The sequence below is a fragment of the Armigeres subalbatus genome, unplaced genomic scaffold (assembly GCF_024139115.2).
Source record: "Armigeres subalbatus isolate Guangzhou_Male unplaced genomic scaffold, GZ_Asu_2 Contig1729, whole genome shotgun sequence".
Taxonomy (NCBI): domain Eukaryota; kingdom Metazoa; phylum Arthropoda; class Insecta; order Diptera; family Culicidae; genus Armigeres; species Armigeres subalbatus.
The window spans coordinates 217,843-289,931 of record NW_026942538.1 but is presented as its reverse complement, the minus strand read 5'-3'; the positions used below and the strand labels follow the sequence as shown (position 1 = coordinate 289,931).

The window sequence follows — 72,089 nt, the reverse complement described above, 5'->3', positions numbered from 1 at the left end:
CAGAAACAGACTCAAGCTAAAAATTTGACCAAACGAGTTATGACCATTTTAAAAGCAAAAATCAGTGCGAGGTACTTGACCGTATGCTACCCTGTATGCGTATCATCAGCAATGTGCACCTGTAGGCGCAAACGAGAAACATGTTCAATTGGTGTGATCATGTTCCCATGATTAAGTTGTTCCACTGCACGGTGCAATTTTCAACTGTTTGCCGTCTTACGTTGAATGGTGTCACACATCGAACGGCGCGAGATATGAAGCGATGTGTTGCAACAAAACTATGGGTAAAAGGGGTAAAGCGTTTTTGAAAACTGGCAGCCTGTCTTGGCAAGAGTAGTCACCATGCTACCCAGTTGTTCCTGGGTGGACGTTAGACATATAACAGCGATTTCAACAATGGAAAGGCAAGAAGATTCATACTTGTCGCATGCTTGTGATATCTATCCATTCTGTTCTTCACTGCTCTACTCTTAATTTGAGCAGTTAATATCGTACTCACCGATAATTGGCAATAAATCACTAATTATTGCCTGTACAATGAAATAAAACAAACATGCCTGTGAGATAAATGGAAAAACGCCAAAGTTGTTCCAATTTTGAAGCCGGACAAAAATCCAGCTGAGGCTTCTAGTTATCGCCCAATCAGTTTGCTTTCTTCAATAAGCAAACTGTTTGAAAAGATTATTTTGGATAGAATGAATAATAATGACTTTTCTATTCTTACTGATGAGCAATTTGGCTTTCGCCATGGGCATTCAACCGCTCATCAGTTATTGGGAGTTACGAATTTAATTCGAGTCAACAAATCTGAAGGATATTCGTCTGGAGTTGCTCTTCTTGATATAGAGAAAGCATCTGACAGTGTTTGGTATGAAGGTTTGATTGTAAAATTGATTAATTTTGATGTTCCTCTATACATTACTAAAGTGATAGAAAATTATTTATCAGATCGCTCACTGCAGAATTCTAAATCTGATGGATTACCTGTGAGAGTTGGTGTTCCCGAAGGCAGCATATCAGCCCATTTTGTATAACATTTTTCTTCTGACTTACCTGATTTACCTCCAGGGTGTCAAAAATCTTTGTTTGCAGATGACACAGGTCTCTCAGCCAAAGGGCGTAGCCTTGTGTCATTTGTAGTAGATTGCAAAAGTTTTGATATTTTCTCCACTTTACTTGCAAAATGGAAAATTTCCTGAATGCTTCCCAAAACTCAGCTTATAATTCTTCCCACATAAGCCGAGAGAGCTTCTTATTTGAAAACCTTCTAGCAGACATATTGTCACTATGAATGGGGTTCCAATTAATTGGTCTAGCGAAGCTAAATATTTAGGACTTCTGCTAGATCAAAATTAACTTTTAAAAAATCACATTGAAGGCCTTCAAGTCAAATGTAACAAAATATATTAAGTGTATATATCCACTTTATAACAGAAAATCAAAACTTTTGTCTTAAGAACAAACTTTTGATTTACAAACAAATTTTTAGACCTGCTATGTTGTATGCTGTGCCAATCAGTGCATTGAAATGTACTGTCTTTAACTGTACATCTGTTGATGATTACTTGTTGCACGTTTGACTATCTTGGAACACAAAATATTATTGCATGACATAAAAAAAGTCATGAGCTACCGTGACATTTTTCTGTGCGACATAATATGTGTTACAAATGAAACGAATGTAATATAATTTTGCAGGTGATGAATGCATCACCAATGGAGCTAAATATTTGAAAATAATACAGTCATTTATACGCTGAGCTCGCTTTTTGTGCTTTCTTCACGCGGATTTTGGGATTTATAAGTTTAATTTCCTATTTTCCGGGTATTGGCAATAATTACAATATTATGAAAACTCGATTTGCATATACACAGCAAGTAAAAGATTTATTAAAGATGAACAGTTTACGCGAGGCAAAAACCACTAGAAATCGATTCGTTGAGCCGTTTCTAACGTTTATTTTAAAATTCACGTTCACGGATTATCGATATTGATTTAGTAGCTTTTTTCGGCGTATAGTGACCGGCATAATAAAAAGCCCACACGCCGTTTTTCATACAAAATGGTCAACTTTGGAGATCTAGATCTCGATTGCGTGTGAACCAATTTTCTTGCTGGAAAATTTTGGACCTCAGAGCCTAGATATAACTTGAATTTTACCACACCTGAGTTTTGACCATATTGATTCATAGGGTAAAAAATTATTGCGGTGATACTAAAATGAATTTTCCGGCAATTTTTTTTTTAATGTCTTGAATTCCATAGGTTGTAAACTGATGACGTATTCAGCAAAAACGTGTATTTTGGCAATACAAAAAAGTTTGCGGAATATATTTGTACATTAAGAGTTGTAGTTTTCAATATATTATAAAATTATTTTTTTTCCAAAAAAACTAAAAATGAAAAACGGCAAGTGGGCTTTTTATTATGCAGGTCACTGTACATCTTTTTCAAAATCAATTAGGACCATTTGAAAAAAAAAAAATCCAAGAAATATGACCATAACATGTGTCCTTGAAAGTGCTTATGCTGATATTTTCTCAAGAAGTATGCTGTTTGTGCTGACGATGTTCGTTCTCACATTAAAAAATCTAAGCTAACATCTAGCGTTGACTACGACTTCAGCATATGTTACTACCATATTATCAATAAACGGATCGCTATCCTGAACTGCAATCAGGTTACGAATTACGCTTCTATCAATCATTCCGTTACCACGATCTATAGTGCCGTGATCCGGAGGAACATTGATAATTTCCTACGGAAGTGGCTTACTACTGGGTCGCTAGTTAGAGACTTCATACGCTATAGTAAAATACTCTGGAAAAACTGCTGAAAATGTATTCAAAAATGCAAATGGGTCGTTTTGCCTCGAGGGTATATAACCCTGCTTCAACCTGGGTTTTCAACAATAAAAATCAAAATTTGAAATAAAAATGTGGTTCAACCAAGAAAATAAGATTACTTATCACACAATTACAGGTACGAGTTTATTTTGCCTTTCTCGTATACTAAGTATACGGTAAAGGCTATATGATCGTCTAAAACAAACTTTTTATAGAAGGGCCGGAGACCCATAGTGTTATATACCAATCGACCCAGTTCGATGAATTGAGGATGTGTGTGTGTGTGTGTGTGTGTGTGTGTGTGTGTGTGTGTGTGTGTGTGTGTGTGTGTGTGGCAGAAACCACCCAAAAATGTCACTTCATTTTTCGGGCACTTATCCTCAACTGATTTGCTCGCAACAAGTTGCATTCGACGCAGAATCCTGTCCCATTGTTTCCTATTTGAAATTGGCCAGATCGGACTATGGGATCGGGAGTTATGGTCAAAATACAATTTCATACGGAAAAATCACTTAAAAATGTCACTCATTTTTCGGGCACTTTATCCTCAGCCGATTTGCTCGCAAATAAGTTGCATTCGACGCAGAATCCTGTCCCATTGTTTCCTATTTGAAATTGGCTAAATCAGACAATGGGAACGAAAGTTTTGGCCAAAATACAAATTCATACGGAAAATCGCGTAAAAATGTCACCATTTTTCGGGCACTTATCCTCAACTGATTTGTTTCGCAACAAGTTGCATTCTGACGCAGAATCCTGTCCCATTGTTTCCTATTTGAAATTGGCCAGATCGGACTATGGGATCGGGAGTTATTGGCCAAAATAAAATTTCATACGGAAAAATCACTTAAAAATGTCACCATTTTTCGGGCACTTATCCTCAGCTGATTTGTTTCGCAACAAGTTGTATCTGACGCAGAATCCTGTCCCATTGTTTCCTATTTGAAATTGGCCAGATCGGACTATGGGATCGTGTTATGGCCAAAATACAATTTCATACGGAAAAATCACTTAAAAATGTCACTCATTTTTCGGGCACTTTATCTTCAACTGATTTGCTCGCAATAAGTTGCATTAGACGCAGAATCCTGTCCCATTGTTTCCTATTTTAAATTGGCCAGATCGGACTATGGATCGAAAGTTATGGCCAAAATACAAATTCATACGGGAAAATCGCGTAAAAATGTCACTCATTTTTCGGGCACTTATCCTCAACTGATTTGCTCACAACAAGTTGTATCTGACGTAGAATCCTGTCCTGTTTTATTCTATTGAAAATTGGCCATATCGGACTATGGGATCGAAAATTATACCATTTTGCTTTCTCGTACAAAGTATACGTAAAGGCTATATGTTCGCTCCAAAAACGAACTTTTATAGGAGTCCCGGAGACCTATAGTGTTATATATCGATCGACTCAGCCTCGACGAATTGAAGTGGATGTCTGTGTGTATGTGTGTTTTTTTTCTTCCCAAACAATGAAGGGGGAATCTGCTCAACAGACATCCTGGGTTGACCAGGAAGTGCTGGGTTATCCCCTGACCAGCTAAACCGTTTCCATTGCCGCTGCCCATCGTCCCTTCGGTACAACCAGAAAGTAATGCTTCAAAGGGGGCCAGTGCATGACGCACCTCGAGGTTAGCTGCGTGTCCTGCAGCAACGAACATCGTGACTCGCTTTTTAGAAGAACACCATGGTATCATGTCCTCGAAGGTGGGCAGGGTCGACTTCGCGCTCGCTTCCTCTCTGCACGACTGGTATCAAGAATGATGATGCCGCGTGCACCCCAAATTGACCTTTCTGCGATAGGGCCTATTCGCCAGCAAACAGAGGGACTTGCTGACGCGAGGCCTACGCCTGCCCCAGCCTTGACGAGGACCCTTTCCGTCCTCGGCCTGGAACCCGCCCGGTTTTGTGTGTATGTGTGTATGTGTGTGCGCAAAATAATCTCACCATTTTTCAGGCACTTATCATTAACCGATTTTGTTTCGCAAATAAGTTGCATTCGACGCGGAATTTTGTCCCATTGTTTCGTATTGAAAATTGGTTGAATCGGACTATGGGCTTCGAGTTGATGGCCAAAATATATTTTTTAGAACAAAAAATCTCACGCACTTGGTAGGCACTTACTCTTAGCTGATTTATCGCAACAAGTTTCATTCAACGCAGAATCTTGTCCCATTGTTTCGTATTGAAAATTGGACAGATCGGATAATGGGTTTCAGTTATGGCCAAAATCCACTTTTTTTCACATGATAAACACGTACAAAATTTCACCATTTTTCAGGCACTTATCTCAACTGATTTGCTCGCAACAAGTTTCGTTCGACGCGAAATCCTGTCCCATTGTTTCGTATTGAAAATTGGTCGAATCGAACTATGGGAATCAAGTAATGGCCAAAATACATTTGTTGACAAGAAAAATTTCACCATTTTTAGGCATCTTACTTTTTAGTTGATTTGCTTGCAATAAGTAGCACTCGACCCAGAATCTTGTTCCATTGTTTTCTATTGAAAATTAAACAGATCGGTATTAAATAGATATGGCCAAAGTTTTTTTTTTTGCCTTTCTGTATACTAAGTATACGGTAAAGGCTATATGATCGCTCCAAAACAAACTTTTTTATAGAAGGTCCGCGGACCCATAGTGTTATATACCAATCGACACAGTTCGACGAATTGAGGTGATGTCTGTGTGTGCGTGTGTGTGTGTGTATGTGTGTGTGTATGTGCGCACAAAACGACGCTAAAAATGTCACTCATTTTTCGGCACTTATCCTCAACTGATTTGTTTCGCAACAAATTGCATTCGACGCAGAATCCTTTCTCATTGTTTCCTATTGAAAATTGGCCAGGTCGACTGTGGGATCGGAAGTTATGGCCAAAATACAAATTTATACGAAAAATCGCGTAAAAATGTCACTAATTTTTCGGGCTCTTATTCTCAACTGATTTGTTCGCAACAAATTGCATTCGACGCAGAATGCTTTCCCATTGTTTCCTATTGAAAATTGGACTAGATCGGACTATGGGATCGGAAGTTATGGCTGAAACACCATTTTGCCTTTTTTATACGAAAAGGCTGTATGTTCGCTCCAAAACCAAACTTTTACAGAAGGCCTGAGACCCGTAGTGTTATATACCAATCGACTCAGCTCGACGAACTGAGATGATGTCTCTGTAGTGTGTGCGCGCACCAAAAGTGCGAAAAGTTTAGTTTCACTTTTTGGAATTTATCCTCAACCGATTTAATTCCAACAAGTTTCATTCTGACGCGAATCCTGTCGTATTGTTTTCTATTGAAAATTTAAGATCAGACCATGGGCACAGAAATTATGGCCAAAATATACTATGTGTTATAAAAAGCGAGTAAAAAAGTTTAGCTGACTTTTAATGGACTTACCTCAACCGATTTACTCACACAACAAATTGCTTTAGACGCGGAATCATGTTCTATTATTTTCTATTGAAAGTTGGCCAGATTGAACTATTACCTTAGAAATTATGTCCAAATACTTTTTGCCTTTCTTGTGCAACAAAGTTGTACCGAAAGGCTATAATTTCTTTCCGAAAACGAACTATCGCATGCTTCCACACTGATACTCTTCCCCCTTCTTCATACGGGAGTTTGGCAGAAAGACGGTCATGAGATTTATATCATAACAAATATTGCCTCCGCTCGCTTGATGGGAAATGACATTTTCGTTTTCTTTTTGTATAGTCGGAACTTCAGTTCAAGTAACATCCAAAAGTGATATCCTTAAAATATATGACTGGGTAAAATAAAACAGGGTATGTACGTCAAAAAGATTGGAAAAGGAAACAAAAATGTCGAAATTTTATTAGCATATTGTAGATCAAGCTGAAAACCGAACTGAGGTCTCACGACAATCGCATTTTCTCGCATTTCCGGATGTTGCAACTGCATCGCGAGTAGTGCGCAACTGTGCTATAGTCGGGCACCACTGCGATGCAGTTGTGACCAGGGTTGGGAAAACTCAAATTTTCGAAAGATCGAGAATGATCAAACTCTCCCACGATTTTACTTTTAAATTATCAAGTTGATTAAACTCGCCAGCGATTAAGAATCGTTTGAAAATCGTATCTTGATTTGAAGCATCTACCGTTACCTTTTAACTATTTTTCCGTACTTAGCATGAAACTATAACGCCAAATCAAAGGTATAACGGGACTGCTGACAATTAGTTGATATTAGGGAAGATTAATGATTAAATTAAAATTCTGTGTTTTTATCGTTTGAGTACAAAATTCGAGAAATTGTCGTCAACGACAACTCGCCTACTGTTTTCACGTGAAAAGTTTTCACATGAAAATTGCAATCATGATCGTCTGATAATGATTAAGCACAACACTGGTTGCGACATCTGGGAATGGGACATAATATGATTTTCGGTTTTCAACTGGATTTATAATATCTTTGCCATAAATAATCTGATTTTCATAGAACGGACAAATAAATTTGTCTTTTTTACTCCTAGCTACTAGCTCATATATTTTCAAGCACACACATTTTACGAAGGTCGAGAAAGGCACCATCACCGCAAGGTGGATTAATCTGGGTTTTTTGTTATTATATTGGTTTTTAGTGCTTTTTTAAAATATATTTAGAAATATCATTTTTTGTATTTAGAATAGATAATCAAAAACAGGTTAAAAATAAATCTGGCTCGAATAGTTGAATTATTAAATTATTTAAATGATTTTTAAGCCTGTAAAAACGTTCTTTTTTTTTGACGATTGACGATTTATTGTTTAAGTTTGACGATTTATTGTTTAAGAGAAATCTTACTCGGGATATAAAATGACGATACACTCAGTACGAAAGTGAATTCTCCGGAGTTTGAACCTCCTCCCCTATGAAAAATTGCTTCATTATAAATTATTTTTTTCTTTTACCCCACCCGCCATAAGCCTTTACGTAATAAGTGTGCGGCCCTAAAGCAGCCAAACGAAACAAATTGTTTATTAATTTAATTTTTCTATAAGCATCATACCTTTATGACTGCTCAGAACATTCATTTTGCGCTACCATCATAATAGATAGCGATACATTCACATGCGGCACGAATATTGCTCACATGATACGAACGACTCGCGGGTAATACATTCATTGCCATGAATGGCATTTGTCTACAACACTATAATTGTCACAAGAGAATGTTGTGCAACATTCTGTCCGGTACAAACAATGTGACATGATAATAGCAGCAAAAATGTACTGTACTAATCACTGTCAGGAACAAGAAGCATATTGTTTGAACACCTCCGAAAAGATTGGGGAAGGAGTTTATGGCAGTGTATGCCACAAAGACGGCTCCACCCCAGTACCCCGAATTCCTGTACCCCGAATGCCGTTAACCCGAAGGCCACTACCCGAATGGGACAGTACCTGAAAGTGATTACCCCGAATGGGACACTGCCCCGAAATCCATTACCCCGAAAGGCAATTACCCCGAAAACATTTAGAATCTGTAGTATTCTATTGGGGCCCTCCTTAGCCGTGCGGTAAGATGCGCGGCTACAAAGCAAGACCATGCTGAGGGTGACTGGTTCTGAATCCCGGTGCCGGCTCTAGACAATTTTCGGATTGGAAATTGCTCGACTTCCCTGGGCATAAAAGTATCATCGTGCTAGCCTCATGCAAAAATGGTAACCTGGCTTAGAAACCTCGCAGTTAATAACTGTGGAAGTGCTTAATGAACACCTAAGTTGCGAGGCGGCTTCTGGTCCCAGTGTGGGGATGTAATGCCAATAAGAAGAAGAAGAAGAAGTATTCTATTATTATATTTAACACCAACAGATATCGATGAATCGTTAGGTTTTAAACAAAACCAGTTTAACCAACAGTTTTGATTTTTTCTTCTAATTAGCTTTAACTATCATTCCTGTCATTATGACCTGAAAAAGTACTATTCTACGAAATGGAGTAAGAGATCCTTTTTCCAACAGAACGCGTTTTCCCGGTATAAGGCACACAGAGGAGATGATGCCTTCTTTAAATGGAAGCGTTTGCCCGGTATTAGGCAGACAGAGGAGGTGATGCCTTCTTTAAATGGACGCGTTTGTCCGGTATAAGCCACACCGAGGAAATAATGCCTTGTTTAAATGAACGCGTTTGCTCGGTATAAGGCAGACAGAGGAGATGATGCCTTCTTTAAATGGACGGGTTTACCCGGTATAAGGCATACGGAGGAAATTATGCCTTGTTTAAATGAACGCGTTTGGTCCGGTATAAGGCAGACAGAGGAGATGATGCCTTCTTTAAATGGAAGCGTATGCTCGGTATAAGGCAGACAGAGGAGATGATGCCTTCTTTAAAAGGACGCGTTTGTTCGGTATAAGCCACACCGAGGAAATAATGCCTTGTTTAAATGAATGCGTTTGCTCGGTATAAGGCAGACAGAGGAGATGATGTCTTCTTTAAATTAACACATGTGCCCGGTATAAGGTAGACAGAGGAGATGATGCCTTCTTTAAATGGACGGGTTTGCTCGGTATAAGGCAGACAGAGGAGATAATACCTGCTTTTAATGAATGTGCTTATACCTCGATAAGGTACACACAGAGGAAATACTGCCTTTTAAAAGTAACGTCTGCTCGATAGAAAGCGAAACGAGATGATGCCTTCTTCAGGTCAACGCAACTTCCCGAAGACAAACAAGATCTCCCTTTCTTACTCTCATACACAAACCCCCTTACTCACTCACTTCCTCTGTCTCACTAATTATTACTCATTCACCCACTCTCATAAATTCACACACTCTTACTCACTTAACCACTCTTACCCACTCATTTACTCTAAATCATTCGCTCTCTCTTTCTCGCTCACTCTTACTCGTTTACTCTTACTCGCTCGCTCACTAACTCTTACTCGCTCACTCACATACTCACACACTCACTCTTACTCACTCACTCACTCTTACTCACCCATTCACCCCTCGTCGATGTTGAGTTTTATACCACGCTTTATCCAGAATCCGGATACAGCGACCAAGGAACAACTTCTACCTTGTTGCCCTAGTAGCCATGCTGACGTGGACCGCAGTTGCCTCCAACTCTCTGCATTTCAGGAATATTGAAGAGTGCCATACGAAGTGGAACGAAGTGCCATACTGCATTGAAACAGTTTCAGTTCCAATTATTGTTCATTTAATGAATTATGAATAAACTTTTATTGAGTAACATTTTTTCATTGAAATGAAGTATAAACTTGAAATAATGACCGATTCGGGGTACTGACTCATTCGGGGTAGTGTCCCATTAGGGGTAATGGCACTCGGGGAAGTGACTCATTCGGGGTTGTGGAGTTCGGGGTAGTGGCCTTCGGGGTAATTGCATTATGGGTAATGGAATTATGGGTAGTGCCGTAGAGTCCACAAAGACGCAATCTAGCTATCGAAAACAAGTGATACGTAGTATTTGTAGTATGTAGTATTTAGTTGTAGTATTTGATATGCCAAGTTGCATTTTTTGGTCCAGGAGTTTCAACAATTTAATTCTGTTTTATACATGAATTATGTGTATTTTTAGTTAGTTACAAATGTTTTTTTATAGAGGGTTGAAGGCAAATCTGCATACAGACACTTGAAATTATCACTCAGGGAGTGGGGTTGGCGCGGAAGGCAGAAGGCCAGCCCGCCGGACCCACTAAACCCACCCAAGCAACAGAAGGTTACTTGAGTTACCCTCTCTGCTAATATTCTGGTTCCCCAGAAACTGCCTCTCAGCATTACTCTGGGGATAGGCAGTACTAATGTACTCGCTCATTCACGCTCACACAGGCACTCATCCCGTATGAGTCTTACTTGGGTGCTCTCTCTAACACACCCTGACACTCTTTCTGACGCACCATATGAGTCTTACTTGGATGCTCACCACTGACATACCATGTGAGTCTAACTTGGGTGCTCACCCTTTACGCACCATGTGAGACTAACTTGGATGCTCACCCTACCACCTGATTCACGCTCTAGCACACAAATCTGAGACTTATTTGGGTGCTCACTCTAGCACACCCTGCCACTCCCTTCTGACACACGCCTGGACACACCATGTGGGACTTACTTAGGTTCTCACTTCTGACATGCCATGCGAGTCTGATTTGGGTGCTCGCCTTAACATACCATGTGAGTCTGACTTGGGTGCTCACGTCACGTCTAACATGCCACGCGAGACTAACTTGGATGCTCACTCAACTCACCTCTGCCATGCCTCGAGGTGTCGATAGCGATAGGTACCAACAGTTCTACGCTACGACCCTACTACCTCGGCATATGCAGTCCTTATTAACACCATGCGGTCACTCTTCTGCCATGCCTCGTGGTGACGACTGCGGTTGCCACCCGCTGCGACACTCTTACCCTCGACATGTGCAAACCTCTCATTCACTTCCCCGCGCTCAGCCTGTTTTCGCTCTAACTAACCAATCACAAGTTAGTCATGCTTGTCGACTGTTGCTCGGCTCGCCAGTTTCTCTGCAAGCTGCAGGCAATCTGAGTGGTTGCAGTCGAAACTGCGTTCCACTTCTCCACCGCTTGGCACATCCTCTGGATAAGGGTATCCGGGTAGTTTCAAATGTTTGTCCAATAATGTGTGTACATGCATGTGATTATTCAAATTCTGAGTCTACTCTGCCGAGGATACAATTTCAGACAGAAAGGTATTTCGAACTTTGAAGAATTTTTTTTGATGAAAAGAGGTATTCGTCAACAATTTTGGAACGCGATGACCCATGCAAATTTTCAATTTTGGTCTTTTCAGCTCTCTTATCAGAGGGTGGTTTTTGTGGATCGCTACTCTAGGGGATGGAAGGGTATCCATCACCGCATTACGGCTTTTACAAGTTTTGAGCCTTTCCACACTATAAAAAAACACGAAGGGAGGGTTGGTGGTTGAAATTTATCAGATTTGGCCCTTTTCGCCCTCTCGTCTTTATGCACGAGGAAGGCAAGCATAGTTTAATTCCTACCATGCGTCTCCATGATTGATTTATTTGTTATAGTAGTAAGTATTACAGTATTATAATTATATATATAATGTTTTATTCGTTATCTCACTGAAGCCAATTCATCTCATATCGTGTATGAAAGCAATCAAGCACCAGATCTAAATAAAGAAAAAAACCTTTTGTTGCTTTTTTCTGATAAAATGAATATTGAAGCTGAAGTGATGAACTTAATTTAATATTGAAAAATCACTATAATAAAGATAAAAAAAAGAACATAATATTGAAGCTATGAGCTATTATATTACAATTATATTTACAATTAACCCCTTAAGTAATTAGTTTATGAGCCCAATGTCCAGTGTTTATTAGCGCTTCATTACCTCAGACGATAATTAAAGATGATGAAATTCAAACAAAACTGTTGTTGGATAAATTCTGCTTGTTACTCACGCTCTTCTTTAAGCACCGCGTGAGTATAGACTTCTGCACTGCACCGGTTTGAAATTAGAATAAAAGGCAGTCAGCTTTTGTGGAGCATTTTCCAAATATCATACGAAAGAACCGTGTCGTGCCGAAGTAGCTACTGCTAAAACGATGAATGACCAATCACCCACCTTTTAGTGCATTGCTCAATCGTGCATCGAGGTGTGTGTTTCATTCATGCTTCAACCTTGTCCCGCTAACAGCACTACAAACGCAAAACTGGCGACCAAAACATGTACCACATGAATGAGCAAAGGCGATTCCAGTCAGCATCACGACCTCTACCGTTGTCTGCTCGGTCTGCTCAGCCTCAGTAGCTGGTATGTCGTTCCGTCGAATGCTATACCAGGTAGAAGCCACGGAGCACACCAATAAACATTCGCAGGCAACGAGAATCAAGAGAGAATAATTTTGAGGCATCGCTTCACTGTAACTGCGTCGCTTTACTTCAGCTCCTCGCGTGCTTATATCGTTTGGGCGAGCTGCCGTTTGCTCTCTGATTTGTGAGCTGCATAGTGTCGCCGCATGGCATATACCCAGATAGTCGAGGTGTGCCCAGCAGCAAACAACACAAGCTCATTCAGCTTCTACCACAATCACCCAGCACAAATGACGAAACTACGACGACCAGTACCTAACTGCTCAACTTGATGAGCCCCACGTCGGTCCATAGTATCTGTCTGGCGTAGCGTATAGACGTAGAGTAGTAGCCGTCAGAATATATTTACGCGGCGGCGAATGCTGAATTGAACCGCCGCCGATGCAACCAGTAGGGTGGCGGGGGTGGATTCGATTGGCGCCTTGCTTTTTTGTGGGTTGTTTCTAACCACTTAGGTTGCCTTAGTTAACAAGTGCTTGTCGGTCGGTTCGGTTCCAAGAAGACGGGTTCTTTCCAGCATGTAGGCTCCAAATAGCCTATACGTTATTAGTTGTGGGTCCAATCATCGAGCTTTCCGAACTGGTAGGGGCTTCTGTTGGTAGTAGTAGCAGTGTATCGTTCTTTTGGGCAGTGCTCTGAGCTGCACTCATTGAACCCAAGAGCTGCGCTGTTCAGATTGGTTCTGTCTTCTGTGGTGTTCTGTTCATCGGTTATCGAGTGCGTTCCTTCTACTTGTTTCGCGGTGCTGTCGTTCTTCAATCAATTTGTGTTCGACGTTTGTCTATGTTCTAGTTGCACGTGAAAAATCATTCTTCACAGCAAACATATCGCCGTTCTAAACATTTGTGGAAATAATTCCTAAGAGGTAGATAAAGCAATGAGATTCAATATACGTAAAATCGAGAAAAACGCGGGCCTTTGTGTTAGTGAAAAGAACGTTCGCTTTTGCGCTTTACTTTTGTGTACATTCGAGTAATGCTGTATTTTTAGGCGTTTTACATCTGTGGTGGAATATTGTTTCAGTGTTTTTATTTCAGGTTTAATCATATGGCAGATTGCATAGTGAAATAGAAAAAATATATATCGAATTTATTATATGGTTTCTAATAACTGTGTTGCAGGTGTCTATTTAAATTCAATAACAAAAAAATCGACAGCGGAAGAACCCGCTAGTTAAGAAAAAGCTACTGCTTCCATAAGGCTTTTCCTTCCTTTCATGAAAGGGAAAACAACCCACCGGCAAATTAATACATTGTGAGTGGCGGTTATTGTTATTTGTTGGCATCGTAATTGTTTTCAAGTGCTAAGTGTAGTGCGATAGAGAGGAGAATTCGAGGAACGAAAAATAAAGGGCTACACCGTTTCTAAGGTAGCGATAACAACAGAAACGCACACTGCACTGACCGGATCACATACATAATAAAACACTTGGGTGCACGTTGGCCCAATTTGTTGCTCTTTCAGCGGAGGTGTTTACTTGCAGTAGCTTCTGTTGAGGGCAGCTATAATTGCTAGCAGTCGAAAAAGGAAGCCTCTGAGTGCCGTCAAGGTAGACTAATGTTAATTGAATCATTTCACTGCTTTTTAGAGTCGTATACACTTATGGAAATAATTATAACACCACCGCTGCTATTTTTATGCATGTTTTACTGAAACAATCATTATCTTGAAACTTGAAAATTCAGGTTATTTTAAGCTGGGATGCAAAAATTCCTTAATCTAATGGCTAGAAATCGAGATATTGATCTTCAACCATGACCATTTTGTCTATAAAACCAGCGGTAGTGTTATTAGCATTTCCAAGGGGGTATACCACCGTACGAGTACCTAACCAACGGTTGATAGATTTTTTCTGCAATCCCGCATAACTATTTTTGCAAGCTGTATACAAACTATGCATGAACATGAACTTATGTCATGGGCATGCCCCATCTTTATATAGAATATACGGGATTGTAGAAAAAAGTTTCCTAGATGCTAGAGGGATTGAGATAGAGGAAATCATTCATATTATGTCTAGGAAGAAGGATCTTTTGGGCCAATTCTCATCCCCAATGTTTATTACTCAAGTCTTAACATAGTTTTACCGAAAATTGTGTGTAAGACGGAATTAGGCATGCTGCTCTATATGAGCTTGTTTTCATTGATAAATAATAGAATGTGTGCTTTGTTATAAAAAAAATACTGTCATCAAACATTTTCGCAACAGTCTATTCGGATTTAATTCTATCCCTTTGTTTGTGCCATCAACTAGGACAGCGGTTCTCAACCTTTTCCTTGATAGGTACCCCTTCGATATTTTACATTCATTGAGGTACCCCCTATTGTTTTTTTGTTGTAAATGAAAATAACCTCATAAGATATATGGAAAACGGACCTGAAAATTTACTCAATAGGGAAAGTGCACCGGTTTTGGCCAACTTAGTGCCTATTTTGGCCAACCCTGAAAAATACATATTTTTCCAAAATAATCGATCAGTTAAAAGCAGCGTCGAATCGTGAGGGATATATCTCTTGTTGGAACTAATAAAACCCTCCCGAATTGCTTTATTTTTGGAGTTATTCGCAAAATTGGCCAAATTAGGAACATGGCTAAAACCGGTACAGTTCCCCTATATGGCTCTTCAAAATGTTGTATGAAATCTTCGTTTTTCTCTAAAACATTGCTATTCAAATTAAATTTACACATCAAGCTTTCTATAAGGGGTCGTTCAATAATGATGTCACAGGTTTTAGGAAGGGAGGGAGTCTAAGATTTTGTGACAGTGCATATACTAGATATACAAAAAAGCATGACAGAGAGGGGAGAAGGGGTCTAGAAATCTCAAAAAGTAGTGGACGTCATATTTGAATCATCCCTAAGACTTTGATGACCATTGTAGGCTTCCGAGCTTCTTCAAAGTAAGCTTGAAAGGAGGCTTCCGAGCCTCTCAAAAGGAGGCTTCCAAGCGTCTTGAAAGGAGGCTTCAATACTCTCTTGACAGGAGGTTTCCAAGCTTGAAAGAAGGTTTCTGAGCCTCTTGAAAGGAGGTTCTCATACCTCTTGAAAGGAGGTTTCAAACCTCTTGAAAGGAGGTTTCAAACCTCTTAAAAGGAGGTTTCCAAACCTTTACAAAGGAGGCCTGAGCCTCTTCAAAAGAGGCTTCTGGAGCCTATTGAAAGGAGGCCTGGAGCCTCTTGAAAAGAGGCTTGAGCCTATTGAAAGGAGGCTCTGAGCCTCTTGAAAGGAGGCTTGAGCCTCTTGAAAGGAGCCTCCTGAGCCTCTTGAAAGGAGCTCTGAGCCTCTTGAAAGGAGCTCTCTGAGCCTCTTGAAAGGAGCCTGAGCCTCTCGAAAGGAGCTTGAGCTCTGAAAGGAGGCTTGAGCCTCTTGAAAGGAGCCTGAGCCTCTTGAGAGAGCCTCTGAGCCTCTTGAAAGGAGCCTGAGCTCTCTTGAAAGGAGCCTTCCAAGCCTCTTGAAAGGGAGCTCAGCCTCTTGGAAAGGAGGCCTGAGCTCTTGAAAGGAGGCTTCTGAGCCTCTTGAAAGGAGGCTTCTGAGCTTCTCTTGAAAGGAGGCTTGGAGTTCTCTTGAAAGGAGGCTCTGAGTTTCTTAAAAGGCGGCTCTGAGCCTCTTGAAAGGAGGCTCTGGAGCTCTCTTGAAAGGAGGCTTCTGAGCCTCTTGAAAGGAGGCTTGAGCTTTGAAAGGAGGCTTCTGAGCCTCTTGAAAGGAGGCTTCTGAGCTTTTCTTGAAAGGAGGCTTCTGAGCCTTTCTTGAAAGGAGGCTTCTGAGCCTCTTGAAAGGAGGCCTGAGCCTCTTGAAAGGAGGCTCTGAGTTTCTTGGAAAGGAGGCTCTGAGCCTCTTGAAAGGGAGGCTTCTGAGCCTCTTGAAAGGAGGCTTGGAGCCTCTTGAAAGGGAGGCTTCTGAGCCTTCTTGAAAGGAGGCTTCTGAGCCTCTGAAAGGAGCCTTCCAGCCTCTTGAAAGGAGCCTGTGCTCTCTTGAAATGAGCCTGGAGCTCTCTTGAAAGGAGCCTGAGCTCTTGAAAGGAGGCTTGAGCCTATTGAAAGGAGGCTCTGAGCCTATTGAAAGGAGGCTCTGAGCCTATTGAAAGGAGGCTCTGAGTTCTTGAAAGGAGGCTCTGAGCTCTTGAAAGGGAGGCTCTGAGCTCTTGAAAGGGAGGCTCTGAGCTCTCTTGAAAGGAGGCTTCTGAGCCTTCTTGAAAGGAGGCTCTGAGCCTCTTGAAAGGAGGCTCTGAGCCTCTTGAAAGGAGGCTCTGAGCTCTTGAAAGGAGGCTTCCTGAGCCTTTGAAAGGAGGCTTCTGGAGCCTCTGAGCCTCTTGAAAGGAGGCCTGAGCCTCTTGAAAGGAGGCTTCTGAGTCTCTTGAAAGGAGGCTTCTGAGTCTCTTGAAAGGAGGCTCTGAGCCTCTTGAAAGGAGGCCTGAGCCTCTTGAAAGGAGGCTCTGAGCTCTTGAAAGGGAGGCCTGAGCCTCTTGAAAGGAGGCCTGAGCCTCTTGAAAGGAGGCTTCCTGAGCCTCTTGAAAGGAGGCTCTGAGCCTCTTGAAAGGAGGCCTGAGCCTCTTGAAAGGAGGCTCTGAGCCTCTTGAAAGGAGGCCTGAGCCTCTTGAAAGGAGGCTCTGAGCCTCTTGAAAGGAGGCCTGAGCCTCTTGAAAGGAGGCTTCCGAGATATAAGTCGTTAAACTTTTGTTCTTTTAATCTTTTGTTGCACAGACCATCATACACTTTGCAGGTTGTAGTGGGCAGGATCTGATAGGTTTTGATTTGCTGACCGCCATGCATAATACAATACAAAGTTTTGAAATCTAAAATACATAAATATTAAAACAAGATCAGTAAGGCTTATTGGAATTGTAATAAATCCGCCATTAAGCATTTTGGTCCGAGGTACCCTGGGGCCGGCAAGGTACTCTAGGGGTACATGTAATTCAGGTTGAGAACCGCTGAACTAGGATAATTGGTTGAAAACCCCAGATTAATCCACCTAGCAGTTATGATGCTTTTATCGTTATAATTGTAACACTTTGGTCTAGTATGATACATACCAACAATAATTGCTTTATATACGTTACTAAATAAAAAAAAATCATCGTTTTCTTGATAACTTTTATAATAACGGGCCTGGCCTTATCTTATCCAATAGTGATCAACTAGGCTTTGCCCCCTGTCGGATGCAACTCCTTGCAAGAAAATCGATTAAGGATTACTATATCGAAAGTTGTTTCCTTTTCTAATATGCACACACATACAGACACATACACACGGACAGATAGACATTTGCTCAGTTCGTCGAGATAAGTCGATTGTCATAACAGGCCTTGTAGCAAGTCACTTTTTACTGACTATTTTGAGTCTAGTCAATTAAAAGTCACTAATTGCTGCCAAAAGTCACTATTTTTAGAAAATGATCACTAAAGTCACTTTTTTAAAGTCACTTGTAGACCAGATGATCTGAATTCCAGAACAATTTGGAGAACCTAGAACATCTGCATTAAACTAATTTGGGCTCCACATAATACGCAAAGGCTGTACGGACTTGTATGGACATGCTGGGTTGATTTCGACTGGAATAGTTGACCTTGTTGACCGATTAATCCGAAGTCCAGTACAATTTGGATAACCTAGAATATCTGCATCAAACTAATGTGGACTGCACATAATACGCAAGGTCTTAAGGGACTTATATGGACAGGTTGGTTGATTTCGGTTTAAAGGCAGGTGTAGTTGACCCTGTTGATCAAATGATCTGAATTCCCGAACTATTTGGAGATTCTAGAACATCTGCATCAAACCAGTATAATACGCAAGAGCTTTAGAGGCTTGCAGGGACAAGCTCGGTTGATTTCCGTTTTCAAGTTCTTTTTGATCGGTAAGTTTAACTCATATTGAATTTGGTAAATCGAAGCTTTCTACATTTTAAATTACTGCAACCGTACTCCAGCTGAACAAGCCTAAAAAATTAGGATCCCTAGAAACATAACAAATTAGAAAACTATAGGAAGCTAGATGAGGTGGATAAGACAATCGTGAAAGAATTTTTAAAATCGCTTAGAAGATGCGGCACGGCAAATGCTGGGTAAAGCGTACCATTGGTACTTCGCGTACCTGAAGGAATAAAATAGACCCCATCTAGCGGTCCTTAGCCTCTTACCCAGCAACTCCTATCCCTACCTCCTCATGGTGCTGGCCGGATACGAGCAACCTTAGGGAAGATCGGGTAACCAAACCCGGTGGGAACTATGGTCGTATGCTGACAGAGAAGGGGGGATTTGCTCCTCTTCGAGGTGCAAATCTTATTGAGCGTCTGTTCTCCATGTCAGGATCGGCTCACAACAGCGTCTGTTCTCCATGTTAGGGGCGGCTGATCATCGTCCGAGTGCCAGCGAGGGACTCTAAGTGAAACTGTGCACCATGGTCCACCGGAAATAAGGAGGAATGGTCCTCCGGAAATTTAGGGGGTTTGGTGTCAGGCCCTGCAAGCCAGCCTTTAAAAATCATAAGCAACGAACAACAACACACACGAGCTGGGAACAGCTTTCATAGTGATGGGCGATATGCAAAGGCGCGTGATCGGGTGGTGGCCGATCAATGAAAGAATGTGCAGGTTGAGGATCAAAGGCCGGTTCTTCAACTTCAGCATAATCAACGTCCATAGCCCAAACTCCGGAAGCACTGATGATGATAAGGACGCATTCTACGCGCAGCTGGAACGTGAGTACGACAGCTGCCCAAGCCACGACGTCAAAATCATCATAGGAGATTTGAACGCTCAGGTTGGCCAAGAGGAGGAGTTTAGACCGACTATTGGAAAGTTCAGCGCTCACCGGCTGACGAACGAAAACGGCCTACGACTAATTGATTTCGCTGCCTCCAAGAATATGGCCATTCGTAGCACCTACTTCCAACACAGCCTCCCGTATCGGTACACCTGGAGATCACCACTGCAGACAGAATCACAAATCGACCACGTTCTGATTGATGTACGGCACTTCTCCGACATTATCGACGTCAGGACATATCGTGGCGCTAACATCGACTCGGACCACTATCTGGTGATGGTTAAACTGCGCCCAAAACTATCCGTCATCAACAATGTTCGGTACCGACGACCGCCGCGGTACGACCTAGAGCGACTGGAGCAACCTGATGTCGCCACTGCATACGAGCAGCATATCGAGGCAGCGTCGCCGGAAGAGGGTGAGCTCGATGGGGCCCCTCTTGAGGACTGCTGGAGTACATTTAAGCAGCCATTAACGACGCAGCGGAGAACAACGTCGGGTATATGGGTCGAAGTCGACGGAACGATTGGTTCGACGAAGAGTGCAGACAGATTCTGGAGGAGAAGGACGCAGCGCGGGCGGTCGCGCTGCAGCAAGGTACCCGGCAGAACGTGGAACGTTATAGACGGAAGCGGAGACAGCAGACCCGCCTTTTCAGGAGAAGAAACGCCGCCTGAAGAAGCGGAGGCGAGGAGATGGAACAGCTGTGCTGTTCTCAAGATACACGCAAGTTCTATCAGAAGCTCAACGCATCCCGCAAAGGCTTTCGTGCCGCGAGCCGAAATGTGCCGGGATAAGGATGGGAGCATCTTGACGGACGAACGTGGTGATCGAAAGGTGGAAGCAGCACTACGAGGAACATCTGAATGGCGCTGAGAGTACAGGCAGTGAAAGTCAAGGCAGCGGAGGAGATGACTACGTCAGTTCAGCGGACGATGGAAGCCAACCAGCCCCCACCTTGAGGGAAGTTAAGGATGCCATTCAACAGCTAAAGACCAATAAAGCAGCTGGTAAGGATGGTATCGGAGCTGAGCTCATCAAGATGGGCCCGGAAAAGCTGGCCACTTGCCTGCACAAACTGATAGTCAGAATCTGGGAAACCGAACAGCTACCGGAGGAGTGGAAGGAAGGGGTTATATGCCCCATCTACAAGAAAGGCGACAAATTGGAGGTGAGAACTTTCGAGCGATCACCATCCTTAATGCCGCCTACAAAGTGATATCCCAGATCATCTTCCGTCGTCTGTCAACATTAGTGAACGAGTTCGTGGGAAGTTATCGCCGGCTTCGTTGACGGCCGCTCGACAACGGACCAGATCTTTACTGTACGGCAAATCCTTCAAAAATGCCGTGAATACCAGGTCCCAACGCACCATCTGTTCGTTGATTTCAAGGCGGCATACGACAGTATAGACCGCGTAGAGCTATGGAAAATTATGGACGGAAACAGCTTCCTGCGAAGCTTACCAGACTGATCAAAGCAACGGTGGATGGTGTGCAAAACTGGTGTGAAGATTTCGGGCGAACACCCAGTTCGTTCGAATCGCGCCGGGGACTAAGACAAGGTGATGGACTTTCGTGCCTGTTGTTCAACATTGCGCTAGAAGGTGTCATGCGGAGAGCTGGGTGTAACAGCCGGGGTAATGATTTTCAACAGATCCAGTCAATTTATTTGATTCGCGGATGACATGGACATTGTCGGCCGAACATTTGCAAAGCTGGCAGAACTGTACACCCGCCTGAAACGTGAAGCAACAAAAAGTGGACTGGTGGTGAATGCGTCAAAGACAAAGTACATGCTTGTGGGCGGAACCGAGCGCGACAAGGCCTGCCTGGGAAGCAGTGTTATGATAGACGGGATACCTTCGAGGTGGTCGAGGAATTCGTTTACCTCGGATCCTTGCTAACGGCTGACAACAACGTTAGTCGTGAAATACGAAGGCGCATCATCTGTGGAAGTCGGGCCTACTACGGGCTCCAGAAGAAACTGCGGTCGAAAAAGATTCGCCACCGCACCAAATGTGCCGCGTACAAGACGTTAATAAGACCGGTAGTCCTCTCCGGATATGAAACATGGACAACGGTCGAGGAGGACTTGCAAGCACTCGGAGTATTCGAGAGACGGGTGCTTATGACCATCTTTGCCGGTGTGCAAGAAAACGGTGTTTGGTGGCGAAGAATGAACCACGAGCTCGCCCAACCTACGGGCGAAACCCAGTATCCAGAAGGTAGCTAAAGCCGGAAGGGTACGATGGCAGGACATGTTGCAAGAATGCCGGACAGCAACCCTGCAAAGATGGTGTTCGCTTCCTGATCCGGCAGGTACGAGACGGCGTGGAGCGCAGCGAGCGAGATGGGCAGACCAGGTGCAGAACGACTTGGCGAGCGTGGGGCGTATCCGAGGATGGAGAGATGCGGCCTCGAACCGTGCATTGTGGCGTCAAATTGTTGATTCAGTGTTATCTGTTTAGATGTTAACTAAATAAATGAAATGCCCGGGAACTTGCTGTTTGAAGTCATGGTTCTAATGATTTCTTGATCGCAGTATTCGACATGTTAACCAAGAACATGTAGGTCCCAACATGCAATTAGATTAAAGTTTCCTAAAATACAAGTTCCATACAAATGCTTGCACACTTGTTGATTTATTTAATAAAACGGATGAGATGAATTTTGCGTAAAAAGTTTAGTCACAAGATGAATCATCGCACAATTGTACCATGCGTCTCCATATGCTTTTATGCTTATATGCTGCTGAACGGTTTTCACAATCCCTACCTATCGTTACCCCTGAGAGGCTCAATTTTGCTTGAAAAACACCCGTGGGGACATTCAGATATCGTAATAACTTAGATTATTGTAATAACTTAGTATTTTAGTTAGAAATATAATCCATTTCAAAATTCGTGATAGGTTGTTGGCAAATGAGTCAAACTCTGGACCAAATGGGTTGAGTTTTCACCAAACTGGATCAAACACCTTCTGACTGCTCTGTATTACACTGTTTGTAACTAAGTTGAAGATTATTCGATAAGATATGTATTTATTTGGACACATATGCTTCAACATGTGCGATGAATTTTATAACCTTTTCAAATGGCGCTCAATTGGATTAAGCTGAACCCTGGCTAAAATGTGACCGCTGGAATTTTCTAAAAACTTATTATTTATAATTTCCTATAAGCAATCGGCAGTTATGGCGACTAACGTTTGTACTTTTCCAACGTTAGTCTTAACAAATATATTAGGAAGAAAATTACCCACCTTATACAATACTTCCTTTTGTTGCCAATTTTATCATATACAAATTTTGCACTTCCGACCAAACCCGTTCAAGCAAAAAATTGAACTATTACTCGGTTCGTTTAACTTCCCTTCCATGTGGTGGTGAAAAAATATAAAATCAAACCGTCTCGTTGAAGGTCAACGTCCAATGATGATGAATCGACGAGGTGCTGTGTCGGCGGTTTCGGCCTCTCGTGCCATGACTCATTATAATGACCGCATGTAGCCATTTTGGCAATTGTACAATAATGACTATAATCGCTGCTGCAGTAATGAAGTGAAAAATATCGAAAATATGTACGGAATTTGTGGCGGTAAAGCGAACCGTAACATATATGTTCAAGCTGTGTTTAGTTCAATTCCTTGTTCAATAGGAATAGGAAGAAAACAATTTCCTAGAATTTATTGTTAGGAATAAATGATATAAGAATGCACAAATGGTAATGCTGGGTAGACACTTTTACGTAATGCATTACGGGGTAAGATCTACCACACTGTGCTCTAGTTCTTACTATTCTTGTTCATAATTATGAGTGATGGTCGAAAGAGTATGGAACGACTATAATTTGCTTTTGGATGACCAACCTTTTGCTTCTTTTGGATGGAGTCAATGGAGTAAATAATAAAAATGAAACTCAATCTCATGCTGGAGCGCTCATTAATTTGGAAAGAAGCGGATACGAATTTGGTGGATCTGCTGAACCCTCTGACTGATTAGAGCTGTGTGTAAATGTGAGATTCCGAAATACCAAACGCAATGAAATCAGATCTCTGTACAAGTCAGAAACACAAAACAGCTGAAACAGCATTGCGGAGTTCGGAGTCCTTGGACGTACTGGACATACTGGAACACGATCAGCCGGATCATGGAACATCGGAACCACTATCCACTAAGGAGGAACTTGCTGCTGCCGTCTGGCGTAAAAGGATTTTTCCACAAAAAGAGGATAGCGACAATGCATCGGTGGTATTTTGATTCATGAACGGATGATGGCCAAAAGGATTGAGCGAGGTCCAGAAGGAATAATGGTTGGAGTGTCGATGCGCGATTCCGTACAGAGTATCCACGGTAGTTTGAGTCGGGTAATCAAACATTTCTCCGCATCTTGTGAATGAACCATTCCTTGTATTTATATGCATGCTGTATATCGCAAATAACTTATATTAGTAATACAATCTTAATTCTTAAACTTAACTTAAAAAAAAAAAAAAAACGAATTCGGAACTCATAAGAAGAAGCAAAAATATGTTTGAACTTCAGTACCGATGCATGGTCAAAATCAGTATTACCCCCTTTTTGTTGAAGCCGAACAGTTGGCGCGCCTTTGAGAGTTGCCACCTCTCGAAGGGTAAAAATAGCGGTACCTTAATCTAAAGAGGTCACACATTAAAATTGAGAAATATCTGAATAAAAGACGACAACTTCATTTCTTCTCAATAGAAATGGAGCAGAAAGACATGCACTAAACATATTATGCGGGTATACTACAACAGTTCAAAGTAATGGACGCAGTAGTTCATCCCGAACAAAAAAAAAACTTTGAATCTCGGATTCAATAAGTGCACAATTGCTCACTGATGACAAAACTATTAAGCGTCATTGTCGCGGTTGGGGGATCGATCCCAGTAAAATAGAGAGTCCGCCCGGATTTAACAAGAAAATTGGATGCATGGTATCGATAGTGAAAGCGAAAACTAGTTGCAACTATAGTGCCTATGATCGCATATCATTCCCATCTTTCTGGATTCCCTATTCATATGGGACAGATATGCGATTTTGGGCAGTATAGTTGATTATTGATAATGTTTTGATGATTGTGAGAATTGAGATAGACATACAATGAACTAAGCTAGTTGACACGTTTTGCAAAATATGTATTTTACAATTCGTCTACGTGGACTACGTCTGATTTTTTGCTTGTTTTTCAAGTTGTTTTGGACTTGGACTATGAACGTGTCATTGTCATGGTCTTGGAGAAATTAGCGGCAATAACGACATGGTGGCCCTCCTTAGCCGTGCGGTAAGACGCGTGGCTACAAAGCAAGACCATGCTGAGGGTGGTTGGGTTCGATTCCCGGTGCCGGTCTAGGCAATTTTCGGATTGGAAATTGTCTCGACTTCCCTGGGCATAAAAGTATCATCGTGCTAGCCTCATGATATACGAATGCAAAAATGGTAACCTGGCTTAGAAACCTCGCAGTTAATAACTGTGGAAGTGCCTTATGAACCCTAAGCTGCGAGGCGGCTCTGTCCCAGTGTGGGGACGTAATGCCAATAAGAAGAAGAAGAACGACATGGTGATTGAAGGATCGTTCATTCCCCATCGATCAACGACTTCGCTTTGGGTTATGATATTGCTCTACTAGCTCAACAGCACTCTGAATCTGATATGCAGAGTAAGCTGAATAACCTGACCTCTACGGCGGTCACCCGAATCGACCGAATCGTTGAATTTTGGTTTTTGTTTGTCCAATACGACCAACCTCTCAAACTTTACGATAGCCGGCCAAGTCCTTACAGTCTATCGCGCTTGGGATGGGAATGCTAAATCAATCACTCACTCCAGCGAGCCGAGAACACCTCTGCACTTGCCAAGAGATCATGCGGAATTTCACTTATTGGAAATTGGGATTCAATGGGGTTATGCAGAGGTTCATCTTGATTAAAGGGTGGCCAATGTAATGGGAAATAATTGTCTATTGAATAACGAACTTCTCAATTCATTTTCAATTCTAACAGAATGCTAGAATAGCTAAGATGAAGGTATAGGTTAGATGATAGAAACGGTATTAACTCCATTTCTAGTTCTTGCGAATTCTAGAACATGAGAAGTATACACGGGAAGATACAACGTAAGATAATGGAACGCGCCTGGAATTGAATTCATGACCTCCTGCTTATGAAGTAGAAACGGTAGCCATATGACCACCAAGCCCGAAAAGCGGGAAGAATCGGAAATTCAGGACATAAACCGTGAAAATGCAATCATAAATCTGCAACGTTTTTAATGAAGCTGGTGTAAGGAGCTAAAAGCTAAAATAAAAAGATGACAGTTGTTCGCTGCTTCTTTGTTGAGAACTAGGGTTGAGATTGGTGTCTTTGAAAATGTGATGTAAAATTTATTTGGAATTTATATAATAATTTTCAATAAATTACAATACAGGAATTCAAGACGGATATGTTAAGTGTTCATATCCACCTATAAACGGAGAATCAAATAATTGTATTAGGAATACATTCTTTATTTCCAAATTCTTAGAACTACCATGTTATAGGTTCGCCAGAGGTGAACCAGCCAAGAGCTGAAAGCCTCTTTAATAAAGAAGAAAAAAAAATATTATAGGTTATGAACCAGTTGTTCCATTACCAGGAAGAAGCCATTTCAGAGAATTGAACGTAAAGCCACCTCTCTGGTAATGTTGGGTTATTGCTCCTGAACTTCATCTCATAGCTCCTACGTTCATCCCATAAAAATGCAATGAAAAGTAATTGGAATTGTTTCCTTTGCTTATGATTATTCTCAGCAATTACACGCATGTTAGCAAAAAGAAAACGAATGCACCAACTGCTCTATGTCTTTGTTTTGCGATGAGAGATGAATACATGTTCAGTGAAATGAAAAACAGAACAGTTGCCCTACCAATAAAGAATTTCACAGAACTATCTACATTAAAATATTAAAACAAATGTTTAACAAAATAATTTTAATAAATCGTTGCATTCTTCTCTTGCTCGTTTACTGAACCAAAGACATATCATTCATAATGGTAGAAATTCGGCAGGATTCAATTAGAAAATTTGTTTTTGCATTTGTTAAATGACTTACCTCTCGAACGCAGCCTGTGTCTAGTACCGTTTTCATTTTTCTAAAGGAACATAGTTTCTCCTTACCGGTTTCCGGGAAGAAGTGCGTTGGGATGGGGCTGAACCGGTGACTTGTCCATTTGTGAACCAACTTTCCAACATCCATCGTTCTTCCAGACCATTCCCTTATCTCTCTTTTCAACACTTTTTGTTCCGGGTTTTCAGTTATCAGTGCAGTTTATCCATCTTGATTGTAATGTTTGCTTCCATTCGTTTAGGTCTTCCGAAACTACTCGATAGTTGATTGTTTGAACTTTGAGTGACCTTCTTCTAAATTAGATGTCAACACACTCCACTTGTGGTTCTTCAAAGACTTTAGGTTAGGTTAGGTAATCCTCGCTCCCCGATTTTCTCGCAACAAGTTTCATTCGACGGGAGGCAAACCCCTAGTTGATCATTTTTGAAAATAATCACGATCGGTCATTGCGTTCAAAAGTTATGAGGAAATGGAATATCGATTGGTTCATTGATTTGCTATGCATATAGCGTTTGCAAAAGCCATAAGGCTGATTCAAATATTTAAAAACAATTATTTCTCTCCCTCGGATTTTTTTTCCCCATAAATAATAGTTTGAGGGGGCAAAATTTTTTTTTTTTGAATTTTTTGAGGATTTCCAAAACATTCTTTAACAAAGTCGAGGAGTTTATTTGTTATTTTTTCAAATTATTTTTTTTTTTATTGCCACAATTTATTTACTTTGCAAATGTGAACAAAAAAAATATGGCCAAAATATAGGATGACGACTAAAATAGCAAATGCCATATTTGAGGTATAGCAGAACGAAAAACTCAAAATTTGGATGACTTTTTTTAGGGTCGGATACACCATTTATTCTTTCAATATTTCGCGTTACCGCATAATAAATGTTAATTTGTGTGTTATTTTAAATAATTTATTTAGTAAATTATTACTATTTTAACTATTTTATACAACTAACGTTTCCCTTTTTTCTTTCTACCTATAGGTATGACCAGTATATCAATGAACAAACGCACTTCAAAGCAGTAAGTACTAAAGTTAGGCAGTAAGTTGATACCGCCGTTTCCAAAATCTTCAGTCTTAGTGGCCTTCAAATTCTGATATACTCACTTATCACACTGTTGTTAAATGAAATGCAGACAAACGAATGTTTAACGCATATTAGGTCACGGTAATCGTTTTTCTTTACTTTTTCGACGATGCCGCACATCCCTTCAGTGAAGCGACGGGCCTCTAAATCATTGTCCACGCATCGTACAATATTTATGTGTTGCTGTTGGGGGTTCATCGCACGTATTTTGGAATCTTACGTGCGAGCAGCGCCGAAGTGTTCGTCATTGCCCTTGACAGTTTTTTTTATCGTTCTCTGCGTTTTGAGATATACCCACATACAATGATATACTCACCAATACACGCATAACTTTTTGTTTCAATAAAGTAACCCTAGAGCATATAGTGGCACAAGCTAAATTGCAATTTATTACACCCAACCAACGAATGTTAGATTTTATTACAATTCTGCATAAGAACCTACCTTAATGTGTAAAAAAATGAGCAAACGCAAAATTGTAGATCATGGCCACAAATACTATTTGTTTAAAAATTGAAAAAATCTCGAGTTCATTTGAAATTTTTCGTCTTGGGGTTCGTCGCTTTGAACTGTTTTTGACTGCGTTCAAATCATTTGCATGTTTTATGTTCGTCGAGGGAGTTCACATTCAATTTGACATTTCACATTAAATTTGACAAATTAAGGTTTTTTCAAATCTATCGCTGGGCGACTGAGATTATCTGTCGCAATGATAAGGAGGTTTCAATTACCCCGCTAGTACAATATTGAACAGCAAGTACGTAAGTCCATCAGTTTGGCGTAGTTGAATGTTCACATCATACAGAGTGAATTATATGAGTTTTAAATATAGTTATAACCTTTCGTCCAGATAAAAGCCTTTTTTTGTTAAAAAAAAATAACGCCACATCTACATGAATTTTAAAAGGGGCGAGGGGTTCTATTGGTCTAAGTGGTTATTGAACAACCCCAACTAGGTCCGATGTATTGTCAACCAGGCGTTCTCAAGGCGTTCCACCTTGTATTTCACGGGCGCCACTATCAATACTGAAGCAACGAGCAACTGTCATCATCTTATTTTACGCTTAGGGGCCGTACACATATTACGTAAGCACTTATGAGGGGAGGGGGGGTCTGTCAACATCATACGCGCCATATAAATAAAAAATCTTTTTTATGGGAAAAATCTTACATGGGGGGGGGGGGGGCAAAAAACCCAGAAAAATTGCTTACGTAATAAGTGTACGGCCCCTTACTGCGACGCAGCAAAGGCAAAATAAGAAGATGCCATTTATTCGTTGCTTCTTTATCTAGATTGGGGCCTCTGAAAACGCAAGGTTTAATTTATTCGGATGCTGGACATTTTCACCTTAATGGTTTTCTTCAGAATTTTGGAAAACGTAGTATTTTTACATTTGTTCAACTTTCCCAGTGAAATGTTCTATCTTTTCAAATCTTACTAATCGGTTCATCCGCTCGTGAGGAAATGCATCATAGGAAACGTAAACTAACTTTTATATATATCTTCTTCTTCTTCTTGGCATTACATCCCCACACTGGGACAGAGCCGCATCGCAGCTTAGTGTTCATTAAGCACTTCCACAGTTTTTAACTGCGAGGTTTCTTAGCCAGGTTACCATTTTTGCATTCGTATATCATGAGGCTAGCACGATGATACTTTTATGCCCAGGGAAGTCGAGACAATTTCCAATCCGAAAATTGCCTTTTATATATATAGAGAGAATAAAGGGCCTTTCCGAACATTAACAATAGGGCACTGCACGGAAACATCTCTTTCTCTTTCGTTCCTCATAAATTTTGACGTTTACTGGCCTTGTTGTTTTCTAATTTCTTTGAAGCGAGAAAGAGACAAAGTAGTCTATAACTAAATGTCTAGAAAGTTAATTAATAATTATTTGCGAACGTCTTAGAATAGACGAGTTTAAAAACTGCTGTCTTCCTTTTACTTCCACTAATTCGAATTGGTGGAAGTAAAAGGGAGACAACAGTTTTTTAAACCGAGAAAGTTAACCTTCTACCGTTGAATTGCTACAGTCGCTACCGCGGCGAATAAATTTTCTGCCGCAATCATCGTCGACGGCCATCACCGCTACCGACGCTATCATTATTGCTATCGTCGACTCTATTAAGACAACTATTAAGAGCAACCAAAAAACTGTCCCAATCCTGCATGAATTGCTACCGACAATGGCCACTCATGATTTATCACAATGTTCATGACGGCCACACGATGATTGTATAACATTTCGCCGAAAACTATTTCGCGGAATTCATTTTCGCGGTTGAACATTTCGCGGAATAACATTTGGCGGTTTGTAACTTTTCGCGGTACGACATTTGGCGGATTGTACCTTTTCGCTGAATGACTTTTGGCGGAATGTACCATTTCGCGGAATGCACCATTTCGCGGAATATTAATAATAATAGCCTTTGTTCATTCAGCATTCCGACATTATTACCATTGCCAAGTTACCATTTTGTTTTGTATTCGTTTAACACGAGATTAACGAGACTATCCTTCAGCATAGGCTTGCTTTGCAGTCACGCATCTTCCCGCACGGCCAAGGAATGCCTCCCAGAATATTTAGAAGTAGTTTTCAAAATTTCAATTGCCCCTTATACCGGGCAGATACATCCATTTAAAGAAGACGTTACCCCTCCTTTCGCCTTATACCGGGCAGACGCGTTAATCTAAAGAAGGCATTATCAACTCCTTTCGCCATTTAAAGAAGACGTTACCCATCCCTTCGCCTTATACCGGACAGACGCATTCTTTTAGAGAAGGCCTTATCAACTCCTTTCGCCTTATACCGAGCAGATGTATCCATTTAAAGAAGGCGTTACCCCTGTCTTCGCCTTAAACCGGGCAGATGTATTCTTTTAAAAAAGGCATTATCAACTCCTTTCGCCTTATACCAGGCAGACGCGTTCATTTAAAGAAGACATTATCAATTCCTTTCGCCTTATGCTGGGCAGACGCATTCTTTTAAAGAAGGCATTACCCACTCCTTTCGCAGATGCATCCATTTAAAGAAGGCGTTACCCCTCCCTTCGCCTTATACCTATATACTCCTTTTAAAGAAGGCATTATCAACTCCTTTCGCCTTATACCGGGCAGATGCATCCATTTAAAGAAGGCGTTACCTTCCCTTCGCCTTATACCGGGAAGACGTGTTCTTTGAAAGAAAACATTAGCAACTCCTTTCGCCTTATAACGGGCGGTAGATACGGTCGAGTCGAACCCGTACCCGATGGGTTCGGGTTTGAAAAATTACTACAATATCGGGTTCGGGTCGGGTACGGGTTTGAGAAATCAAATACTGCAAATTATTTTATTCAGTTTTGTTAATTGTGAGGCTAGTTTGTTGTTTGGGCTTACATTTTTTTTTCAATTTAAAGAGAACCTGAAAATATCTAGTTTGAATTTTTCGGGGAAAAATTGTGTGCGGGCTAAAATAATTAAATTATGTCGGGTTCGAATCGAAATTCTCGGGAACGAGTCGGGTTCGGATTTGCATTAAATGCATAAAAAAAAATGCCCGGATTTCATGTAATTAAGCAGAAATCGGTAGCATCAGAAAAATGGCATTCCGCGGAATGACTTTCGGTGAAAAAGTACATTCCGCGAAATGTCTTTCGGAAAAAAGGTGCATTCCGCGAAATGTGTTTCGGTGAGTTGATACATTCCGCGAAAAAAAATTCCGCGAAATGGTTTTCGGCGAAATAGTATACAACCCACACGATCATTTGCAATATAACATCGTAACAGACTCCTTGACTTGATGGTCAATTTTCTGATGTATCCACGCCGACGACCACCGCCGATGTCGATGCTGGGCCCCAGTGCTCCGGAGAACTGTCACTGCATTGGCATCGGTGGGAGTCGTCGGCATGATTGATGCAGAAATTTTATATCTGCGTGCCGAACTTCACCTCAACGATGGCGTCTGCTTAGTTTAGAAATTCAGAAGTAGGAAAGGGACGAGCCTGGATTTGAACCCACGACCTCCTGCTTATAAGGCAGAAGCGGTAGCCACTAGACTATTGAGCTCGTCGTTTTGGACTGTTGACTTAGTCGGTAAAAAATCAATTGACCGTTGCAAATGAAAAAATCAATGTAGTACCGTCGTCGGGGGTAACAATGGGTCAAATAGGAGTGAGAATGGGTCACTGTTTCAGCTACTTAGAATGCTTGAAGAATGGATTGTATGTATCTGAGGGCAAGAAGACTTAAATATAAGAGACCCTTTTGAACGATTTTGCTCTACGACCTCCAAGCTGCTGGTGTGAGCGATGACCCATTCTCACCCCTCAGACCCATTGTCACCCCCGATGGCGGTAGACAAAACTGAGCGTTTAGCAATAAAAGGGCTTGAAATTAGAAGACCTGCTGGATTTCGGAATAAATTTATAAATATTTGAATTTTTGGTTTATTTTTAAACTACCAAACAGTTCGGTAGTCCAAAATTTACCAAACACCGGAAAAATTGGTTTCGAGGGATACCACTGTATATGCCTTAGCATATGAAGCTGAAGCTTTCTAACTTCATGGTCAAATCACCGTTAAACGAATACCTTCTCATAAAAATTCCTTCGTTGATCATTAAATCTGAACTTGATCTACATTTCCACCGTTCGTAGCCGTTTGTCATTAACGACTAGTGTACCGTGAATGACCGTGCGGTCGTTAGATTTTAACATTCACATCCAGTTCCACGAGCCAATCACTATGCAAATGCTCCCTCCGGTTGAACTTGACGTTACCTAAGCGAATGTCAAATCCATAGAAACAAATTACCACCACCGAAAATCAAAATCAAAACAAACTAGTAAATCCATACTCATGGCTTGTTCACCTTTCTTGTCGCGCACGCTGTTCAATCAACGAGCGAATGATCTACAGCGGCCGTGCTGAGACCGCTTATTCGCTGCTTGCTCGGCGCTTGAGACCGATGACCGGTTGACGGCATGCCATTTAAGTGGTGACCTTAAACCACTTTCGTTGGTTTTCTTTCTTATTTCTGCTGAAGCCCGGCTCGAAGAAGAGATGATTCCATAGCAACAGCAGTAAATCTCAAAGGCAAGCCCGGCCCGGTGCTGGAAATTTCAACTGGAGAGTGGAAATCCATTCGATGGATGCAATGATCGTTGCTGTCAGTTTTGTGGATCTCGTATGCGTGTTTCTCAAGGTCTTCGCAACCTCCAACAATCGATCGACAGTGTGAACACAATAAATGGTGTATTTCGGCATCCGTTTTGCGGTTCCCGTGGTTGATCTGTTCCAAGTTGGAAATATCAAGCATACCGATCGCGCGAAGCGGCCTTCAAATGACGTCGGATCTGTTACTCACACCACGTTTTTTCTTCTTGGGTGTTCGGTGCACGTTGGTTTATTAGGCGCGTGGCTCGTGCGGACGTGATACGATCCACGATGGATGATTGCCGAGTATGTTGAGGTGGTTAATGATAAGGCAACATAAAGTTTGTGTTTACGAATATGATTGAAGTTTAGTAGATGACTCATTGTAGTTAGCCTCTGTTTCGATTCGTGATTCGAAACAATTTGAAAAATTCACAAGCGACAATACAATTATTTCGAATCTATAGCTCTGTTCATAGGGGAAAAGACGGCTTTGGCAGGTTTTGTTCTATTATTGGCAGGGGGGTTTTTGTCGACCGAATTTTATGAAATTTGGCCACCATATTCTTTGGAATGCTAAGAATGTTTAGGCCAAATTTGAGCATAATCAGTCATAAAACCCCCCTGACAATAATAGAACAAAACCTGCCAAAGCCGTCATTCCCCCTATTTGTCAGTACACCCGATTCTTTTTTTACACGGGGAATCGTTCCGTGTGAAAAAAAGTTTTCAGTTCAAAATTCGAAAATCCGTGTTAAAAAAGTCTTACGATTCCTCGACGAATCATGTAAAATGGAGCCACTTTCCAAAAATTTGGTATGGGATTTTTTTTACACGGCCGTATAAAAACAGAATCGGGTGTATTTTTTTATCTACTAAATTTTTAAGGTATCTGTGCAATTTCGATTATGTCAATCCAGTAGTCCTCAGCCAGCACGCTTACGTTCTAGTGCCGCACAACAATTTTGATCTGTTGGAGCACGCTGCCAAACAAAAATTCTTATGTAACTTGACTTGACAAATTGACTTTTTAGCGAAACTCACAACGATGTTCTTTTTCTTCTTATTGGTATTACATCCCCAACTGGGGCATTGTTGCCTCGCTGTTTAGTGTTCAATCAGTACTTCCATCCACAGTTATTACCCGCGAGATTTCTAAGCCAAGTTATCATTTGTGCATACCATTTGTCGTCAACAGAGTTTGTTACTGACAAACGCACCTCACAACAAGCCTTTATCAGAACCCAAACACAATATGACAAGAATCATTTGCCTTGCATGCACTGATATTTCGGAGAATACGATGCTAAATTTGTAATAATGGTTAGATTCTGAAATATTTCCAAGTCAGCAACAAAATTGTCTTCTTTTTTGTTGCTGACAAAAAAACGGATCTTTATCATTATTATCTCCGGCAAAAACAAAGCTTTGTCGTTAGTTCTCTTTTGTCGCTTGTTTTGCAAGCGCATCCAAGAAAAATTGATTTTCTGTGCATTCGTATATCATGAGGCTAACACGATGACACTTTAATGCCAAGGGAAGTCGAGATAACTTCCAAAACGAAAATTGCCCATACCGGCTCCGGGAATCGAACAAGAGGTTGTAGGTTCGAGTCCCATCGAAGGGAAAGTGGTTACCTCCAAATACAGGGTCCGGCTATTGAAGTGCTTCTTAAGAATAAACAGGCAAATTGATCAAAACAAAAATGTTTCATTTCCGTTTCACTCAGTTTCACAAGTAAACATATCACTTTTTGAAAGTTCATGGGTAAAGGTCATTATTTTGTCATTGAGCTGAACCACTCGTCGCAGACGATTGAGGAACGCATCGAACTAGGCCCGCATGTGCTCTTGTGTACAAGAGGCCACCAGATGTCACTTCAGGACTTACACGAAATTTTGATGTTTCAGAGCAGCCGCGGCCTTCAACATAATCCTGATAGTCAAATTCATAGGGTTTATGTCCGGCTAATTCGCTGGCCGCTCTTAGCTCCAAATGACCCCTGTGTCCGATCACGGACGATTAGCGGGGAATTGTCGGTATCTTAACCTCGACAGCGGCACCTTCCCTCTGAAGGATGCCTGGAATGAGCCACCCAGTTAGCTCGGTTGGAATGTGGACTGTATCAACGCCCTTCGGCTGAAGGGCCTCCAAGTCCGTACGATAGCGACTAAGAAAATTATTTCTTAACTCTTGAAGCCTTGAGAAAGGCTATTTGGTTTGGCTTGTCCAGGAATAAGAAAGCGGTTTCTATTTAAAATAAAGATGTATTGTACGTGATAGTTCACAACAAACTGAATGCTCTTGAGCGAATGCACATTTCTTTTATACATGTTACTGAATGGAATCTGCTTCCTGATAGGTCGGCCAATCAGCGTGCGTCATGTTGCCAAGTCGTCATTGCTGTCGGTGCTCTCGTCTTAGGCTTCTTCTTCTTCTTTGTCCTTGCTGGTGGCGTCAGCTTCATAACGGGACTTCGCGAGCCAAGCATGCAAGCTATCAATTGCCGTTTGGATGAGGAGTGCGTGTTCATTTTCAAAACATGGTTGTTAGTAGGAAGGGGACCGAAACACCCGCGGTCGACTCGTGGTTAGTAGGATGGGATGTGGGATTTTGGGGTGATTAACTTTAGGATTGGTAACTTGGGACAAACATTCTATCACGTTCGCTTTGGGCGCGAACACCCTGAAAACCCCTTATTTGGGTTTCTTCACTTTTTGAGCCGGCGTCTAATCCTGTCGTAAGACTCAACCCCTGGTATCAAAATAAGGACGTGCCCACGGTTCGACAACGTTTTGTAGAACTTATTCCCAATACGTATTTTGTATTATATTGCTTTTACTCGCTTTTGAAGCAGTTCAATTGCCGGACCCTGTACATTTTTCAAATCAAAATCTTCCACATAATGTACATATTCACAACTGAGTTTTCAGATCATCAATCATCAATGCACAGCATATGTGCACATATGGCCAAATTGATATGACATTTGCGAAAAAGAATCCACGTGTCTCGGAGGGGCTCGAACCCTCAACCTCCTACTCTCTATATAGGCGTGATAACCCCTACACAACAAGGTCACGTTTGCGAAAAGCCATCAGAATGTGAAAACAATGTGTGCTCGCTTGACTGTGGATATACAAAGTGATTCATGCGACGCCGCCAGATACCGTTCTCCTGTTTACCGCCGAGTATTGTCCGCAGCACCTTTCGCTCAAACACTCTGAAAGCTCTCCGATCAGCCTCCTCCTGGACGTTAATCATGTTTCATGGCCGTATAAAGTTACCGGAAGAATCAGAGTAGTATACAGCGCGAGTTTTGTTTTCGTTTGCAGACTACGGGACTTAAGCTGGCTACGAAGTCCGTAATAAGCCCTATTTGCAGCTGCAATACGCGCTTTCACCTCGCGGCTAACATCATGATCGCACGTCACTAATGTCCCAAGATATACAAATTTTTCTACCACTTCAAATTCTTCACCATCCAGCACCATTTCGCTACCACCACCACTAATGAACCCATGTTGATTGCCAGCGACTATGTACTTCGTTTTGCTGGTATTGATCGTGAGTCCAATCCTCGCTGTCTCCCTCTTAAAAGGCACAAAAGCCTCTTCCACTGCACGGCGATCAATTCCGATAATATCGATATCGTCCGCAAATCCCAGGAGCATATGTGATTTTGTGATAATGGTACCGCTTCTTTGCACACCAGCTCTCCTAATCGCTCCCTCGAACGCTATATTGAACAGTAGATTCGAGAGTGCATCACCCTGTTTTTCGGTAACAAATAACGTCGATATTTCATCCGCAACCCTTACACTTGATTTCGATCCGTCCAACGTTATACGAATCAGCCGTATCAGTTTCGCCGGAAAACCATGTTCAAGCATAATTTGCCATAATCCATTCCGTTTCACAGAATCGTACGCCGCCTTGAAATCAATAAACAGATGATGTTTCTGCAAGTTGTACTCCCGGAATTTATCATGGATTTCAGGGTAAACATTTGATCCATCGTTGATTGGCCCTTACGAAAACCTGCTTGGTATTCGCCGACGAAGGACTCTCTAAGTGGTCTCAATCTGTTGAACAGAATACGGGACATAATGTTGTACGCCGAATTAAGGAGGGTTATTCCTCGGTAATTGGCGCACTCCAGCCTGTGCCCTTTCTCAAAGAGAGGGCAAATGAGGCCGTCCAACCAGGTAGCAGGCATTTCCTCGTCTTCCCATATTTTCGACATAATATGGTGCAGAACTTCATAAAGCTGCTCACTGCCATGTTTGAGAAGTTCAGCCGCGAGCTGGCCCTTCCCCGCAGCCTTATTGTTTTTCAACTCTTTAAGAGCTTTTCTAACCTCATCTAGTGTAGGCGACTCCACTGTTTGTCCTTGATCGCTAATATTCATTCTGTTCGCCGATGCACCGTCACTTTTTCTATTCTACAAAGTCTCGAAGTGTTGCTTCCACCTGGCAGCCACTTCGATTTTATCTGTCAACAAATTCCCTTCTTGGTCGTTGCACATGACGGGAGACGGCGCTGTCTTCCTCCGCACGCCATTGACAGACTCATAAAACCTCCGCATATCGTTCTGCTCCATTTTTTCCTACGCCTCGCTAATCACTTGTTCTTCATATTCTTTCTTCTTCCTGCGGTGGGTTCGTTTTTTGGCTGCTCTTGCTCCCTTGTACCGATCTCTATTCGATCGGATACCCGACACCAACATCCGGCTTCTGGTAACGTTCTTCTCGTCTGTCACTCTCTGACACTTCACACCCTTCCTGGGTCGCCTCTGTGCAGTGCCTACCACTTCTCGTGCTGTTGTGCTCACCGCTCCATGGATCAACTCCCATAGATCGTTGATGTTGTCGCTAACGTTGATTGTACTTATCCGTTCGTCGAGCTTCTGGTGGTACTCAGCCGATACTCCTTCCGCCGACAATCGCTGGATATTGTAACGCATCGTTCGCTGTGATCTTTCGTTCGATACAGTTGACAACCGTGATCGAATTTTACTGTCAACGAGGTAGTGATCAGAGTCAATGTTCGGACCTCTGAATGTCCGCACATCGATAACATCCGAGAAATGGTGCCCATCCACAAGAGCATGGACTATCGTTAGCGTCTCCGATAACAGATTTCACGTCATGCTTTGGGCACTCTCCACAGGCTTCAATAAGACATTCATAAAACGTGTCCTTCACGTCGTCGGATTTATCGTTTGTCGGTGCGTAAACGCTTATTAGGCTGTAATTGAAAAATTTGCCCCTATCCTCATCACACAGATTCGTTCGCGAATGTGTTTCCAGCACATCACTAGCTTCATCTTCTTGCCCGTCACTACGAATCCAACTCCAGGCTCTGTTTTTCCGAAGCCGCTGTGATAGAATTTATACTTGAATGCAGTGTTGGTCGTGGGGTCCACGGCTCGGAATTCACGTTCTCCGGATCTAGGCCATCGGACTTTCTGCAGTTCACGAGCCAGAAGGACTCACTCGTCCAGGTTACTTTAGGGTTACCTGACATTCCAGCCCCAGTAACATTTTGGTTTTATAATGGTTTTAAGGCACTCTTGTAGAGTAAATAATGGTCTTCAAGAGCGTTATAAAACTAAAAATGTTACTTGGGAGGTACTGAGTTTCCAATCATAGTCCTTATTTCGTTTCCGACCAATAACATTCTACTTTTTTTTCTCCATTTTCCGTGGTATTTCAGATGCTTCAGTAAGCTACCTTATCGGGGTCGCGTTACCTATAGCATTTCGTTAATCAGCCGCTGGGTACCAGGCAGACGCTGTTTGAGCCGCACCTCCTGGTGAACAGACGCTCTGCCCAGGCTGCACTACCAGCTTAGTACACAACCCTTAGCTGGTGGTCTTTTGTCATCGGACGACCCGTGGAAGCGTGAGATAGGAACTTGTGGGGACCAGAGCTCTGTTGGGCGCTCCTTCCTTTGCAGCCTAACTACCACTAAGTGGGTTTCTTTTGTATTTTGTTTTGTTCCAAAGCAGTAAATTGATGTGCGCGCATAGAACAATGCATGGACACTCTTGCGTGTGTAAACAATAAAGTGCCCTAAATTAATTTTGAACGCTTTTTAGAGCGAAATGATTTGACATGAAACGATTTAGGGTAAAGTGCCCAATAGTGGACCCCAAACCAATAGTGGACCCTCCAGCCATTTTTGCATTATTACAGCACAATGTAAACATTTTGCTATGAAATTCCATCGGGAGAACCTACCTTACAGCCCTATGATTTGGTTACATGCATTGGAAATGCTATGGAAAGTAAAATTAGATGATTTTTTACAATTCTCTCTAGAAAATAAACACAAGAGTGTCCACAATAAGAGTATTTTGGGTGGTCCATAATAGGGAAAAAGAACGTCCCGAAACGGGACATGAAAATCAAATGAAGTGTCGGTTATAGGGAAGCAAGTTCCTATTATGGACCCCCAGGGGATCTCTACTATAGGGCGAATTCAGTTAGACTTTAAAATGTTAATTTCAACGAATAACGTCGTGTATTTGGGTGTTTTATGCATGTATCGTGAAGAGGAGATGCAGAGATTGTTATTAGGGGTCTACTAGGGGGTCCACTATTGGGCATTTTACCCTAGCATGAAAACTTAGCCGTGATGAATTCCTTCAAATTCGCGAACGAGTTTGCTCGCACAGGAGGGTTCGATGATTGAGCATTGTAAATGATTTTACCAACACTAATTACGAATGTATGTAACGATAACAAACATCTGCGAGGCAAAAACAATACATACAGTCACTCTCAAAATTGAGCGTACAGTATGGATTAGTTGACTACATTCGAAAATTTCAAAGGAAATTAAATGGTTGGCTCGGTTGTTTTTAATGCATTTCAATATTCATCCCTTCCTTCAATGTATGCGTACATAAAATTGTTGAAATTTTTTCTCTAAAGTTTATTTATTTGAAAATAATCTCAAAATACGCCGATTAGATGTGACAAAATTGAGCGTACGGCATTTTTATTCTATAAAATTTCTTATTATAAACACGATTAATGTATTTTAATATTGTTTTTTCATGATTATATTTATAATAATAATCATCCGCTACTTAAACATTCAATTAAACATTTCAATTTTGAAATTAAACCATGTTTTGGTCAAAATGGCGAACAAGTGAGAGGTAAGAACATTGCTATTTAACAATTCAATGCTGCTGGGCAAAATAGATGCTTTAATTTGTATGTTTCACCGGCATCGTATCTTATATATGATAGATAATCGAAATCGAGTGAGACATACGATTAATTTCGGAAAATTCAGTCGGTAAATGATGAAAACAGATGTAAACATACAGAGAAAACGACAAATGTTAGGAATGACATAATTCAAATTTAGTATGTCTTTAACTTAAATTTGTTTTAAAGCTCGTTTATTGTCTCAGGTCTATCATTAAGAGTAATATTATTGAATCCAATCATTCACAGTCAAATTCTAAAAGTACAAGGTGCATGTTAAGGTACCGAACATAAAAACAGCTTTTCAACCCCGTAGAGCACTTCTGATTGAATATTGAAAAGATAGCTTAAAATCGTAATTTCATAATTAAATTTGGATTAAACTCCACGATCTGTTACCATAAGGTATACAATTGGATGATTTCCATGTGGCGAGTAAAAATAAACTTTTTTAAGAGTTCGGCAGCTTATTTAATGATATCTTGGTGAATTGAAATGATTCAACCAAATTTGTTCCTACGTTGACTGAGTTTTCGAATATAAAATGACATCTTATAATGTATTCGTGTGCGGCTCTTTTATTGATATTATTATTAACGAGTGTCCTGTGCTTATAAGCTCGATGTATAGGTATCGACTTTTAAATAAAGTTATACTTAATTTGAAATATGCCATTCCGAACATTTGTCGTTTTCTCTGTATGTTTACGTCTGTTTTCATCATTTGCCGACTAAATTATCCCAAATTTATCGTATGTCTCGCTCGATTTCGATTATCTATCATATATAAGACACGATGCCGGTGAAATCCATATCTTAAAGCATCTTTTTTGCCCAGCGGCATTGAATTGTTAAATAGCATTGTTTATACATCTTACTTGTTCGCCATTTTGATTAAAACATGGTTTAATTTCAAAACATTGAATGTTTAAGTAGCGGATGTTTATTATTATAAATATAATCATGAAAAATCAATATTAAAATACATTAATCGTGTTTATAATAAGAAATTTTATAGAAAAAAATTCGCTGTACGCTCAATTTTGTCACATCTAATAGGCATATTTTGAGATTATTTTCAAATAAATGGACTTTAGAGAAAAAATTCAACCATTTTATGTACGCATACATTGAAGGAAGGGATGAATATTGAAATGCATTAAAAACTACCGAGCCAACCATTAAATTTTCTTTGGAATTTTCGAATAATATTCATCTAATCCATGCTGTACGCTCAATTTTGATAGTGACTGTACCTATTTCGATGTAACTGCAAAACTCTTATCAGTAAGTCTCTCGATCCTGAAAGATAATAATAGCAAATCCTTCCGCACGCGATGGCATATGAGCAAGTCAAACCACCTTCCTTTTGCCAGTGGAGATATATCAGCTTCCACACTGATATTCTTCCCTCCCCTTCATACGGGAGCTTGGCAGAAGGAAGGTCGTGTGATATGTGCCATCACAAATATTGCCCTCCGCTCGCTTTCAAATCGACTTCTATAAAAACATTCTTCATGCCTGCCGTATCCTAACGGAACTATCAATTCTATACTTTCGCCTCTAATGCCATCTTGAACATGTACGTCCAAGTTTGGAAGATGATATTAGCATTTCCATATCACTGAAAGATAATATTTTTTCAATTCTCTCATTTCTCACAGGTACGCCTTTGGCGTCATCTCCACCGTCAGCCGCGAAGTTTTCCGCCGTAGGGATCTACAGGCCACCGGCCGCTCGTAAGGCTTTAAAATTTTCCGATAGTGCAATCCAGCTTGCACCGCCAGCAGCCGGCGAAAATCCAAACGACTATAATCATTACCACCATCCTGTACAGCCTCCATCCGATTCGGTACCGCAAGGAAGCGCTACAAACCCTACACCCGAGGAAAGTGCTGTTGATCCACCCCCGAAACCGCCCCCAACGGCAGCGGCGTCTGTCGTTGAATCGAAGTCACCTTACAAGGCTACTACCGGCAGTTTAAGTAGGGCACCAAGACAAGGCGAAACAGGTGATGCTAGTACTGTTACTAAAATCGATAGCGGCACACCGCCAACAAAAGTGATAACTACTGGCAAAAGTAAATTGCCGGCAGGAGATGTAGCAATCACTTCGTCAATAGAAGCCGACGATAACAATAACAGTAGCACAACCGAACAACCACCTGTTGCTGCGGCTGTAACTAGTCAAGGAAATCAAACCCCAAGCAGCAGTACTACTACCAGTAGGTGAGTGAGATGAAGATGCAATAAACGGTAAATAAAACAAAACTGGTTGGTCAGCAAGTGCAAGTAGATACAACCATATAGCGTATTACCACCGGTGGTATTACGCCATGGCTCTTCGAAATAAGGTTAATGGTTTACTGAGGAGGTAAATAAATAGAAATGTTCGAAAAGGTGCGAACGCGTCGGTGGGTATCGGTTAATATGAAGCGTGGGAACGCTCAGCACGGAAGGTACACGCCTGTATGACTCCGACGGAAGCACCAAAAGGTGGTCGATAAAAGTACATGTTATTTATACATTCTACTATTGTGGCTATTATTGGATATATTTACTATAATGGATTATAAGTTTATTCCCCAAGTGTGCCCAAAATTTCAAGAATTTCATCTTAGATACTCGTATAAATCAATTATCAAGCAACCGTACATTTATCTTATTTCTGTTGATGTATATGCGTTTTGGAGAAAAAATTTAATGATAAAACTGGAAAACTATAAAAATCAAATTCCAAAGAAAAGGTGATTCATTCCAATGAAAAGGTGTTAACGGTAAAACAACAAAACTTAGAAAGTCAAAATCAAATCTTTTTTATTAAATGGTTCTTCGTATATTTCATACGGAGTTTTTAAATTTTGGTCATGTATGGACCAATCTGATAATTATAAGGGCAATAGGAATTGCACTTAATATTAGATGAAAATGCCGATGTCTCTTACATAGACTACATCCACTTTTTCACTGATTTTCGCATTTTTTGCGTAAAATTAAAAAAATATGAAGCTTTGATTATGGTAAAAAAAAAGTTTGTGCTAAATTGGTTATTTTTCATACGTGGTTTTTATTTGGTAATTTACCTAGAAATGAACGTATAACTGTCAATAAGATAGTTACGATTTCCCCACCGAGCATAGCGATAGACGTAGGAGTTCTTAAAGAGCAATTAATGCTGCGCGCTACGACAACCACTCAACATTTTATGATGATATCTAGTTGTCTACAAAAGCGTTTTTCGATGATCCTTTGAATGTTCTACGCGACACCATTGGGAGTTAGGTGATCCAGAGCTGACAAGAAATGTTTAATACCAAACGGCACCAAACAGACTTGAACCTCTGGGCATTATATCGAGTTCCATTGTCGGTGACGATTGTATCCAGTAACCCAAAGCTAGCTAAACAATCCATCAATCGCTCAATGATGAATGATGCCGTGATTGTTACAGTTGGGAAAACTACCGGCCATTTGGTTAGCGCTTCAATTATTATCAAGTACCATATTACGTTATCTGGCCATAATCCAGGTGAATCCTGGACCACGGCCTTCCCGGCACTGACCTTGGAATCAGTTTATTTAACTCAGGTTCTGAATCCTCTCAATATTTCTTCCTCTAAATAATAAATCAATATTCCTTGCCTAAAAATGTTGCGATAATCGTCTCCCCTCAGAGTTTTCGACCCGATGCACTCATAATAACCACTAACCAGGAACGAACTTTGGTTCTTTCATGATGAAACTCTCATGAATATTGAACTTTTTTCTGATCAAATAAAATTTAGATAGCTTTCGTCCTCTTTCCATATTTCCCATGATTCTACTGGGCATATAAAGGTATAATTGGCCACATTTTGGTCGGACTTAACATGCTCCATTTTATAATGAAACCCTGAAATAAAATTACCCCACCGTTGGATTCTTCCTGCAGGTCCCACGAACTCCCTTTCTTAAACAACAAAATCGGATAGGCAGCTCCTACACTGCCCTCACTCACATAACAGTCTCATTTGACTTTTCGTCACTTTTGAGTTAACGCATTAATGGGGTTCATTTATAATGTACTTCCATAAATCATGATAAAAATTGTGATTTTGTATGCCCATGAGTGAAACCAAGTCATGTGCGTCCCATATTGAAAGTACTCGCATAACTGTCCCACTATGAATTTACATGACTCGATTGCACAAAACTAAACAATGTTTTGATCAAACTAAATCGCTTCCAGTAATCTATCGAATGATGAGCAACTCAGCAAAATTTCAGCAAAATACGATGAGGTTTCAATTTATTAGATTCTTTTGAAGTTTCACATGGAAGATGCGATTCAATGGCTATTATCTCAGTATGCGAAAAAACGGTATGGGACTGATATGCGAGTGGAGGAACAGAGAAGTGATGATTTTCGATGTGTTCTCGCTCATTTTGTGTTTTGGACCATTCGGAACATTTTTTACCTTTCTTTTATCGTTGTTTGTTATCTATTGAGAGCGATTTCTGCAAACCTTGCCGATTAGTGATCTTCTGGGTTCATTTGATAGATAATAAGTAGATGTATCATGACCTTGAGATATTTGATATAGCACATTATTTTATTGGATAAACCCAAACTTATGACCGGGAGTATACACGGCAAAATTTGTTTTCAGTGTGATTTTACAGTGTGAAAATGTGCACTCATTTCTGCTGTGTTAACCTTAATCCATACAAAACAAGATCAACTGGAGTAATCAAATAATTGACATCTTGACAGCAAGTTTTGATTTCAATTTGATATCAAACTTTGCTATCAAACTTTGGCCCTCCTTAGCCGTGCGGTAAGACGCGCGGCTACAAAGCAAGACCATGCTAAGGGTGGCTGGGTTCGATTCCCGGTGCCGGTCTAGACAATTTTCAGATTGGAAATTGTCTCGACTTCCCTTGGCATGAAATTATCGTCGTGCTAGCCTAAGGCTATACGAATGCAAACATGGTAACCTGGATTAGAAACCTCGCAGTTAATAACTGGGGAAGAGCTTAATGAACACTAAGCTGCGAGGCGGCTTTGTCCCAGTGTGGGGATGTAAAGCCAATAAGAAGAAGAAAAAGAAGAAGAATCAAACTTTGCTCGGGTAGGGGACCTGGGGGCATTATGAGCACCCGGGGCATATTGGGGCATTTTTATTATCACTGCAGTGAACTCCCTTTATTAAACAACTAATTTATAGCGTAGAACTCATTGTTTTATTTTCTTAAAGCATTAATTTGACAAAAAAGTTAAAATGTTTTCTAAATGATTAAAAACTATAAGTTTCACCTTCCATAAAATAAGCTTTACTTTGCCATAGAACATCGGTTCTCAACCTTCTTCTTGAGAGCTATCCCTTCGAACTTTTGTACCCCCTATTTATTTTTTTGGCTATAAATGAAAATAAGCGTAGATAAGATTTATGAAAAACGGACCTGAAAACTAATGGGACATATGACTCTCCATTAAGTTATCTGAAATTTTCCAATTAAAAGTAAATTTATACATCAGGCTTCTTTTTTCCTTTCATTTTTGTCTATTGGAGACTTCCGAGCATCTTGAAGAGAGGCTTTCAAGCCTATCATAAGGAGGCTTCTGAGCCTCTCCAAGGGAAGCTCCCGAGTCTCTTGAAAAAAGGCTTCCGATTCGCTTGCAGGGAGGCTTCCAAGCCTCTTGAAGGGAGGGAGGCATCCGGGCCACTTGGAAGGCGGCTTTCGATCATTTAAAAGGGGACCTCAGAGGATCTTCATAGGAGGGTTTCGATCTTCTTGAAGCGAGGCTTCAGAGCCTCTTGAAAGCGGGTTTCGAGTCACTTAAAGGTGGCTTCTAAGCCCCTTGAAGGTAGAAGAGAAGCTTTTGAGCCTCTCGAAAGAAGGCTTACGAGACTCTTGAAAGAAAACTTACGAGCCTCTTGAAGGGAGGCTTCCGAGCATATTTAAAGGGAGACTTCAAAGCCCCTTTAAAGCGGCATACGAGCTACTTAAAAGAAGGCTTCTGAGCATATTGAAAGTACGCTTCTAAGGCTCTTGGCAGAAGAATTTCGTGCTTTTTGAAGAGAAGCTTTCGAGCCTCTTGAAAGGAGACTTACGAGCCTTTTGAAAGGTAACTTCCGAGCCTCTTGAAAGTAGGCATCCGCGCGTTTTGAAAAGATGCTTCCAAGCCTCTTTAAAGGAGGCTACCAGGGAATTTTGAAGGGAGGCTTCCGAGCATCTTGAAAGGAAGGCTTCCAGTCATCTTGGAGGGAGGTTTCAAAGCCCCTTGAGCTACGGCGTACGAGCTACATAAAAGAAGGCTTCTGAGTATATTGAAAATACTGGTTGGGTAATGCGTCCTGGATAGATTCCCCTGCCTGCTGCGTTTCTATTGAAAGTGGAGGTGGTACTCCACTTTCCCACGCCACAAAACAGCGTGTGATGTTAGTGTCCATGGGGTTGTTGGTTGCGAGACAATTGTTCGGCTATGACTTCTTATTGACGGCGTGATGATTCAGCTTTGTGATCGAAAATTCTTCCGGTGTTCACCGTCTCAGAGTCGGACAAATCTGCAACCTGCTGTGAAAGTTTTTCTGATGTTTTCCTTGTGACTACTTGTGTTGGTTGTGACTTTTTTGGGAGGCGGTGCCATCCTTGACTGATCTGGTGCTGTTGATAGTTATGTTGTTCAGAAAAAATATTTTAAGCTCTTTTTAGTGGAATGTATTCAACCGACTAAGACGAGTTAAGTAACTCCATTTAATTCCACCAATTATTTCGATATCTTTGCAGATACGTATTTCGACCACAACTGTGTGGTCATCTTCAGTGTCTCGTACTTGACTTAAAGTCGAGTCAAGTACGAGACACTGAAGACGACCACATAGTTGTGGTCGAAATACGTATCTGCAAAGATATCGAAATAATTGGTGGAATTAAATGGAGTTACTTAACTCGTCTTAGACGGTTGAGTTATGTTGTTGTTGGTTAGTTAGGATCGGCTTCTTTGCTCGATGATTCTAATCGTTTGTCGCAGTGTTTTTTCTTTAATATGCTCAACTTGTGCTTCCATTTTTTTAATTTTTGCATCTCTACCTCGGATCTGATCTAATATTTCGCTGATTCTGTCTTATTTTTGATTGCTACGCTCGACTGTTCCGCTTAGCTTTTCCTCCGCAGATTCCTTCTCTTTCAGCGTTTCCTCTAGCTTTGCAATTTTGTCCAGTTTATCTTGCATTTGTGCTTCCATCGCGATCAGTCTCGCATGGTCAAGTCTGGGTTGGGCTGTTACCTGCGCGTAGCTTCCATTTCCGGCTTCGACTCTTTTCCGGGCTTCGATGTAGGATAGATTTCCATCAATTTTGGTGCGGATAACACGTACTTCTGTTTTTGTAGATCTCGCATAACCGACTGCTTGGACGATGAGGTCCTTCGCAATTGAGACAGAAAGCTGAAAGCTCAGCTGTTCTCTCATCTCTATCTTCATGATTTTTCGAACAATTAGAAGCATAGTATGCGGTTCGTAGGACATTCGAGTGCATTGCGCTTCACTTCTGGCAGATTCAAGAGGTCCGGCGAGACCTTCAACACTGTTTCCTATGATAAATGGTTCGATTGGTGAATTGCTTCCATCTTTCCATGTTAGTAGCAAAGTGGTGACAGCTCCGAATTCGTTCCTTGGGTCAAAATATGAATGAAAAGATCTACTATTTGAAACACCGCCCTACGGAAATTCGATTCGGTCGCAGTAAAGTCGGACCGTCTGTGAGCAAGTTGTACGACTGTTGAACAGTACAACTTGCTCATAGACGGTCCGACTTCCCTCCGACCGAACCAAATTTCCAGGGGCGGAGTCAAAGTTGTACAAGATGTCGGAGCGTGTATGAGGCCCTTTACACTTGGTCACGGTTTGGGTTGCCGCCTCTCGGCACCAGATGTGTACTAGCTCCGGGTGGCGTAGCTCTACTTAATTTGGAGAAATGAAATAATCTTCCAAGAGCAGAGAACTAACTTCACGACCGATAACCTCGGATGGTCAACGTGAGTTGGGTTGAAGATTTATTCCACTGGACATTATACAATGATTAAATGAACTTTTGTATAGCTTCCGGCTGATTTATTGGGAGCTAGATTGCTAGGAATTCATTGATTGTCATGAAAAATTCCATGTCGTGATGATCCTTATGTCGATGACCCCCTAAATATCCCGAGGAGAGGCGACTGTAATATAATTTTCTTTCAACGGAGACATAGTCGTAGCTAAACCTTTTACAAAACGACTGTAATAATTGACCATGCCAGCAAACGCTCTTAGGGGCTGTTCACAAATTACTTAACGTAAAATTAGACCCCTCATTCTCGCTCGTAATACTTAATATATGGATGATATTATTTATTTGTATGAATCGTAACGCTTGAACTGACCCCCTCCGTCTCACTACAGCGTTACGCCTTTTTTGTGAACAGTCCCTACTTTCGATGCATTTTCTAGTGGCTTTGCATCCTCTATGACCAGACTAAGGCCTTTTACGCAATTCATAAAAGTCTTCTCCATTCAGCTCGGTCCATGGCTGCACGTCGCCAACCACGCAGTCTGCGGAGGGTTCGCAAATCGTCCTCCACCTTGCCCGCTGTGCACCTCGCCTTCTTGTTCCCGTCGGATCGTTGTCGAGAACCATTTTCACCGGATTACTGTCCGACATTCTGGCATCGTCCAGGTCTCGTGTCCGTAGAGAATTACCGGTCTAATAAGCGTTTTGTAGATAGTCAGTTTGGTACGGCGGCGAACTCTATTTGATCGGAGCGTTTTGCGGAGTCCAAAGTACGGCTATGATGCGTCTCCGAATTTCTCTGCTGATATCGTTATCGGAGGTCACCAGTGATTCCAAGTACACGAAGTCTTCAACCACCATGATTTCGTCACCACCAATACAAACTCGTGGTGGGTGGCTTACGTTGTCCTCTCTTGAGCTTTTTCCTATCATGTACTTCGTCTTCGACGTGTTGATGACTAATCCAATCCGTTTAGCTTCGCTTTTCAGTCTGATGTAGGCTTCCTCCATCCTCTCAAAGTTACGTGCCTTAATATCAATGTCGTCGATGAAACCAAAAATTAGACGGACTTCGTGAAAATCGTACCACTCGTGTCCTTCGTATTACTTCGTATTACCATAGATAACAGATATTGAGGCTGGTATCCAATACGTTTGTAAACATCCGCAACCGTTAATTCAAATGTAATTTTATTTGGGACCGCGTTTGGCAATCGATTGGAGATGGCGCCAGGATCATTGTTATTGAAAACGCAGCCCGAATGTGGCTGTCAAATGCATTGGTTGCGTTCGACAATTGCTAATCAGCTGCGTCCGTATGTACTGCCGCAATCAGCTGAGTAGATGGCAGTAGTGGGCCAACGTATATCAACTTGAAAGTTTACACAGGATTTTCAATAAAATTTGCTCTAGCCTAAATATCTGTTATCTGTGGTATTACTTCGTATTACGATAATGCTCCTGAAACTCGAACTACGCACATCACCCGATCCATCGTCGCCTTGATCAACCGTATCAGTTCATCCGGAAATACGTTTTCGTGCAATAGCTGGTCCCGATCGATTGTATCATATGCGGCTTTGAAGTCGATAAATAGATGATGTGTGAGCACGTTGTATTCGCGGCATTTCTGCAATACCTGACGAACGGCGAACACCTGATCTATGGTAGAGCGTTCACCCATAAATCCTGCCTGGTACTGCCCCACGAACTCTCTTGCAATTGGTGTTAGTCGACGGCATATAATTTGGGAGAGTACCTTGTAGGCGGCGTTCAGCAATGTGATTGCGCGGTAGTTGCTACATTACAGCTTATGGCACGACACCTTCCATCCACTCGTGCGGCAGAACCTCGTGCTCCCAAACCTTGGTAATTACCCAATGTAGTGCTCTAGCCAGTGCCTCACCACCGTGTGTAAACAACTCTTCTGGTAGTTGGTCAACTCCAGGGGCTTTGTTGTTTTTCAGCCGGTCAATCTCCTCCTGGCTTTGCATTCATAATGGCATTCATTTTTTTTGTTTTACTGACTCCTCGCTCCTCGCTGGCATTTATTTTTTTTGTTTTACTGACTCCTCGCTCCGAAAACTATCCTAAATCCTAAATAATCCACTTTCGTTTTAAAAAAGACACATTTCTTCTTACATATCGTCAATCCTGCTTTCTTCAAAATTTCTAGAACTCGAGCAAGGGTTCCCAAGTGTTCTTATCACATCATCCAGGAAATTCACAACGAAGGGCTCATTCGCGAACAGTTTTGCTAATTCTCTTTGTACCATACCTAATGCAGGCTTGTTTCCAAAAGGCAATCTATTCATCAGATACAGATATGAGTATACAGGGTAGATTCATCTGACAATTCGAATTGGTTATAGATAGGGGCCCGACTCAAATCTAGCTTCACCGTTCTAGCAAGCCAAAAGACTAGACAAGAATGAAGCTTTTTTTCTGACTCATATAATATGATACATGGCATAGTTTCGGTTAGTAAAGTTGCGCAAAGAGGATCTGCTAAGATTGATTTTGAACGATGTCAATGTTTTTATTTTGGCAACTTTCATTTTTGATCAACCCTTCAAGTGACTCTAAGTAAAAGTATATTCAGATTACGTCAGTTATTATAATAAATATCTTGTTGAATTGGAGAAAGAAAATTGATTTTATGGGGATTGGCATCCTTATCCTTTATCAAGATATGTATTATCATAAATGGCGTAATCTGAATAGGCTATAAGTGTTCACTTCTATAGCTTTTTAATTCGTTCCCCAACTTATCCGCAAACTACAAACAAGCTAGTTTCTCATTGCTACTTAATTAGGAAGCGTGTTTAAGTGTTTTATTAGCCATTTCTTAAGGCGAATCTTATACATTATACGCTTAAGTATGAATTGGTTCGATGAGATGAAATCAAGCGATTTTCGGGTCGAAGAAGAATCTTTTTTCGTTGTTTGTGGTGAAAAACATCTTTCACTCACCCCCTTTTCTCTAGAGCGAACCTGTAAGATAAAATAAAATCTTGCCTACTTGATGAATTTCTTTTTTCATTTTATCATTCGCACGCCGCGCTCACTTTTTGCGATTAGCAATTACAAAAAAATCAAGATCGCAACGGAATTCGAACATTGACCAAGGATGTTATCGATCATTTAGTCATATGGTCATTCAGTAGTTTGCCAATAACTCATTCCAGAGGCTGAATTTCAAACGCTTTTTTATTCGCTCAGGTTGGAACTAGGTTCGTACTAGTTCCAATCCCAAAGCTGTCGGGATCGCACTGTGTTGTTCCACGGTTTCACACCAGGTTCACCAATACAACTGTCAACACCATATGGGTGGAACCTCGGGTGGAACGGGCGGAATAAACAAGCAGAAGGGTAAATAAAAACGAAACTGTTTGTTCATTCAATTAAAATGCGCGTCGAAATCCGTTTTTTCGGCAATTTTGTATGTAGTTTTAAATGAAGTTAAACCGGTACTGATGTCTAGAATAAGTTTAAAAATAACTTTGGAAAATTGTTTGAGAAGTTATCCATTAACCCTTCATGCGTCCTGTCAGGATTTCCTTCGGGAATTCAGCCAGAAATTCTTTCAGTATTTTTTTTCTTGAATTCTTGTATGTATTCCTTGGTGATATCTTCTAGGAATTCCTTAATGACATCTTTCAGGCATATTTTTTTCAAGGAATTCCTTCGTGATGAAAAAATATTCCTAGAAAAATTACCAAAAGATAATTGCCTTTTTCTGGAAGTTGCTCCAGGAATTTATATGGAAATTCCTGCAAGAATTCCTCCAGACAACCCTTCTGGAATACTTTCTGAAGCTCCTTCAGGAATTCCGCCTTAATTTCCTCCTAGCATTCCTGTGGAGTTCCTCAACAAATTCCTCCAGAAGTTCCTTCAGAAATTCGTCCGGAAGCTCCTCCAGAAATCCCTCCGGAGGATTCATCCTCCTGATGATCTTTCGGGAATCTCTCCGGAAGCTATTCCAGGAATCGCTCCGGAAGTTCTTGCTGAATTTTTTTCGTTAGATCCTTCAGGAATTCCTTCGGAAGTTCTTCCAGGAATTTCTCCGGCTGTTCCTTCAAGAATACCTTCGGAATTTTCTCCAAGAATTCCTCCAGAAATTCCTTCAGCAGTTCCTCCAATAGTTCCCTCAGGATTGTTTCCAAAAGTTCCTTCAGGAATTCCTCTAAAAGTTCCCTCAGAAATTCCTCCGGAAGTTCTTCCAGGAATTTCTCTGGATTTTTTCCAGGAATTCATCCGGAAGTTCCTTCGGAAGCTCCTCCAAGAATACCTCCGGATTTTCTCCAAGAATTTCTCCGGAAGTTTCTTCAGGAATTCCTCCAGAAGTTCCTTCAGGAATTCCTCCAAAAGTTCCTTCAGCAATTCCTTCAAAATTTCTTCAGGAATTACTCTAAAAGTTCCCTCAGGAATTCATCCGGAAATTTCTCAAGGATTTCCTCCGAGGAATTTGTGGAGAAACTTATGTAGAGGAACTTCCGGAAGAACTTCCAGAGGAACTTTCGGATCAACTTCCGGAGGAATTCCTGAAGGAACTTCCGTAAGCATTCCTGGAGAAAATTTCAGAGGAATAACTGGAGAAAATATCGGAAAAAATCCTGGAGTAACTTAGTTGGCAGTAATATCAGTTTTCTACATATAGCATAACGAACAAGACAATGAATTACTGAAAAGTTTGAAGACAAATATGCTTGTTTCTCATGGCTGAGAAAGATTCTCAAAGAATCAGCGAAGAATCTCAACCGGATTTCAGAAGAATTCACATTGGATTATTTTCGGTACCGTTGAGAGTTCTGTTAAGAATATGTGGGGGATACCGTTCATAATCCATGGAGAATTTGCTTCAGAATTCCTCTTTGATTTTCTTCGGAATTCCTCCGCAATCATTCGAAAATTAGCTTCGGAATCGTTCGAAGATTTGCTTCGGAATTCCTTGACGATATGTTTCAGAATCCTTCGACGATTTGCTTCGGAATTCCTTGAAGCTTCAATTCAGAGTCTCGAGGTTTTGCCTCGGAATCCCTCTGACAATTTGCTTTGAAATTCCTCGATGATTTGCTTCGGAATCCCTCAACGACTTGCTTCGACATCCCTGTAAGATTCCTTTCGGAATCTCTGGAGGATTCATTTCGGAATTCCTGGTGGATCAATTTGGAGTCTCTCGACGATTTGCTTCGGGATTCCTCGACAAATCGCTTCGGAATCTTTCGAAGATTTGCTTCTACATCCTTAGAACATTGCCTACACACTTAAACCATTTCACAGATTTCGGTGAATTGTTCAATTCACCGAAATCTCAACAGCAGAATTGTTCGATAATTATTTCTCCAAATTGTCTGCGATTTTTCCTTTGTTCAACTGTCAAAACCACCGAAAATCTGTAACATTATTCACCGAACAGTGCTGCTGTTGAGATTTCGGTGAAATTTCACAGAAAACTGCGATTTATTTTAAGTGTGTATGAAATCCCTGGAACATTCATGTCAAAACTCCAGGAACATTCCCATCAGATTTATTGGAATATTCCCGTCGGAATTCATGTGGATTCCAATCGGAATATATAAAAGATTCTAATCAGAATCCCTGAAACATTTCCGTCGGAATCCCTGGAACATTCCCGTTCGAATTCCTAGAATGTTCCCGTTGTTATTCCTGAATCATTCACGTCGGAATCACTAAAGGATTATCCTTGTAGGTTGGAGGATTCCCATCAAAATCCCTGGAGGAATGTTGTCTTATTTTTTATCATTAGAGATAGATAGAATATTCATGAAATATGCAAAAATACGCACTGCCTAACGGTAGGAACTTGACGGCGGACCGTTACATATTGTGCTTTGAGTGTGCAGGATGAAGTCCTATGTGTTGATGGTAAAGATTTTCATTAAAAAATATTTATGTTTGTAAAAACTTTATTTTCTAATGCTGATTTCTTATAAAAAATCGAAGTTTTCACCAGATTCAGATTCATTCTCAAATTTTTTGTTGGGCTTTAGTTAAACAGAGTGTGGAGTTATTAAGGGAGAGAAAGGTATAATAGCGGTAAAATTACGGGGTTCTCTTTTTGCCCCGCGTGGCGACGACACCCCGTTTGTTGATTGATCTGTACACCCGATTCTGTTTTTACACGGATTTTTTTACACGGCCGTGTAAAAAAAATCCCATACAATTTGTTTGCAAAGTTGCTTCATTTTACATGATTCGTCGAGAAATCATAAAACTTTTTTTACACGTATTTTCAAATTTTGAACTGAAAACTTTTTTTTCACGGAACGCATCCCCCGTGTAAAAAAAGAATCGGGTGTACTAGTAAGGGAAGGGGGACAATATGCCCTAGCTAAGCAAATACTGTATTAGGGCCGATGCCCACGTAGCGGTTTTTCAACGCCACGTGCACGCAGCGTTAAAATAACGCTGGTGTGCATCGGCGTGGTGACGCTGCGTTACCGCTTTTTCCCGGTGCACACCTGCGTCTTTTTGACGCCACGTGCACTCTGCGTTGAAATGACGCTACATGGGCATCGAGCCTTACTGTCTATAAGCTATTACGATTTTCATGAGTATTTTTACCTCATAGAGGTGGCGGCGTACTAATTGCTGTCAAATCGGAACTGCAGTGTATTTCGGTGAACCTCGTCGATTGTTATTGCCTAGAACAAGCCACTGTTCGCATTATTCAGCCTCAGTTTTCGCTTTACGTTAGCTGCATCTACATTCGCCCAAACAGCTGCCCTGATATCTACACGAAACACGCGGATTCTATTAGCCAAATACTGAATCGTGCCGATTTGCGACGTTATTGTTTGCCTTGGAGATTACAATCTGCCGAATCTAGTCTGGCATTTTGATGATGAAATTAACGGATACTTGCCTATCAACGCGTCAACTGAGCAGGAGCTTGCCCTATCAGAGTCCTTGTTATCCTCCGGTCTGCATCATATCAACGATCTTCTGAACGCGAACGGCAAACTTCTTGACTTGGTGTTCGTAAGCGATCCATGCATCATAGATCTCTTCGAGTCGCCATCTGCTCTTTTAAAAATTGACCCTCATCACAAGCCATTAGTTTTAACCGTTGACGTCCGTTCTCGCGATGAGAGATCAGTGTCAATATCTACCGTTGACTACGACTTCAACAGGTGTGATTATCAAATCGTCAATGGGATTGCTGCCCTGGACTGGAATCATGTTATGAATTATGCCTCAATGCCTTCTATCGCACCATCGAACAGATCATCTAAGAAAACGTGCCGGTCAAAATTTGCCGACCATCTAAGAAGTACAATCAACCCTGGTGGACGCCACAGCTCCGGAATCTTCGCAATCGTCTGCGGAAATGCAGGAAACAGGATTGAAGTGAACGCGGCTAATCTGCGGTTAGCTGAAGAAGCCTTCAAGCAAATTTGAAAAATGATGCTTCATCGTTCTGGGCCTACATTAAAAAACAGAAGGGGTCTATCACCTGACGCAACAGCAAATTTGTTTGCCAGCTTCTTCCGCTCAGTACATGACGACAATCCTTTTCCATTGGATCAAAGCTACATCGAAAGTCTTCCGTCGTATTCCGTCCGGCTTCCTCAAGTCACTTTTAGCAATGCAGATATTTTTGAAGCTCTCAGCTCGCTTAACACATCAAAAGGACCGGGACCCGTTCACTTACCGCCCACCTTCATCAGACAATGTGCTTCATCGCTGGCATTGCCCATTGCTTCAATTATCAATCGATCTATAAGCGATAGTGTTTTCCCGGAAGCTTGCTTCTATCGTTCCCTTGTACAAATCCGGTAACATACATAGTGTAGATAACTACCGTCCGATATCAATCTTGAACTGTTTCGCCAAAGTTTTTGAGAGTCTTTTGCACGAAGTGTTATACCCAGCAGTACAGTCTATCATCTCCGAGTATCAACATGGGTTCATGAAAAAGCGCTCGACGACAGCCAACCTAATGGCATTCACTCATACAGTGCTAGACGAACTGGAGAACCGTAGCCAGGTCGACGCTATTTATTTTGACTTTTCAAAGGCGTTTGACAAGGTGCCAAATGCACTAGCGATAGAAAAACTTGACCGACTTGGCTTACCTACTTGGATCATTCGGTGGTTAAAATCGTATTTATCCTCTCGCAAGGCTTTCGTCAAAGTACATAGCGCCAAGTCTGATGTCTATGACATTCTCTCTGGAGTATGGGCAGAATACAGGGCAGTATTCTAGGTCCGCTCATCTTTATTCTTTTCGTCAATGATCTGTGTAGCCTTCTGAGCTCCGAAAAACAGCTTTATGCGGACGATTTGAAAATATACCGTGTCATAAAATCGCTCGTAGACTGTTGTGCTTTACAAATTACATACTGATATTGTACATGTTGCAAACTGGTGCAAGATCAATGGTATGCAAATGAACCCGACTAAATAGCCATAACATTCACTCGTTGTCAATGTATAACCTATGACTATTGTCTGGATCACACAGCGCTTCAGAGGGTTACATCGATCAAATACCTTGGCATCGTTCTCGACAGTAAGCTTCGTTTTACGGAACATTCATCAGTTACCATTAAGGCCAATGCTATGCTTGGGTTCTTGCGGCGGAATACAGCACAGTTCGATGATTTCCATGCTCTCAAATCACTATATTGTGCATTAATTCGGAGCATACTAGAGTATGGAGTGCAAATCTGGGCTCCGTATCATTCCGTTCACATTGGGCGCATCGAGAGAATACAAAAACGCTTCATCAACTACGCCCTGCGCCGCTTACCATGGAACGATCCACAAACCTGCCTCCATACCGAAATCGTTGTGCTTTGATTGACTTGCAATCATTGGCAGACCGTCGATTGATGCTTCAAAGGATGTTTATTTTTGACGTCATAACGTGCAACATCGACTGCCGTAACATCCTGGAGAATGTTCGATTTCATGCACCGTCTCGTCAACTCATTAATCGTCAACTGTTATGGATCCGTGGCCACCGCACACATTACGGTCAAAATAAAAAAAAAATGCTGCAGACTATTCAACAAAGTGTGTTGTTTTTTCGACTTTAATGTTAGCAAATTAGATTTCGAAACTAGGATTGAGTCAAACAATCAGTCTGTGCAATTTATAAGTTGAAGACGATGTACAATAAATTCTAAATTCTCATGCAACAGTTAAACAATATAGCTAGCGTATGGCATATTAACATTGTAGAAAATCTCAATCATATTGATAATATTCACATTTATAAAAATATTTGATATTTCGTTGTCGGAAAACACATGATGCAAAACGCCTTTTATGTAGCTAATAAACAACGCACCATGCGTCGGCGAATCAGCATTCTGATATGGACAGCTCCTGGAGAAGCGTAGTACATTGTAGGTTAAGCGTTTTGGGGCATCTTACCCTATTAAAACAAAAGACTGATTAAATTACGATGAAAATTGTGTTAGAATGAGGAATTCGAGGAAAATAGACATGATACTCATTCGTGCTGCCCTCGAAACTATTCTTATTCGCTTCCTTAGACATTTTAGCGCCAGGATCACTAATTTTATTTGGAGTGCAAGAATGGACACGTTCGTAGTAGGACGTAGAATAGTCGCGAATTTAGGGTTTATTCTTTGTGCGGTCGGTGAGAAAATAAATTAGTGCAAGCTTGAACGCGTTCGTATTAGTTAAAAGTGCTACATATTGTATTTCTGAGTTACTTATTTCTTTGTGGCTTTATGAACATTTTTCCCACTGTATGGACAAATTGATATGAGATTTGCCAAAAAGAATCCACGTGTCTTGGAGGGACTCGAACCCTCAACCTCCTACTCTCTAGATAGGCGTGATAACCCCTACACAACAAGACCACTTTGTCACGCTTGTGGAAAAGCCATCAGAATCCGAGTACCAACCTCCACAGCGGTTAGCACTTTTTTGCAAATTGAATATCTTTCGGATGCTTGATTTGTCCAATCTTCACATGTGCTTTACTGTTGTATATCCACAGCCATCTGCGGATTAGCAATCCTACGCGTTTGCTCGTAAGGCCAGCTGGAAACCCCATCAGTAAAAATAGATACTTAATACTAGTGCTGTCCAATGAGAGCTTGAAGTAGCTCGAAGTTTCTCCCTGTCCTGCTCATGCCCATTTGTTGATAAAAAAGAACGAGCAGGACGGGAACAACTTCGAGCTACTTCGAGCTGCTCATTAGACAGCACTAGTAGTGTGTGATATTCACTCAAAAATGAGTAATCCAATAATTTTAATAAATACATAATACTTCGGCAGATTTAACGCCTTTCTCTATTTCAGGCCTGCTCGTCCGCATCGGGAACGACGACCGGATCGCGCCGTCTACATTCCGCGAGCTCGTCGAAGTCTAACTACCCCGCCGGTAACTGCTGTAAACCAGCAAACAACCACCAGTGCTTCCACTTGCGCAAACAGCGCGTCAACCACCACTACTTCACCGTCGGTGTCAACTGTCGGAAGTCTGTCGGTTTTCGCAACTCCACCCAGTTCTCCTCCGAAGGCGTCAGCTAGGAAAGAGCAACCCCACACTGAGAAGGAACGCAAATCCAAGGCTAAAGACAAACCACCGCCAGCAGACATTGGATTACCAAACACTGTGATAGAGAATCATCAAAAGCTCGAACCCATTGTCCCAGTTGATAGCAGATGTTTTGTCAGTTTTAAAATCGTAGTCATAGCGTAGAGGAGAACGTTCCAAACAACGGAACCACTCAAGAAGTAGTGAAACTAAAAAGCAAAAAGTCGGAAGAGGTTCCTAGAGAGAACGAAGATCAAGACTGTGATTTTGCGCCCAAATCTGAACGCAAAAAGGAGAGGAAAGAACTGCGCCAAAACGGTTGCATTTTAGCGGAACTGAACGGAAGTACAAATCCCAAAGTAGTAGAAAATATGAACAAGTCAAATAAAAGCCGTTCGAAGCAGACCGGCAGTAATGCCACTGCATTGATTATTAATGATAAAGTCGGTGCGGGTGTTACTGATAAGATCGATAAGGATGAGAAGGAACTTAGGAAGGCTTCTCAGGAGATTAACCGTAGCAATAGGAGAATTATGAAGCAAACGTTTGCATCTGATGTGTTGGAAATAGCTGAACATGAATCTGCCGAAAAGGATGTATCCACGGATAAGGCCAACGGTCAGTCGAAACAGGATTCAGAACGGTTAGTCAACCCAGAAGAAGACGATTGGGAATCGATGTATGATGATAATGGAGATTGTTTGAACCCGAAGCTAATGGAAGAGTTGACATCGGCGGTGGGGAAGGTTTCAATTGAAGTCCCTCGAACAGACTATAAGGTGCGTTTGGGTTTCGTCTGTGAATTATGTTTTAAAATACTGCCGATTATTTCTATTTCAGGTGTATCAAACGAAGCAAGCCGTCCTGAACGAGGAAGAATTCCCACACGTACTGGAGGTGTCCAACTTCCCGGTAGAGTTCAAAACACAAGATCTCATGATGCTTTTCTCACAGTACAAAGAGTCAGGGTTTGATATTAAATGGGTAGATGACACGCACGCCCTGGCGGTATTCAGTAGTTCTAAAATAGGTAAATTTTGACCTAGAGATCATTATCGTGGGTATATATATAACGATAAACTATTACTCTGTGCAGCGGCCGAAGTTCTTGCCAATGGTCACACATTTGTTAAGCTGAAACCCCTAGCCGAGGCGACAGTGGAATCTCGCTCCAAGGCACGGAAGTGCTCCAGTTCGCTGCAACCGTACCGTCCACGTCCCGAAACATGTGCCGCTTTGGCACGAAGACTCGTGACGACGGCCCTCGGTGTCCGCCTGAAGACTGCCCCCGAAGAACGCGAAAACGAAAAACGCGTCCTTCGGGAAGCCAAGGGTAACGTCTTTGTGCGGTATTGGAACGTATTTTGTACTTATTGTGTTTTCTCACAATTTCCAGAAAGGAAAATGCTCGCTGCCAAACAACGGGAAGAAATCTGGGAAAGCTAAAACCCGTACATGTGTGCACCCCAGATCAGCTCCAAGGGAGGTGGTACAGTCGCTCGTTTATAATCGCTGCCATACGTTATGTGAGTTTAGGATTTTAATGACATATGCATGCCGCCCCATGTCAAATGTAGGTATGTCTTCATAGCTTCTGGCAGTGGTCGTGATTTTTGGTTGCGCTGCAGAACTGTTTCCCGTTGTAACTCTTCCAGCAAATGTTAGGATTGTTTTAGTATCCTATGGTTATTAAGTATATAAAAGTGTAAATGTATACCTATAATATATTTTAACAACATCAAGGTAATCATTTAAACGAACAGATAAAAGTATGAATATACCTATTTAATAATGACGGCGTTGTGTAGAAGGAAAATGTTGTGTAACTGAATTAAGCGAACAACGAGAATGTTTATTTACAGGTTTTTATCGACATGCGAATTTAACAAAAAGAAACGCATTACTTTATTGTAAATAAAACAATTTCTCAAAATGATACAAAAAATAAATTTTATGGAATTGAACACTCGTTGTTAATTATGTTATCCGAACAAGTAAAATTCATATGCCTGTAACTACATAACTGTGTAATTTATTACATTCACAAATTTATAATATTTATTATATAGCATTTATAGACTACGAGCTTAAACAATCATTCATCTGATTTTCACTGCGAATAATGTTTAGGACACGACATTTCATATCAAGATATGTACCATGTATCAAGTGATATAAAGCTCATAGTCTGAATGATTGTACGATATTTCGCGGTAAAACATTCTGCGGTTAACCATTTCGCGTTCAGTATAATTTCGTGGTTAGTACTATTTCGCGGTGAACTTTTTCGCGATCAATATCATTTCGCAGTTTTAATTTTACTAATGTTACAAGTAGTTCGATGTGTGCTTTAGCTTTGTAAAGCGTCAAAACACACACAATTATGTAAAGCGAATAATCGTTGAGTTTACATGTATAAGTATGGATTAAAATCTACACAAAAAAAAACAAATATTTTAAACCAAACCAAAACATATTTGCAAATGCGAACATTTAAAGAAGGCGAAACAATACAGTTCGCCTTATACCGGACAAATGCGAACATTTTAGAAGGTGACACAACAGATTTCGCATTCTGCCGGGCACACGCAAACATTTATAGAAAGCAAAACAGAGCATTTTGCCATATACCGGGCAAATGCGAACATTCCAAGAAGGCGAAACAACATATTTTGCCTTATACCTATATTATACCTTATGCCTATATACAACACACATTGCCATATACCGGGTAAATGCAAACATTTAAAATATGTATAGACAAAACATCACATTTTGCGTTGATGCGAACAATTAAAAAAAGCGAAACAATACATATTTTGCGTTTTACCGGGCAAATGTAAAAAAAATAAAGGTAGCAAAACAACATACTTACTTCGCTTTATACCGGGAATATGTGAACATTTAAAGAAGGCAGCAAATGATATTTCGCATAATAACGGCTAACATTTAAAGTAGGGCTGTGCACATTGAAGGTTTATCGATATCGGCGATATTCATTTGGTGTTATATCGGTATCGGCGATATATCGGGTTTGAAAATATCGGATATCGGATCGATATCCGAGAAATTAAAAAAAATAGTACAGTGTTGACCTGATTTTGTTTACCCCCTAATTATCACGTTTGTGACCATATTTTGTCACCCAAAAAAAAAAAATGAAAATTTTAGTCGTTCTTATTAATTCGTCCAAACAACAATGATTTTTATAAAATAACTTTCACCGCCTGTGGTTTATGAATGATTTTAGAGTTCCTCTCAAGGGTTTTGTAAGCTTTTTCGTTCACGTATTTCGCCTTCCCAAGGCATAAACTAATTCATAGTTTAATCAAAGTTAATTGAACATTTTCCGGGTATTTACCACCCGGATTGGAAAATAATTACTAGTTTGAAAACTAGCTTAGTGAAATTGCACAACATGTGAAAGATTTAGTTCCAAAAATGTATTGAAGGGTAACCCAGTATGTTAGACATGTGCTTTCCCTACCATGCTACGACCCGAGAAACACACCCCAAGTAACCAAAAGTTCCTTTAATAGTACGTTTTTTGCTTAATCAGCTTCACAGAAACGTACTCTTAAAGGAACTTTTGGTTACTTGGTGGTAAAGAGTTTTGTTATTTACATGCAACTGAATTGGGTCACATTTGATTTGCAGCAACCAAAACGGTCTGAATGACGCTGCTAGGGGAAGGACCTCCGTCGTCCTGATAAGTTAATATTTTTAACACCAGACACAATGGACATCTCAAAAATGTAATGGACTTGTTACATATGTTTTAAAATGGATGTGGTTAGCTATTTAGACGGCGAGCTTCATCATATCATATAGTGTATCTTGATGACAAAGTTCACACATCTAATTGTCATTAACAATAATGTATACTGCCGTGAGTCGCATATTTATCCCATTTGAATAGGAAACCCAGCAAAGATGGGACAGATATGCTATTCACGGCCGTATATGAAATAACATAAAATACCTCGTAAAAGAAGAAAGGAAAACTTGAAAGGGAAACGCAATGAAAAATGCGGCCGAATAAAGAAGAGGAAATAAAGAGTAAGGTACCAATCAAAACGATTAATGCAAGAGATGGCGTTTTTTCAGTGGTAGTAAAATCGAAATTTCATCACTATAAAACTACTAATCAGTGCAAACTAAGTGCAGGAGATAATCTTTTCACCTGACACTTCATTCCTTATCACTACTTTCTTCTAAAACACTTCCATTTTCCATAAATTTGCAAAATATCTTATTTTTCCATACATTTTATCGATTACCAACTACCATTCTTCCATGAGCTCATGGTGAAAATTGTGAAAATCTCAAAACATAGAGTAGCGGGTTTAACAAAACAGATAGAAACGCCGGTATCGCCACTCAGTGACGAGTACCGTAAATATGGTGCACGGAAGGTTGTTGGCTACACTTATTACGGCTGCTGCACCCTGGAAGTAAATGTCATCGAAGTAAGGGCCGATGCCCACGTAGCGGTTTTTCAACGCCACGTACACTCAGCGTTAAAATAACGCTGGTGTGCATCGGCGTGGTGACGCTGCGTTACCGCTTTTTCCCGGTGCACACCTGCGTCTTTTTGACGCCACGTGCACTCTGCGTTGAAATGACGCTACGTGGGCATCGAGCCTAAACAGTCGGTCCCTTGTTGGTAGGAAAAGATGACGAACTAGTTTAAAATTAAATCTTACCCTTAGGGCCGATGCCCACGTAGCGGTTTTTCAACGCCACGTGCACGCAGCGTTAAAATAACGCTTGCGTGCATCGGCGTGGTGACTCTGCGTTACCGCTTTTTCCCGGTGCACACCTGCGTCTTTTTGACGCCACGTGCACTCTGCGTTGAAATGACGCTACGTGGGCATCGAGCCTTATAAATCACAAAAAATAACTAAAAAGATAAGCTTAAAGCACAGACAAACAGACATAACACTCGTGGAATTCTCATCGTTCACTGATCTACTGGTCAATTTAAATAATCATTAGTTGATCCAATTGATCACTCGTGGCGCGCCCATCGGATTTGCTCGAGTTTGACGTTTGCTCACTACCGCTATCTGATGTGTGATTTGCCCAACTTAGGGAAATCAACAGATGTCGTTAGTATGTGTACGACGATGAATTTGATGACTGAATGTTCAATGTGTTATGTCTGTTTGTCTGTGCTAAAAGCCTGATACCGCGAAACGGAATACTGCCAAATAGTATAAAACACGTAACAGATTACCGCAAAACGGTGCAGACCGCGAAATGTCGGACAATCAGCCTGAATAGCCTACGAGTTTAATCACGTAATGTACAATTACCCTTATTCTTGTTTACGTAGGAACGCGCTTTCGAACGAAAGCTGATGCGCATTCTCGTTTACGCCAGCAAAATCAAATAGGGAAACGATTCGAACGAACTGCATTCGTTTTTTCGAAAGTTTCGTTTGTCCGTAAACAAGAATATAGGGGTGAATATCTTGATATGAAATGTCATATGGGCCAAACACAATTGATACGTTTGCGTGCGTTTTGACAGTTTTCCCATGCGAAAACTGTCAAAACGCACGCAAACGTATCAATTGTGTTTGACCCAATACACATGATTTCCACGCGGTTTGCTTCTGGCTATTAAATTTCTCCAGTATTTTTTTTTTTACAAATTTTCGTCCAGAAATTCCTTCAAAAATTTTAAAAGGAAACGCTAACTTCTGAAAAAAAATCCTGAGAGAGTTGTGAATAATTTCCTAAATAAATTTAAGAAAGAATTGGACTTTCCCTTCGAAAATTGTAACTCATCGTTTTATTGTCTCAGTCCACTCTTTGGCTTTTTTAAAATCAACTTTCCCAAAGAACCCATATTGTTTACGCCTTTAAGTATTTTTTAAATTTAAAACAAAAATTCGAAAAAGTACTTTTTTTCAAGATTGGACTAACAGGCTCGGTTCACATGTGCAGCACTTTTTCAATTTTTGTTTTCCATTTTGAAAATAGTTGGATGCTGCAAAAAATATGGGTTCTTTGGGAAAGTTGACCTTAAAAAGTAGAAGGTTGTATTGAAAACACGATCGCAAACTGAACGTAGAATTGCGTATGGGTATGATGTGGATGGATATAGCCGAGATGTAGGCAGTTTACTGTAAAAGTGAAATTTGAACGCTACCTGTTGAAATTGGATTTTCAATAGGTAAATGCTTTGAATCAATTGTTTATAATAGTTATATGAAATATAAGAAAGTTAACCGATTGATTCATACCAAAATCTACACAGAATCCGTTGAAAAAAGGCTGAGTTATTGGCAGGGTTCGGATTTCTCACTCACTCACGCGACAACAGATCACTCCACCATGCATTTTATCCGGATAAATTACAGTGCGATAAACTCCGGCACAAGTGATGGTGTGAAAAATTGTTATCCTTCTTCCCATGTTTCGCGAAAATCAAATGCTGCTTACTTTGCCTCTCCAAGCTGATTGAATCTGACGATGCACCACGATAAGCAGAAGGTTCAATACAGCAATTATTCCACTCGCTTTCAATCAATTCATGTGGTGGCGTGGTTTTAGTGGGAACTCTGAACATTTTAAAATTGTTTTGGGTTCGAATCACACTCCGCTTAATGGATTAATCGCAGGTTTTTATTCATATGAGTGAGAATTCCGAAGCCTGGTTATTGGCTCTTACTTCCTGACCTCTTTTCGTGACGGTCCCAAACTTGAAATTGCGGAATGACCCCCTATCTTACCGAAAGACGTAATTCTACGACAAAAAGCCAAAGAGTGGATTGAGATAATGAAACGAGTTAGTTAGCTTTCGACGGGAAAGGTCAATTCTTTCTGAAATTTATTTAGGAAATTACTTAAAACTCTCTCTGGATTTTTTCGGAAGTTATAATTTCCTTCTTAAATTTTGAATGAATTTCTGGAGAAAATTTGGAAAAAATATTGCCTGATTTTCTCAAAATTGCACGCGCCGAACCCTTCATGAAAGGTACCGTCGCGCTTTCTGTACCCCGTTTACTTGATTCTTATGGGTGAAGAGCATTGCGGTGTATCGTTTGGCGCGGCCATACCTTTCGACAGTCATTCGCCGTTTTGTGCAAGTACTCATTTGGGAACATTACAAACGCCGCGCAGTGTATCATATCCAGAAAATCTGACAATACTGGAGAAGTTTTCGAGGGAATGGATTTTCCATAGGAATGGAATTTTCAATTGATGTACTAGTTTCCAGTGGAGGAATTTTGGGCAGAATTTCAGAAAAAAATTCAGAATGAATTGCTATAGGAAATTCTAAAGTTTACCTAAATGTTTTTTTTAAGTAGTTTCTGAAAGAATTTCTTGAAAAACTGCTTGGAGAATTCTTTAAGGACCTCCCCTTTAGAACACCTTGACGATTTTTTCAAGAAATTTCAAGAAAAGTTTCTGAAAGAACTCCTGAATGAAATTCCCAAAGAATTCCTAGAATTTTGAAAACACTATCCTCAAAGTATTTTCTAGAATATTACTTAATTACAATTTCCAGACGATAAAATACAATTAAAAGTTCTTCATAATGATTGAAATTGGCTAAAGCGAGCCAATAATGAATAAAAGCATTCAATGTTACCAAATATTCATAGTTTCACTTTCAAAATTATTGTGAGTCACCTTTAGAGAGAATATCACTTAACTGATTAACCTTTTTATTAATTATTAGACTGAGTGGCCTGTGCAGTACATAACAGTCTTCTCCATTCAGCTCGGTCCATGGCTGCACTTCGCCAACCACGCATTCTGCTGAGGGTTCGCAAATCGTCCTTCACCTGATCGATCCACTTTGCTCGCTGTGCACCTCGCCTTCTTGTTCCCGTCGGATCGTTGTCGAGAATCATTTTCACCGGACTACTGTCTGACATTCTGGCTACGTGCTCAGCCCACCGCAGTCCGCGATGTGATCGATGGATGGTTCTCCCAACAGCTGCTGCAAAGCGTGGTTCATTCGCATCCTTCACGTACCGTCCGCCATCTGCACCCCACCATATATGGTACACGGAACTTTCCTTTCATTAAATTTCCAGTGCGCGTTGTTCCTCCACGAGCATCGTCCAGTTCTCGTGTCTATAAAGAACAACCGGTCTAATAAGCGTTTTGTACACGGAGAATAATCACCCTAGGTTAAAACAACCAAATAGTTGGTTGAATTTTAAACTAAAATTTTTGGTTGTTATCACATCAAAATTGGCCTCAAATGAATGCTTTTGCTTGAACCAAACGTTTTTCTTAGGTTGATTCTAACTAGATTTATTATTCAAGTTAACCATTGATTTTGGTCATTTCAAGCTAAGACTTTGGTTCGTTTTGGACATAAAATAGGTTGCTTTTACCATTCATTCTTCTTCTACACAAATAAAAACAAACTAAAACTCAATGTTGAGTTAATCGAAAAAGCTATATTGAATCAAGGTTATACATTTATTGGAAATGAAACAAGTCAAACTTTTGGTTGATTTAAACTAAATGTTTCGTTTGCTTGAGATTGTTTAGTTTAGCCAAGTCGAAACAAAAATTTCAAACCCATACGGGCTGGATGTCGGTATAGTTCAGATTCAGATAAGAAAGTGCTTTTGATCCTAAATAAGCACCGGTGAGTCGATAACTATTATTAAAAATACTTATTTCATGCTGACCTTTTTGATTTCCTTACAGGTCCTGTGAAATAACCAGGGGACATGTTTCTATGATATTTGACGGAGATTATCTAAATTATGGAGCCAGCTGTAGAAAAAAAAGGCAGGGAGATCATTTTGGCCAGCACCTATTTTCGCATCTCCATCATTTATCACTGGCCGTATTATATCAGTTCTATGTCAATGAACGTCAAATAGAGCTTTTAGTGTAATGCCTTCTCTTGTCATGTCTTATGGCAAGCGATTTATTTGATTTCTAGTACACAGAAAGAAAAACCAATATTAAAATTAAAAACCATTGGTAAATTCAAAAAGTTGCGTTGGTTCTTTTTCGTAGAGAGTTCGATATGTTTAAAATAAAAGTACGCCAACTTTTGTAATCAACATGATTCAAAAGTCGCATGCCGCTCTGAAATTAAAAGTTTGAACATTCAAAACTAAATTGTACAACTGTCAAATAAAAATGTTCACACTGTAAAAAATAGGGCGAAATATTTTCATTCAGAAACGAAATTTTTCATTCGTTATTAAAGAAACTCCCATTCCCCCTCGTACTCTTCAATCATCTTTCCATTATAAATTTAAATAATCTAATCGCAATGATACTTTTATTTTTATTTCATGATTTCAAGCCAGGTTTCAAGCAGTTTTTATATCATTTTAACACGGTTGCCACTGTATTGCCAGAACGAGATCCGGTCCCTGGCTGGGGTCAGGTTGCGAATCGAAGCCGTCTGGGAGCATAGCGCCATAAATTCACTGTCCTGTAATTGAAAAGAAAATCTTGCATTAATATCTTTAGCCATCATTATTAGCATGATGCTCGCGCCATTGAAGCACCGGAGCAGGGCGCAGTTTTGATTGACTTATAAGGAAGTTTTGGAAAACTTGTAAGCTACAGTATTTATCAACACTTTTTATATTTTAGTCAAAATAATATAACTTACCTCCGATATTTCTAAACTGATTTGCACTGCACGAATTCGAGGCTCTAAATTTAAAGAACAACCGAATACCTAACACTTCCCACATAAGCTTTAAAAGCAACAGTTTTGCTGTTGTATCCGCTGTGAGTTATGTGACCGTTTGAACTGGTGAGGGGAGAGGTGTTGACAGTTCGTCGGTAAGGTTGAGAGGCACTATGAGAATGTTCATCAGATGAATGGACAAAAAAGTTTTTTAAAAGTTGTTTAAGTATAATTATATTTACTGTACAAATATTATTAGAAAAAGTTGTACGTGCGTTAATTTTAATATAAATGTGTAAGGGGTCGTACACTTATTACGTAAGCAATTTCTCTACACGGAGAAAAAGATTTGGTAAACACAACCAAATTTTAGTTTATTTCAAACAAATTTTTGGTTGATTTAGGCACAAACAAAATTACAAGTTAATTCAATCACTTTCGTTGGTTGAAACAAACTAGAATTTAATGTTGATTTGTTTGGGACATGTCATGCTAATTCAACCATTGTTTGGTTTGGAACAACCAAAATATTAGTTGTTGCATTTGACAGCTGCTGGAACAAAAATCGATTAAGGTTGTTTCAAACTGATTAAAATAGTTTGGAACAACCAAAAACAGATTTGTAATAACCATTTTATTTGTTGAAACAAACTAATAGAATATGTACGTTATGTGGAAGATAGTGATTTGAAAAATGTATTGGAGGTAACCACTTTTCCTTCGATGGGACTCGAACCCATGACCCTACAGTACGCTAGACTGGTGCTTTAACCAACTAAGCTACGAAGGACCTCCGTCGGCCTTCGCAACCTAGCGGCTACTGAACGAGCTCGAGATTCCCAAATTGGACGCATAGTCAAATCACTCGCAATCCATTTATCAAGCCAATACTTCCACATGTGTGTTGTACACGCCCACATTAGAGGAGCGTGAGTATTTAGAATGTCTGGCGGCTATACACATTCTTCATCAGCAACGGTACTGATCAAGTGATTGTAAATTAACGTCCAAGTCGGGTGGTTTAATCCCCGGAAATAGGCAATTACCTTTGATTGAACCGAAACTAATAGAGTTGGTTGATGGTTTATTTGCTGTTTTTTCTTTTATTTTATAAATGAATTATATTTCGTACATTTTAGTTCTTTTTATTGATAATTTAATGATTTATATAAAAAAATAACGAAATAGCGTCAACATAATCATATTCCATGTTGAGATAGCTGCTCGAGCTGGAGATCTTTGACACTGCGATTGCTGCAGCTCAAGTAGGACTCGTCTAGGTTCAACCTCCGATAAACAGCCATGAGTTTTGGAAAATATCTATATCTGCAAATATTTGTATTATATCAGAATTGGTATTCAATGTCAGATATTTTTAATAAAAAAGTGGATCACCGTGGAATACATACCTTTTGGTCGAAATTAGGTTGATGCAAATTTTAATCGGAGAGTGGAGGCATATCCGGGTCATATATCTATCATTTTTCCCTGAAATAGGAAAAAATAAATACTCCGATTTTTCGATCTTATTTCATAGCTTACCTTTGTGCTCATAAGTGGATCTACTGATGATTACACAAATAAAACTGATCCAAAATATGCAAATTTCGGATCGACTATCAGTCGGTTTACTATGATTTATTTTCCATATTTGATCTTTTGATTTGACTTTTATCACAAACAAAATCATAGTTTGTTCCAACCTAAAGTTACAGTTGAATTTACCTAATATTTTGGTTCGAAACCTATATTCCGTTGCGGACAAAAACAACTTGAATGTTGTTTAAAACAAACCAATGTCATGGTTTTTACAATATATGTTTCGAGTTCAAACATTCATAATTTTGGTTGTATTGAATCGAAGTATTATGTTGAAACAACATAGGAAAAATGTCCCGTTCAAACAAAATTTTGGATTTGACACAACAAACTTTGGTTTTGAAACAACGAAAATTCTAGTTTGAAAATCAACCAACAAGTTGGTTGTTTCAAACTAGACCGCCTTTGCTCCGTGTAGGTTTTCGACCCCCCTCCCCTCATGTAAGATTTTTTTCATGCAAATGAATTTTTATTTACATGGAGCGTAAGATAACGACCACCCCCCCTCCTCCCATAAGTGCTTACGTAATATGTGTACGGCCCTAAACAGGCTAGTTATACCAATAAGGCCAAGCATTCAAATGATGTTTTAAATAAGTTATTTATTTTTTTACCATCTAATATGCTATAGTGCCGATGCGTAACGGAAACAATTTTATCCTCATTTTTCATTCTTTTTGTTTTCTTTTTGCTTAGTTTATCGTTGAGTTATTTGACAGTTCTACTATAGGCCTTTTCATGTGACACTACCGAGACTGCACTTGTTTACAACCGCTAAACAGGCCTGCAAGTCCGAAGCTGTCACTTTCATAGAAGAACTGTCAATTGACGATAAAATCAGCTGTTAAACGTGTCGTGAAAAGGCCCATACTCCATTGCGCAGTGATGGCACGCATGACCTTTGACAGATGCTGGTCCTGTTGTTTACAGACAATTATATTTTAATTTTTGGATACCTCTATTATTCTTTGGAACTTCAAATCGATAATTACTAAAACCTATCGATAATTACCTGTATTTGAATGCGGAATGTATGGAATGTCTTCAATGTCGTGAAATATGCAGATTTATTTTGGATTAAAAATATCCAAGTCCGAAACGCAAACAACAGCACCAGTACATGTCAAAATTGTGAGGTTTGGTATTCCGCGCGCTATGACCTATTTTAAGGTTGAATGGAAGAACTTTTAGTTTTACAATAGAAACATGAAAAAAAAACTTTCAAACGAAAAAAATCACTTTGACCAAATAAATTTTCATTTTTAGGAAAACAGAGCTCTTTTCAAATGGAAAGTACAGAACATTCTTTAAAACCATGTTTGTTTTTTGTGTGTATACATCTTTATATTTCTTTAATGTATGAAAATCTGAGCAACTGAAATCAATAACCAAAAGAGGATCTGTCCAAATGGATCTTCTGGAGAAACGCCTTTCTGCTATATATTTATGAATGTTTTGCATTAATAAAAATTATGTTTCATTGTATATTATATTATACAAAATTAAAAACGAAAATACGCAGCAAAATCGAGCCATGGTAACGAGGGAGGTGGGAAGGAGGTTTATTAACATAAAATAATAATCATTAATTTGGTCAATTCAAACAAACTTGCTGTGTTGTTTCAAGCTGAGATTTGATTGTATCAAATTTGACTTATTGTTTTGAATAACCAACATTTTAGTTTGCTTGAAGTACTGTCAAAACAAGACAACCATCCTTTTTGTTGCTTCAACAAAATTTTGGTTGAATTTACCTAAAATTAGAAGATGCAGTTTAATTAAAATTTTAGTTTGTTTCAACCATCATGAAAGTTTATTTTAAACAACAATTTGTTTGGGCAAATATCAATCTAAAATGTTGGTTGAAGTTAACTAAAATTTGATTGTTTTTACTATATTTTATTCTCCGTGTAGATAGTCAGTTTGGTACGGCGGCGAATTCGAATGATTTTGCCATCAAAAATAGATGATGCATGGGCACTAGGGTGGCTCAGATTAGTATGGAAAAACTTTTTCAACTTTTTGACGAGCCGCCCTCTTATTCGGTTCTATTTGATGCCCTGATGCTCTGGACAAAATTTCAGCCAAATCGGTCAACGTTTGGGCGGTGCTAAACTCGTTGGAAGTTTATATGCAAAATGTATGCAGAAACATCCAAAAACAGTGAATTACAGTTTTACGACACAACCTACGATGAAGAACTATGATACTCATTCAAATTTTGAAGAATTTAATTCAGAATGTTATGCAG

The 72,089-nt window shown here is 40.5% G+C and overlaps 1 protein-coding gene and 1 non-coding gene across 2 annotated transcripts; one reads left to right on the top strand and one right to left on the bottom strand.

The window, feature by feature from the left end:
• The first annotated feature begins 23,485 nt into the window (after positions 1–23,485).
• LOC134203264 (uncharacterized protein DDB_G0290587-like) lies at positions 23,486–60,570 on the top strand. The gene is given in 7 exon segments (XM_062678137.1): positions 23,486–23,648; positions 41,694–42,258; positions 58,369–58,748; positions 58,751–59,385; positions 59,447–59,636; positions 59,703–59,939; positions 60,003–60,570. Coding segments are annotated over 7 exon segments (2,220 nt in total). The 3' UTR covers positions 60,053–60,570.
• An 8,384-nt stretch (positions 60,571–68,954) lies between these two features.
• On the bottom strand, positions 68,955–69,029 carry Trnaa-agc (transfer RNA alanine (anticodon AGC)). Its single transcript has one exon. It is a non-coding gene; the product is annotated as a tRNA-Ala (tRNA).
• Between the last annotated feature and the right edge of the window lie 3,060 nt (positions 69,030–72,089).